The sequence below is a fragment of the Brachypodium distachyon genome, chromosome 5, assembly GCF_000005505.3.
Source record: "Brachypodium distachyon strain Bd21 chromosome 5, Brachypodium_distachyon_v3.0, whole genome shotgun sequence".
Lineage (NCBI taxonomy): Eukaryota > Viridiplantae > Streptophyta > Magnoliopsida > Poales > Poaceae > Brachypodium > Brachypodium distachyon.
Genome location: NC_016135.3, coordinates 11955403 through 12025365, shown reverse-complemented (window position 1 = coordinate 12025365; position 69963 = coordinate 11955403). Strand labels below are relative to the sequence as shown.

The following is a 69963-nucleotide window of genomic DNA, read 5'->3' as shown; positions in this document are numbered from 1 at the left end:
GTCCTTACCAACACACAATGTAAGGTAAATCTTACAAGTTGCAAAAGTTACCAACATACAAAGCATGAACTTACCAACAAAATAATGCAGTAGTGCAAATAGCTACCAAGAAATTAAAATAAAGTAACCAACCCACGACGTGTAAAGTTACCATCCCCACATGATACAAATCTACATGGCATAAACTACCAACATTCGATGCATGAACCTAGCAAGACATAATGCATATAGTTACCAACGACCAATGAATAAAGTTACTAGCCCTCAATGCATGAAGTTATCAACCCCACAAAGTGCAGAAAATTTGCACTCGATTCAATGAGAAGTGGGAAGATTACCATAGGATACAAACCCACATGTTAGAAAAGCTACAAACATGTAATGCATGAACTTATCAGCACACGATGCATATGGTTATCAACCCACACTGTGCACAAAAGTTTGCATTCAATGGGAGGGTACATAATTACCACCCCACAGGTTACAAACCTATGTGGTACAATATCTACCAACATCAAATGCACGGACTTACCAACACACAATGCACATAGTTACCAACCAGCAATGCATAAAGTTATCAACCCCGAATGCACAAAGTTACCAAGCATCGCGCGCACAGTGCACAAGGTTGCCTTCAAACGGGAGGGGACAAAGTTACCACCCCACAGGGTTACAAAACTACATGGATAACTACATCAGTATTGGGGTGATAATTACGGCCTGAATTGTTGGATAACTATATCGATGCCAGGTTGGTAACTATAACCTGAACAGTTAGATAACTAAATTGTTGCCAGGGTGATAAGTATAGTCTCGGCAGTTGGGTAACTACATCTACTGTAGGTTGATAACTATTGCCTGAACGGTCACATAACTACATTGGTGTCGGGGTGATAAGTATACCCTCAACAGTTGGGTAACTAAATCAGTATTAGGTTGATAATTATAACCTAAAATGGTCAATAACTATACATCTATAAAATAAGAAGCATGTAACTGGCAATAGCAATGCTAAAAATTGGCATAAGGTCAAAAGATTCACATGTCAGTACTATAGTATCAAGCATAGCAACAATCGAATACAAACAGGTCATGGTCCTGTGTTGGATCGATACTACAAGAATAATCCAAACATGTCAGCATGTCTCAATGGTAGCATGTATGCACAATACCTATGGATCTAGCGAAATGATTAGCATGTCTCTAGGGTAGCATAACTATGAACAACACCTGATTCTACCAAAACAATTTGCATAAATCCATGGTAGCATCAATTAACATGAACAGCCGAATATGATAAAGTCTTAATTGATAACATGTGTGCATCCTGTGTGCATCAAAGTTGAGAGCTCACCAAGCACCAAACCACCTGCCCAAGATGGTGAACAACAGAGAGTCGGAGCTTCATCAGCAGTGAAGATGCTGGCATGGTGTTTGATACGGTGATGGCCTTTCTCAAGAGGGGAGGAATTGAAGGCAGCAATGAACATCGTAGAGGCGCGAAACTTCCGGGCAGAGCTTGTTGCCGCCGTTAACACGCTCAACCATGAAGCCTATCCCTGTGATTCCATCGATGTTTGCCTCCTCCATGCCCCTTGAAGACGATGAGAAGCAGATCTTGCTCCGCCATCGTGGCGTCCATCCTGGTGCCGGCGAGCCGCATTGCATCCTCCATCTGCAACCGCGGCCTCCTCCCTTGATCTCCCCATGTGGACGGTGTCTGCCCTCGTGCCGACGAGATATGCTGCTGCAGGCGGATGTCTTGGCATTGCCGAGCCACGTTGCATCCTCCGCCTCCAGCAACGACCTCCGACCTCAATCCCCACGCTACATCCTCCGCCTCCAGCAGTGACCTCTGCCCTCGATCCGTCCTGGCGTCGGCGAGCCGCACTACATCCACCCCTTGCAGATGCAGCCTCCGCCCTCAATCTCTGCACGCTTGACTGCAGATTAGAAGGCTCCGCCGGGCCTAGTGCCGAATCAAGGGCCTGTAATCTACGGAGTGGAAAAATCCGAGAGGGTGGCTGAGGGAGGAGGCCGTTCTTCAGTCCGACAGGAGATGAGAGAGCAAGATGGAGACACAGCACGGTGTGGGAGGGAGCTGGAAGAGAAGAGGGGCAAGTGGCCTGGTGCGTGGATCAGGAAATTGTATAGAGACAGCAACAGGCAAGAGGCGTTCGGCGTTAAGCCAAGTACGGAACGTTCTCCCGATAGATTAATTGTTCTTGTAATCATTATTGTACTACACTTGAGGAAAAACTGGCTGGGAGGACAGGAAGACCTATTTTGCAGCAGCGGCGCTACAGTACACATGGTGCAAAAACTCTACATGCTTCTTTGACAAGATGGGCCCAATGGACAAAGGTTTTAAAATTTTATTCTTCAAGCCCTCCAATTGGCACGAATACCAGTCTGGACGTCCAGAGATGCACACGGGACAAGATCCAATGGTGCAGATTGCTGGGGGCTTGAGAGAGGTTCGACCTAGCTCTGTTTTATTGTCTCTAATTTGTTCTGATTAAGAAAAATATTACTTTGCATTGGTCTTAATTTGTTGACGGTCGACTATCATGGACAACATTATCGGAGGTAGTTTTTTTAGGGGCATATCGGAGGTACAGTTGATCAAGAAGTTCGTTACAAATGTCCTCCGTAGTTAGCCCAAGCAGATCGAAGTTGAAAGGATAAAGAAGGCCCATTGATGGCTGGGCCAGCTCTATTTTTTGAAATACCTGGGCCAACTATTGTGGGCTATCATCCTCTAAACTAATGGATATGGGTCCATGATGTATGTTGGCTGTGTGTATATATGGAAACAATAATCTCTTTTTGGACAAAACAGAAAAAAATATTTTTCTCAAAAAAAAAAGAGAAAAAGATATTGTTTGTGAGATGACAAAGCTAGGTCGGATATCCAGGGAATGGTATGCTCAAATATGCTTGAAAGTTGAAACGCAGGAATAAAGCTAACCATAGCATCAGGGAAGAACCACATGCACCAATAATAGTACTACCGGGTCAGTCGTTGCTGGATCTAGAGCAGACCGCAGTGATGTTTGCATCTTGCGACTGGGCATCTATTCTTTGTTTATCGACGGGGCTGTGCAACCAAGAGCTTTGATCTATCCAATCTACTCCCCTGCCGACAATGCTCGGAGTATTTGTGATGACCAGTTGTTCTCGTCCCCTGCCGAGATTGTTACCTTCCTCACAAGGAATATGTTGTACTAGTAGATAATGTGAATTAATTATAGAGTGAACCGGATAACTATTCCATCAGATGTTCACATTTCCTTCTGAAATCCACCAACGCTGCAGCAATATTATATATTAGTGTCTCTTCGTCAGGCTCCCAGGGAAGCTGTCGAGCGATGATAGCTGGATACTAGTAGTACAGAACTATTTAACTACTCCACCCTGATCGTGCCAAGTACTTACACAGAGCTCAAGATCTGGCTCTCCAATAGAAAATGGGTAATTTGTCTGTACTAATGGTCTTGTAGACCAATAATTGAGGATCTATTTACAGGATGGAGACGATTGTTTTGGCGAAAGGTAGATGAGCTGTGACGAGGCGCAGAGAAAGAGTATCAGCAGATGGCCGTTGCAGCATGTCGACATGGGAGAACATGCGGGGCTCGAAAGGCTTGCGGTGAGGTGAGTGCATCGCTCGCTGACATGCATCCTGGCAAATGGGTCCGGGGGACTAATAATGCAGGCCGGTTGGGTTGGGAAGAGATAAGAGTTGGGTCGCCGTGGGGTTGAGGTGTTGACACTTTGTTTCGGTGCCTTTGGATCAAAGGGAGGAGCAAACGGATCATGACTACCACCGAATTTCCTATGTTCCGAAGTGTACACGGTGAGGCATCCTCGTCCGGCACCTGTCTGTCAGTTCTCCCGTCGCGTCCAGATTCCAATTTGCAAGGTGAGTTGAATGAAGATAGAATCCGGAGAATGGACACGACACGCAGCCAATCGTCCACCCAAAACGAGTGACGCTCGAATCAAGCGAGCTCCGGGGAACCGGAGAAATCTCACCACACGCACGCACAGGTTCCTTCTGTTCGGATCCTTGGCGGTGGGCAGAATTCGGTCGACGCGCCCCCTGCCTCGTAGTTCCGCCAGACTTCCCGCGCGCGTCCACACGGCCTGGTGGAATTGCGGCAGAGTCTCGTAAACGTGGCAGAGGCATGCGTAGCGCGCCGCTGTGCACGCGTCAGTGCCACAAAGCGCCGATGCGTAACGTACTAACGTGGCAGGGCAGACGCGCACCTACCAGATTAATATCGATGGATAATTGGATGTTGCATGGACGTCAGGACATCACTCTGGCTGGCTGTAGCGGAGTCTGTGGGCGTCCCAGATTTGGCGCGGCGGCGCCGATCCAGTCTCGTTTGGCTCGGACGGAGCCCACAGGAGCATCAAAATTTCCGAGAACTGACTGCGTGCGAGATCTCGATCCCGCCTCCAACTGGAGACGGAGCCAAAACCGTTTGCGAGCAACCGACGCGACGCAAACCTGCCAACCCCGAGGCCCGAGCCATTCATTACGCGCCACCTCAAAGCAATCGGCTGAGCCCGGCCGGGCCAGCCCGCCAGTGTCGTGTCCAGGACGGTAAATCTAGCGACGTTAATGGCCTTGCTTTTTGCTGCGGATTAATATTCTAAATAGAGTGAGTGGGAGTACTAGTTAGCTCGACGAAACCTGCCTGCCGAGATGGTGGGCGGGGCCGTCGGACCAGTGGGCGCACTGAGAGCTGATCAGAGGAATACCGGGCAGCTGCCCGCGGGCGCGTATAAAGCGAGGGGGTACTCGCTGGGGAAACGCAGTTTGCCGCTCTCGGCAGCAGTCGGCACCTTGCCTCGCTTCGTCTTGCCCGCAGTTCTCGTCCTCGCAGTTTACTAGGTACCTTCTTCTGCCAATCGATCTCCATAAAGTTCCTGCTGTTCTTCTGCTCTCCCTTGTTGAGTTGTTGCTAATTTGGTATGGACAAAGGAAAAAACTGGTGATAATTAAAATTGTTCTGTGCGGAGTACCTAAACCGTCGATTCATGTCGATTTGTTTCGTTTGCTGATGAAGAGACTCAATCTACGTTCACTCGCCATAGTTAATCTTAATGATGTCTATGCAGAGACAGACAGGAAAGGGGACAGGACAGGGAAAGAGGGGCTAATGGCTTCCAACTACGTGGACGCGACGGAGGAGGCGGGCAGGTTCCACGGCCACTACAGCAGCAGCACGACGCCGACCGGCGCGGCGGCGTCGCCCAAGACGAAGCGGAGGGGCTGGCCCGGGTCGGCGTCGGCGCCCTCCGGCGCCGGTGGCCACGGGCCCGCCCCCAAGTGCGTCTGCGCGCCGCCTACCCACGCCGGGTCCTTCAAGTGCCGGCTCCACCGCACCAGCTCCCACGGCGGCGGCCACGGTAGCCACCCTTCGTCGTCCCCTCCATCCCCGGCCAACGCCGCGCCGCCGCATCCGGCCGCGCCGTCCTCGTCCTCCCGCACGGTCGCGGCGCAGTGACGCAACCCAAGCAGACAAGCATCGGTCGGGCTCGAGAATCAACAAGAGGGACACAAAGAGAGGACAAGGAATTAAGGCGTGTCGTAAGAAAGGGAGCTTATTTGTTCCTCCCTTGATATGGTGTCATTTGGAAAACTATTTCCTGCTATCTCTCTTTTTTCTCATCTTTTGTTGGGATCTCCGGTCTCCCTCCCTTGAATGGTTTTTCCTCCATGAAGAGAAGAAATTCCGCATCTTCTGCCTGCTTTGCCTATTCCCCCACGTCGTCCATTTGGGATGGAGCACCGAAACGGTTAGTCGTATCTGTTTAGAACCTGTGCGGTCTTTTCTTCTGTGATTACCATTTCAGTGAAATCCAGACTTCTTGCAACAGGTGGGATCTTGGTCTGAATTCTTTTCACTTCAGTAGTACAAACAGATTTGCTACAAATGAGCCAATCAAATATCAGTAGGTAGAAGCAACATTTTTACGGGGAACACGAGTCTTTTACAATTATCATACCATCTACCACGGTGCTACGGGTTTGTCGGTGGCTCAGTTCACTTCACCACCAGTTCTAATACTGGTTTGGTTAAGGGCTCTTTGATCCAAAGAATGGTATTAATGTTATCTTGCTAGTCTGCCACTTTCATTCTGTACCATGGCGTGAAGCTTCCTCAGCATTCGGTTCGAACCATGCACGGATACATGCCTGCCGCCTGCATGCGTTACTGAATGTAAGAGGTGATGTCTGTTTAGCGGACGACCGCCGAGACCAAATACGGGGACGAATTCCGGTGGCCCATTTTTGAGTTGTCGTTTTTTTGCCATTTTTATAGGCAAGACTTGACAACTAAGAAACTAATCCCTAATAAAGAAAATGATATCCAATTGAAAGAACACTAAATTTTCTTATCTCCATTTTCTTAACTACTATAACTCTATCTTTAACTTCCTAAATAAGATAATCAATCTCTTTATTTGATGGGCTGGAATCTGGATCTGCTCCATATTGGAGATGAACACTCTACCGATGGCTTGGCCTAGGTGCTACATTCACACCCGTGACAATATGGTTAAATACAAGTTTGAATATTTCTTGTTTGTATTAGGTCAAATTATGATGAGTTGTTCACTGTAATTTGATTACATACAACGTCAAAAATCTATTGGTTGTGATATGTTCAGAGGCATAATACAACGATTCTATTGACTGTGATCAGTTTAGATGCAATGTAAAGGTCTATCAATTTTGACATATTAGAACATGTACAATGGTTGAAACTGCCTTATGTTATGTGTTCCACGTCAGACAACAAAACATGTTGTACAATCGGTTATCTCTTATTGTTATACATATACCCTATAATTAATGCTTTGATGAATAAATTAACAAAACAAATCTAGTACAATGAGAAATTTGTCTTATTTTTGTTTTATCATTCTTGTGAAGAGATCATCTTTTAATTAAGAGAAGTCATATGTCTTTTCTTCATTCCTCTCTCGTTCGCGTCAGATTTATCCTACATGACATCGCTAAGAAAAATTGTACACGCACTTATGCACGCTTATGATGATATTTTGGTCGTGGTCCAGTCTAATTTCTGATGGATCAGTAGTAGAATATTTTATTTTGTAAATTCCTACCATATCTCTTTTTTAGTTTTATTGTGCTTTTAGTAATATAGATTAAATATTGCAAAACTCCGTGTCGAGAACTATCGGAAAACTCAACGTTTAAGATAAAATTTGAAAAACTACACATTTAAAATTCACCGTGTGTTACAAAACTCCATTGCCGCTAGCTTGACTGGTATGGCCCACCTGCCAGCAAGTGTCTCGTTATTCTCATCTAGGTATAACCCCTCTCCGATACATTATGTGTTGTCTTTTTGGTGTGTTGCTATTGTTAAAAAGATACAAACCTGCTCAATGCATCGTCTTCTGATGGTCCATCTAAAATAGTTATAATTAAAAAGATTTGTGAGACAGATTTGATGATCTTTCTATAGTTTTTTTTACGCAAGCAATTATCTTTGAGTAAAATGCACCGCAAGTCCTATAACTATTGAATGTGTGTCAAGTGAGTCCTAATTCTTTAAAATTGCAATCTAGACCCTAATTCTTCTTAAGTTGTTACACGCGGTCCTAAATGAGGCCGAGCCGCTGCTGACCGGCCATGTGGCAAGTTGACCATTGCCACGTCGGCCAAGGGACGTTGGGCGGGAGTTCTCCCTTGCTATTCCGGTAGTCAACCTCTCTCTCTCTCTCTCTCCCCTTGATTGTGTCACCGCCCCCAGCCTCTCCCACCGGCCCGCCGTCATGTCTAGGTCGATATTGACCGCAAGTTCCTCTGATGCAGCGGGGAAGCGAGGCAAGAAGAACAGCTCCCTTCCACCACCGTAGCCCCCAAAGCCGACCACAGAAGCTTGCCTTCCGTCGTCGCCGTCGCCGTGCCATTGGTGAAGTGCCCCTGCTGCCAAATCAGGACGATACTTCGTCTTGTGTCTCAATCAGAGACGAACCCAGATAGAGTGTTCTACAATTGCCCGAATCACTATGTAATTTTGTTGGTTTCTCATCGATTTGGGTGTTTAACTCTTTACAAGTTTAAAATTTGGTTGCGATTTGTGATGTTGTTAATGTGCAGAGGGGTGGGTGCAATTTCTTCTACTGGGAAGATAGGGAAGACATTTATGTCCATTATTTGGAATCAATTGGTACCCTAGTTCCAGATGTTTGGAGCACTGTAGTCGAATAGGAACTGTGACCATCACCTCGACCAACATCTGAATCCTCGGATGAAACCCCGTCAGTCGCGCAAAATCACACAAGAATCGGCAGATTACTTACGATATTGTGGCGGAGGATCATCAAGGAGACGTCGTGAGGGCACCATCACGTCGGAGCATCCCCGACGACGCGCGGCGATGGCCACCGCCTTACCGCCGCCCCCTTCAAAGATCGCCGGTGGTAAAACCCTAGAGTCGCCCGCCCTATCACCTCTGCTCGGAGCGGGGTCTAGAAAATTGGGGAAAGGACCATCAAATGAGAGATGGAGGGAGGTTCGGCCTATTTGCGATATCCAGCGACCCAACAGTTAGCCAGCCAGTCAACTTGCCACCTGGCCAGTCTGCAATGGCTAGGCCTCGTTTAGCACCGCGGATGAACAACTTAAAAATAACTAGGATACAGATATGCACTTTAAAAAAATGAGGACTCACTTGACACCCTTCCAATAGTTATAGAAGTTGTGGTGCATTTTACACATTATATTTCGTACAAGTTTTATAATGGTTGGCAATTTTAGAAACCGTCCAACCTAGTTGATTCATCGGTGGAGAAATAGTAAGTACTGGAAATACTAAAACAAAATTACTGGAATCTACAGAATTATCGATTTATTTTTTTAACTACAAGGATCGATCGGTTATTAAAGCACTGGTTAGTACGAACTGGTTAGTGGAATATAAATTCCCCCTGGTTTGTCACTCTCTCATCTCAATCCTCTGACCCGAGTCACCCAAACACTGCTCCTTCTCCACTCGTTCCTATCTCAGCGACTCCGCGAGAAGTTGCCTTCCCGATCCTTTGTCCTCGTGGCAAGGCGAAGAAGATGCAACGGGGCTGCTGCGAATGATGGCGGGCGGAGCTGCGGCCGGGATGCTGTGAACGGCGGCGTGCGGTGCTGCGACTGACGGCCCAATGTGTTGCGGCCGGCGGCGTGCGGTCCTGCAAATGGCGGCAGGCGGTGCTGCGAGGCGACCGGCGGCCGGTGAAGCTGCGACTGGCGGCGTGCAGTGCTGCAAAGGGCGGTAGACGGTGCTGCGAAGGTCACTCGGCGGTGCTAGAACGGGAGTCGATGATGCTTCAAATGGCGGCCGGCGATTCTGCGACCGTTATGCAGTGGTGCTACAAGAGGCACTGTGGTGTTGACAACTGCAAGCGCCATGGCCGCAAGCGGTGCCGCCTCCTGCCGGCGGTGCTTCAAACAGCGAGGCACGAGGCTGTATGCTGCAAGGTGGCGCCACCTCCCGCGTGCCGACTGTGCTGCAAACGACGAAGCTAAGGGCGGGAAGCCGTAGATGCCGATGCTGCAAGGCCGCGTCGCTTGCTGCTGGAGGTGCTACGGACTACCGGCGTTATGCTGCGAGCGGCGGCCGTCTACTGACCGCCCCGCGTGACACCGTGAGATTACATGGGCTCATCGTGTGGGGGAGACGAGTAGGACAGGGGGGATTTGTTTCGTCCAGAGAAAGAAGAACGGAAAGAAGGAGAGGACGAGGGGAGATTTGTTACGTGTGGAGAAAGAAGACGGAGATCGATCGATTCATTTCCTCTGTGCGGATCCAACTCCTGTGGCCGTTCCAATATATCGGACGGTTTGGCAGGAAGCAGACGCCCATAATTAAGAGTAAAGATAAACACACAGAATTAATTTCGAAAAATACCGAGAAGTACTCGACAATCACCGTAAAAACGCTCCTTTCTACCGGTTTGCACGAAGAGATGGTATTTAACATAAGAAGGTTTCCTCCCCTTTCCACATTAAACATTTTAAAAACTTTTTAAAAATGTATTCTCTCATATAGTCAAGTTTTACTAATTCTTATCTTGGAAAAAAACTATCGATCTCTACATCAATATATGCACGTTTTCTTGGAATACATCAATATGCATGTAACAGTCTAATAGTAGAGAAGTGTAGCACGTCGTTACTCGTTACAACCGGAGCTTCGGTCAGATCGGTTGAACCGCTTGCTTGAAGGTCGCACCGGAAAAGACGGATGAGGATCATGCACGTGGTCCAATACAAAACGGCACTTGCTTCAAGGCAGCAGACATGGGCTAAAACCAGTTCGAGATTCTTCGCAGAATGGGAGCCCCGAGCCCATATCGTTCAGAATTACTAGTATTCCGAAAGATCCAGCAAACCACTGGCTTTCAATATGACAATATATTAGCAGGGAGTTCAGAATTTTTTGCACTTTGCTAGTTTGGTCGGACCGTTGGGGACCCTGTTTTTTATCCGTTAGTAGCAACTAGCAAGAATGAGACACATTTGAACTTGTATGTTGGTTTTTCCAGCAAACAACGGTGGATTATTATATCAAGGTGGAAGAGATAATTCTAGACGACGAGTAATCGGATGGACTTTATATGACCAGGCGACTTTATGGAATCCACGTGGTCTGCTACTAGCTACTAGCTTCTTTATTGAACTCCACGTCGCAACAAAGAAGAAGTGAGAAAACATCCGCACTTCTGGGCACTATGAGCTGTTCATTGTTAAAAAATTAGAACCATCATTTGGATGCCATCATTTGGACTATTTAATCTAGCACGAACCCCTCACAGAATGATTACGAATAAACGTATCCAAGCATATTCCACTTTCTTCAGGGCATAATAACCCGACATGCATGTACGGTCTGCAGAAACTCGCTGAACATTTGGACACTAGAGTGGTCTGCATTGCACCTCGATGACCACGATGCATGCTTTCCCATGCGTCATCACAGAGCAGTGACTGCACGACATTGGCCGCGGTTCCCTGGCACTGATCCATCACCGTTTGTGGAGTAGCCAGGTTCAGAAGAACAGCAATGAGATATTCCTTTGGGATCGATGGTAGCAGCGTCTTTGGGCACACCGTGCAGAGAGCTGTTTTTTCCAACTCCCGGAATAAGTTTTGACGCACTGTTGCGACCGTGCTTCTTTTCTTCAGTCTTTGCCATTTGCAGCACTGCATGGACGTGTTTATTACTGCAACCCTAAGGCCGGCCGATTTCTCGGCCTGAGAGCATCAAATAAAGTGCGGAAGGAATCATCTCGGGGAACTACGGTTGATGTGCGAGCATCCAATTGATATAATCTGCAGGAGTGGAGACCGCGCGGCGTGGTTGTACAGAGACGGCATAAGGTCGATCGATCCCTTCTTTTTCTCTGGAATCAAACCATGCATGTGCTCAGCTCTGGTAGAGCTAAATAAACACAACGGCGGGGTGTACCTGCGTGTGCTGAATCTGCAGTTCCAATTGGTGGTATGATGGCAGTGTCAGGTTCAGGTACTGTTTTTATCTGTCAGGTAGACGATGGAGGGATCTGTGCCTACCTGCTATTCTGCCCTCAAATATGCGATCATGTGTCGCGGAATCGTATCGTCGTGGCCACTCTCCTTTTCAGCGCAAAGTTCCTGTGCTTTATTGGTGACTACGGCAACTCAGTTCTTCGTTAACAATACTTTTAGTTAGTTGTGCAGTGCCTTAAGTTTTGAAGTATGTTTTAGCATGTGCATCTAACCTTTAGGTTCCGTTTGGTTGTGGGTAATTGCGCATATGAAACAAATCTATTAATGTTGCACTGTAATCTGAGTTGTGCATGGGAGTAGATTTGTTTCATGTATAGCTAACCCTCTAATCTGGACCCACACTAATTTGAGATGCACATGCTGAAGTATACTTCAAAACCAGCTGTACGGTGAAAACTTTGTGAAAAGCAACCAATAGGGGGCGAACGTTTGCTCACTAGTCTTTCGGCGTGACGGGGTAAAGTTGCCACACCTGGAGAACCAACATTGTCACTTACGCAAGGTAAGTTGCCACTTACGAATGGCAAGCTGCGACAAGACATGTGGCGCAATCGCAACCACGTTTTCCCTGATTGGACGATCAGCATAGCACTCGCTCCAGGAGACTAAGGAACGAATGTTCGTTCATTATAAACTCCTTTTGGTAAAACCATAGTAAAAAGTTCAAAATTCTCAAAAAAAAATTGCACGTGTTAAAGAAGTGATGGTGAAAACTTTGTGAAAACAATCGTAAACAGTTCAAAAAATTGCATGAGTTAAAAAAGTGATGTTTTACGCCTCGTAAAAAAGAAAAAAGTGATGTTTTGTATATGTGTAAGATTTCAAGTGCAAACTGTGTTTGGTGGCAGCGAAAAAAGAACAAATTCAGCATGAAAAATGTTCTTAACAATTTGATCACACTATTCATTTGTATTCAATCTGCATTCAATCTAGTCGGTTCCACCACCCCTCGCCTAATAGGATGGTGGCATTAAAATTGTTTGTCTAGAAAATGTAAGAGTAGAATGATTAACGAAGTTTGGAAATCTAAATATCTGAGGTATATTGAATTTTTTTTGCAAAGAATATATGCACACCCTAAGAAAAATCTCTCCGTGATATGTTCGCTCGATATGTGTTACAAACGCTCTCTCCCCCTCGTAAGAATACTGCGTGCAGGCTGCCATAAGTTGGCCATCACTTGGTTAAATCACTTCAGTTCTCCAAATATCATAAAGGCACATTCTCTTTGTGAGTCTGTTTTAAAGTCCGACCGAGTGCAGATATGCACATTTGGCCATGGCCCTCCAGCTAGTATGCCATGACATGATATAACGGCCCCTGGAATTAGGCAATCATATGGCCTTTCGGTGTACCAGTGGACAAGTGAAGTGCACTAGATTTCATAAGAAAAAAAGGCAAATCTATCGTGCCACCACTCGTCCACTTGCAAGTTGCAACTTAATTTGTATAGGCACAAAAAAAAAACCGTATCTTGTCAGTTACTGTCTTCCGACCATCAGCATCATACTTGGTTAAATTTGTACACTACTCTGCACTGGCATCGCCAGCGCATGATGATCTCCTTTAACCGACAGCAACTCGCAAGCAGCAAGACCTGGCCGGCCGGAATGATTGTCATGGCAATTTTGCTGAAACCATCCTTTGATGTTGAAGTGTCTCAGGACATTCAGACTGAACGTACAAATTTAGCTAACCGCTTTACATCACAGAAGAGCTTGAAAGTTCTCACCATTTTCTTGTTCACTGAACAGCATGTACATGTACAGAAAATTACTTCCTCCGTTTCTAAATACTTGTCGTTGTTTTAGTACGGATGAACAGCCCTCCGTTTCTAAATACTTTTGTGTTGTTTTAGTGCGGAAGAGCAGCTTGGGTGAACAACGTAGGAGCAGCGTGCGCACTCGGCACTCTCCCGTATTCACGAGATCGCTAGCTAGCTAGGTACGCTTTCTCGAAGCAGGACAGACGTACGGCCGGCAGACGGAGACCACAAGTCCTACTAAATCTTTCCCAAATAAAAAAATGCATCTGCTCTGCAGGTAACGATCGTGGTCCGGTATTCCTGTCCGATATCTGACGTTGCCACGATTGTCTTATTCTTCCTCCCCGAGCCGGAGCCGCGCCGAGCGTGCCCTTGCCCCGACTGTTCCGGCGAGTCAATTTAAGTTCGTTTGACCTTTGGCAAACCGGGTGGCCGCGCACATGGTTTCGCCACTGATCGGTCCAGCATCCCGTCATCCGGCGGGTCCGTGTGCATACGAATTTGCGGATCACCTGAAAGCGACGGAGCAAATTTGGGACGTCGCTCTCGTTGTTAAACCCACTGACGCGCGGCGGCATACAGCCACGTCCCTGTCGATCGCCTGCGGTTCGTCCCGCTCTGCTTCGATTAGAGAAACGGAACGTCACGACCCAGCCGCGCACACACGGAGAAAGTGTTAATTGTGACGGAGAAGCGGATAGATGGCTCGTGGAGGCGACGCGAATATGCAATCTAGTCTTAGGTGGATCAAAAGTGGCCGCCTACATGCAGTTGCTTTGCATGTGTTGATCACACGCGAGCCGGCGAACGAGGATCTGAACGCGTTGCTGTCGTCGACCAGGTGGATTGGAAAACTAATCACCCCGAGATAGATGTTGATGTATCGGCGTTGAGCAAGTTCTGCACTACAGTTTTCTAACTGGACAATTTATCAGGAATAGCACCTCCACCCAGACAGAAGTGGTTGTGGACTATAACGAAGCTGTGTGCACACTCATATCGGGTTTATCATTGGACTGATCTTACTTGTTACTGCGACACCGGCCATTTTTCTACTCGTGACATTTGTAAATTGACATGCATAGCTTTGCGAGTTAAAGATTCGCCACTCATTTAATTAAGAGAAGAAGCGAATTCCACCTACATTTCTCTCTTGTTTCTGAATATATATGAGCGCTATGCTGAAGCTGACAGCTTCAAATAGAATAGATATCTTACAGTATGAGTACACTGATTGGTGGAGCTTTGGCAATTTTTTCTACTCACAAGAGTTCATTAATTTGCTAGAAGACGCCAAGAATTTATTGTTGGCCGGTCGACGGAATTCTTAATGGCTTCCAAGAACCACACAAATATGACTTTCAGGCCACTCGTTGATCAATAGCTTGTGACAGATGCATCCACAGTCGCACACTATAGTTTATGATCAACTTATTAGGTCAACCAGCTGAAGGATTTATTTATGGATGTGTGACGTATTAGAGCGAATTGCTCCCCAACAAGGTCACAAGCACAAGGGGAACCTGCAAGTCACTGTCGCTAATAGATTAGTGGCATGCAGCTAATAGTATTCCTGAAGATTCTCAAAAAGATTTGTTTTTTTCCTAAGGTGCAACCAGATTTGTGTTTACGAGATTGTGACATAAAATAGCTAACGGTCCCACTTTCTGATTTCACGAGATGGTAAAAAACTCAGCTCAAATTGATGATAAAAAAGAGCAATATATTTCAACACTCTCATCATGTCAAAAACTATATTTTTATTAAAAAAATGTATTGGATGGGTCTTAAACACAAGACATTTTCGCGTTGATATCATATTAAAGTAGTTGTATATATAGGCTTTACAATTTTTCTCAAATATACTTGTACATTTATTTCCCTCGAAGAAAACTTGTACATTTAGGCTGCCAAAGCCTAATTGATACAATCTTTTTACATCCGATGCGGGTTTGACACTTTGATAAGTGGCTATGGTTTTATGAGGTGATGTGACAAATAGTTGTTAAAGTTTGAACGTATGGATATCAGCCATAATGTGTCCATGTCTTCCCTCTCCTATTACTTTTTTTTATTCTCTTCTTTATTCCGGTGGACCCATATGACACCCTCTTTTTCTATTCTCTTATTTATTCCGGTGGACCCATATGTGCATAGGTTGTTACTTCTGCTTTTCTGATCTCTCTCTCTTCCACATAGGATTAGTACCTTCTTCGTAACAACCATGAAGATGCCCTTACTTATCATAGGCAAACAATTTTAATCTTATCGTCCTATTGGATGAAGGTAGGCAGGGTTAAATAGAGTTATGACTTATGAGGAAGGCAATTAATTTTCATGTGAATATGAAGAGGGAGATCAAACAATACTCCTAATTCCTAAATCCATCATGATATATATTTTTGTAACATACTTAATTATTTGATATTATATATATTGGTATGTTTTTCTATAAACCCAGTCAAATTTAAGAAGTTTCACTTAGAACATCTTATATTTAGAAACCGAGGTACCGGTTTTTTTGTCTCAAAAAAACTGAATGTACAACTAATTTCAAATAGAGGGAATATTTATGAATAACAGAATGCTTTAGTCTTATGAGACTGCTCCCTCTGTTCCACAAAACACCTCACATATTTTTTTTCCTCATTTCCATAATATACCTTATTTTTCTCTCGGCTTCCGCATCCAGCCAATAACTACTCACACTTATTTACTTTTAATCCAACATGAATGGTCAAACACTGGAAAGCGAGAGTTGTCTCGATACAAGTGCATGAATCTGTACGAGGTATTTTGTGGAACGGACGGGATAGTTAATTACGGTACTTTGGTGGTTATGTGCCTGTTTAAAATACATACCACCCGCCATATCTCTAATATTTACTATCTGACTAAGCTTTTGGTGTCTAGCAGCACTTTGAGGAGACTAAAAATTAAATCTGGACCATGCCTTTCTGAAAATGAATCTCTTCCACACTACAGTTAAACAGTACGGATTAGTATGAACTTGAGCCGAATTATGGAAATCTCCCCACCAGATGGTTCACATGCTGCTCATGGACCGCGTTCATGCACCTGCAAGTCGGGAGTTGTCTCGTACGGAGTTCCAACTTCAGGTTCAGGTGCCATGAGCCACGAGGGCTTCATATGCATGCTAACCAGACACAGTGCATTGCATCAGCTCATTACTGATCCTGATTCTAATACTCCGTCCGTCCAACAACAAAGAATGTCTCAACTTTAACTCAATTTAAATGCATTTATACATTAAGTCATGTCTAGATACATCTAAATTTTGACAAACTTGAGATATCTTTTGTTGCCCTTCGTCCAACAAAAAATGTTTCAATTTTGATCAAATTTGAATGCATCTATACACTAAGCTATGTCTAGATATATTCAATTTTTGACAAACTTAAGACATCTTTTGTTGGACGGTGGAATACTCCGTATTACCATTGCCGCATATCAACACACCTGATCTGATCTGGTTGCGCACCGCCTGGTATACATGAGATCGATGATCGATGTTTGACCCAACTCCTCTGGCCCAACGCGTCGGCTCGCCGCATCTCTTGATCGAGTGATTTTTCAAACAAACAAAAGGTTGTTAAAGTGGTATGCTTATCGTCTCAAGTATTTCAACCGTTCGGATCTTTCTACTCCCTCCGTCACATCTTAAGTGACGAAATATTACATGTATCTAGACATTTATTGTGTATACATACATTCATATTTTGACGAATTCGAGACATTTAATATGGGACGGAGGGAGTATGTTTCTTCTTGAATTAAGTTTGGTGACGCCTGGGGACGGGGAAAAGATCCTGCAACCATTTTCTGTTGCCCCTCCAGATCTTTCTATGTACAACAGTTGGTTTCTTGCTGGGACAAGTGGGCTAATCTTCTGGAAACAATGACTTACCTTATGAAGCACCAATCCTCCGTAGCCACTACATGCAAAGAGCGTAGCTTCCGAGGCCTCATTCGATTCACAAGATTCTACGTTGAGTGACAAAAGAATTGTAGAATTACAACGTCATGTTCATTTGAATTTTTTAGATCTGAATTACAAAAGTCCTTTAACAAGTTTGACACAATCTTCACAATAGTTCTATATGACACAATCTTACAACTCAAACAATCAACATAGAAAGAAAAATCCTAATGGTTCATGTTCTCATAAATTTATGTGCGGATTTTTCGAAGCAAAGAAGGCCACACGAGTTAAATTGTTGAAACTAGCACCCGGAAATCATTGAATTAACAATAAAAGAGGGAAATGGTTGTATATTCTTAGGAGTATGTATTCCCACGTCTTATATAAATCTTGTATGATGTATGCATGTATTATAGTGGAGTACGTTTTATTTTAATATTACTAATTCTGAGATAGTACAAATAAATTGAATTTTTCTACCATCATATATGTTTTTTTACAATATACCCCTTTTGTTTAGGTAAAAGTAGAACAAAAAGGTACATAAAAAGAGTATACGACATTATTTTTTTCGTGAAATTTACTTCTGCTTATCTTATAGTTATTAATGAAGTACATATGAAAAGTGAAAACGTGGCCTAAGGCCACTCGGGTACTACATGTCGGGACTTGAGGGTACATACACAAAGGCCTCGGTGGTACGAAAACGAAGTCGTAAAAAAATAATTATATAGGTTTGTGTGTTTCTAGCATTATATCTACTTCAACAACCTCACCTCTCTCAACAACCTTGATCCTTCTTTGCATTAAAAAAACCTTAATCCTTCTTCAACTTGACCTGTCGCCATTGCTCGGACACCTCATCTCTGGTCACTGATATACTGCATCCACTTTCACCTTCTGTCGCACTGCTAACCATTCAACATCATCGTTGTCTTTGTTTCCTTTATTTTTCATGGGTGTCGTGCTGGACCTGACTCTATCTTCCCATCTAATGTCCAAACCAAAGTATATATTGTCTGCTAACTTATGTGTGTCAACATATATTTCGGCACCAAGTGACCTTCCACGTCCATTGGCAATCACCATTGCCGTGTTTCAACCATCTCGCACCCATAGGGTCACCACCCCTCGTTTTCCTCCCATCTAAACGCAAGGGAAAATAAGGCTCTTCTTAGAACCTCCCTAAACCCTAATCCGACGATGCGAGTTGTTGGCTGTTGCTGGGGAAGAAGAGAAAGCATACTAGGCTGGACTAAATAAAGAAAGAACAGCAAAAAAAATGATTGAGATGTTTATTCTTTTAGAGTAAATGTGACTGACTTCACAAAATTAAAATATTGACAAATGCATTCGGTAAAAGAAATACTCCTCCGTCTCATATTAAGTGACTCAAATTTGCCCAAACATGGATGTATCTATGCCTAAAAAGCATTTAGATACATGTAATTGAAAGTCACTTAATATGGGATGAAGGAAGTAGCGAGACTCATGATATTTGCACCCTTATTTTAGTTGGGGGACAGGGGACGAGAAAAGCGAGATAAAGTAAAAAAGTCAACCAATTATGTAGTAAAAAAGAGTGCAAGGAAAACAAAAAAGGAAACAAAAAATGAAGACTGTGATGCGATGAGGAAAATAACGACGCGGTTAGATTTGGCATATCCAATTCGCAGAAATAGTCACATCCTTAATGAAAACTGAATAGAAAATCGAAAATAAACCAATGAATTTTGTTGCTTTCTTCTTCCTCCATCCTCCTCTCTCGCCAGCCACCCCATTATATTCTCCTCAGCCCACCCATTTCTCCCAGTTTCCCCCATCGCCCGCTCCACACCACACCCGTCTCCTCCTAGGCTCTATTCCTCCTGCTTGGTGCTAGCCGCTCCTCGCCTCAGTTTCCTCAGCCTATATTGCGGATCTCCAGAAAGGTAAACGAATCATCATCTCCTCTTCTCTGGCCTGCGTTCTATATATACATGTGTACATGCAGGCTCACCTCTTTTTCTTTCTTATTTTCATTTTCTGTGTGTTGTTTCTTGATTCATGTCCTGTGTGTGTGATAGTGCCTTCGGCAACGGGCTTTTATAGGAGCAAAATTTGGATTTTTATTCGCAAATTGGATTCGGTTCAGGGATGAGGGGAGAGGAGGGGCTGCATCACTTGGCCGATTCCCATCTCTCTGAACCTAGATGGATGCGTATGTGCGTATCATGCGCCCGCACATCTCTTTCTCTATTTTTCTTGGTTGATTTCTTTGTTTTATCTTCTCATGGAGCTGTGTGTTGTTGTCATCGGCGGAAAATATTTTTTTGAGGTAGGGCGAATTCCTCACAATTTATTATTTTTCTAGGTTTGCAAATTATATTTTAATAAAATTGATTGTCCAGACTTTAGGATGGATTTTTATCTTGTACATCTTATGATATATAGTCTACTGATATTTATGTTAAATATAAATTTTCCTCATATTATATGTCAAATCGACCATAATCAAATGATCGTAATAAAAAATATCTACAACATAGAATATCTGGCTCATATTCTGATGCAAATAGTTCTTGAGGGAAGTGAGCAGATTACCAACAACTTAATTTTTTATGAGTAAATATATAGTTATTTTTACTTCCAAAGATACTTTCATACTTACCGACCTAAAAATATCAAGTAGATATTTTGCATAATACACAACGCCTTCTCCATACTTCGAGAGATATGTTATCTTATCAACAAAAAATTACACGATCTGAAACATGGTCCGTCAAAATCAGAACTCACTAAAAGAAAAATACAACACCTGAGCATGATTATCACATCTACTGTTATCAAGTAAGATGATTTTTATATCAACTTTCTTTTTTTACAAAATTTCTATATCAACTTTCATTAAGCAAGAAATACGTTTAAAGGACCGACACTTAAGACATCAGTGAGCAATCGTACATGGACATCAACACTAGATAGCCAAAATAACTATAGTACGGGAAGTTGGGTCTCTTGAAGAACCGGTCTTTGTTGGCCATATCGCCGTCGATTGCGCAAAGGCACGTTGGAACGCACACGCACCGCCTCACGCGGGCATCGCCGTCGAAGTACGCAACAATTTACCAGCCGTCGATGTCTCCTATGACATTTTTCTCAGAACCAGTCCAAATGCGTAGCTTGACAAGTTATCGCTAGCGTTGTCTCTATTAATCTAGAGTTAAATTAGTTGAAACTTTGCAGATTTATTTTATACAGAGATGCAAATACAAATTCGCGCAAACAAACGTACATTTAACAAAGATTTAATAATTTGTCTTAGAATTAATTCGAATAGCTAACCATTTGATATAATGGTTACAGTACCTAACATGAGTTTGTCATTCTTTGTCTATCATGTATTTCTTAAACAGTATCACTAATCCTAGTTTAATACATTGTTCTTCGTTTTATAAGTTTGTGAACCAGGATTCAAAAAAGCACTAAGCGAGCGGTGAGGCACCGCTGAGAGGAATTGAATCTTAATCGTTCCGTACAGACTCTGTTTCTGAGAAGTTGGCGGGATTCTTGGAGAAAATCAAGGGGAATTGGAGAATTTGAGAGACATTGTTGCTAGCCCAGGAGAAATTGGCGGGATATTTGGTGGGAATCCAGGGGAATAGGAGAAATTGGCGGGATTCTGTTGCTCGCCCAAATTGACGGAATTCTTGGAGGAAAAAGGCGAATTGGAAAAATTGGAGAGATTCTTGGAGGGACGGAAGAGAGAGAAGTCGTCCCTGCGGCTGAGAATTGTGCTAACGAGCCTTATCAGCCCTGAAGTAGTCGCTTAGGACATAAGACCCTATTTGGTTGGGTTTAAAACTGTTTCTTTTTTGGCTTATAAATCAAAAAAACACCTATTTAGTTGTTTTTTCTATTTAAGTGATTTTGACTTGGTTTTTACTTATACCATCATCTAAAAATATTAAGTAAAATGTGAAAAGCCAAAGCTGAAAGCATCTAAATAGATATTTTTGTGGCATAAAAACCAAAAGTCAAAAAACGGTTTTAAGCCCAAACAAACAAAATCTAAGCGATGCATTTTTCGACCGATGAGAGCTTTTGCATGCTTAAATGATGCTTTTTTAAACCACGTTCACGTTGTAGACTAAACTGTTAAATTACTGGATTTACAGTTGTATTCCGTCCGTTACATGATTCGATCTCGTTTACTACTTCCTCCCTCTACCCTCTGCCTCGTCGGCAGTGGGCTACTATACCCCTCGGCCCTCCCTCCCTCTGCCGAGCGACCCAGTCCCCTCGCTCCTGCATCTTCTTCCTCTTCGGCCGAGCGCCGCCACCCATCACGCTGCCGAGCGCCCATCGACTTCCTCCTCGCGCGAGCGCCTCCACCGCAGGTTGATCTCCCCTTCGATTCTCTCGCTCCCGACCGTTTCTCCTCCCATCACACCACGAACGGATTCCGCCCTTTAGCTCCCCGTTTCATAATCTTCCCCAATCCGTAACTGAGGCAAAAATCAAGGTAGGGCAGCCGCCCTACCTTGCCCTACTGGGTCCTCCGCCCATGGTTGTTGTGGTACATAGGTGAACTCCAAGAAGGTTAGCTCTTGTGGAAACACTGGTCATAGCCGCTGTGGTGAAGTTCATATACCTGTCCGGCGGTGTCGCATGCGGGATCGCTGCTTAAAGAGAAATAACCCATTCCCACTTCAGGTTATTGTTCTCTTCCTAATCGGTTTTTGAGGTTGTTATCCTTGTGTTCCTCTCCAGAGTTCTGGGGTCGTTCTTGATTGATTTGGTTAGAGTGCGAGGAGAAAAAAAATGCAAGACTAGATCTTATGGTTCCTCTCCAGAGATGTAGTACTACCTCCGATCCTAATTAATTGTCTCAAATTTGCCCAAATATAGATGTATCTATGCCTAAAAAGCGTCTACATGTAATATTTCGACAACTAATATGGATCGGAGTATTTGTTTTTTCAGGAACTTTGTAACATGTGTCTTATCTTGTGTAGTATCTTAAAAGGACATAATTGACAAAGATTAAATCACACCATCTGTTTTTGGTAAGAAGGCAGCGTTCTTGTACAGTTCAACTCAAATGGAGGTTGTTTGTAATTCTAAGTCATACTGTAACAAATACTCATGGAACTGGAAAAAAATAGTAACACGTGATGCAGATGTCAAACTGGTGCTTCCTAATTGATGGACAGCATGTAATGGGAGATTAAGTTCCATCCCTTGAATTTGGATTTTGGATGGAAGATAGTCAAACAACATGCCGATAATGTTACAGGGGACTAAAATACTGCTCAACCACAGTGGCCATGATATCACCAAGATACTAGAAGTAGCCTTGCACACACACCATCAGTTATAACTTGACACTTGCTAAAGAAAAATACATATGATTCTTACACCATTGGAGAGCAGGTTAAGAATGTAATAAAATAATAATCTAATCTTTGCTGAACGCAAGAGCTGGAATTTTGTTTATAGATATATTTGTTTACAGATGTTTTATCATGTTTATGCCAAATACAATCTTTTCACTCAGTATCATGGCTCAGTATTTAGCTAATGCCTTGGCTTAATATTACAGGTTTGGTTTGCGTTTCCATTTAAGTATAACAGAAGTTGTATTTGGCATGGCATTTGAGTAGCATCAGAACCTCAAAAACAAAGTTGTTAGCAGTTAGCAGTATTGCACTATTATTAGTGACATCCCTTGGTAGAGAAGATGGTGGATGAACTGTTTTATGAGGGTAACAACGATCACAACATCAGCTCTGAGGAAGAAGACACTCTTGTCAGGAGTTGTAGTAATCTCAGCGTCAGCTTTGGATATCATTGCAATTCTTATCAGAGTTTTCCTCTTGACAATGATGAGCATGACAACTCCCCCCAGATGAGGTTTGAAAGTAATACCATGATGAAGTCACGAAATGGTTCATTTACTTGTTTATCTGGTGCAGGAATTAGTGCAAATTTTACACTCGCGAATACAAATATTTGCAAGGGTCTTATAGGGGAAGAAATTTTACCAGAACTTGATTCTCCAAATTCTTTTAGAAAAATCGTTTCGTCCCCATCTATGTCAAGATTGGACTTGCTATCCACCTCACAAGGCAGCCCTGCATCAGCCGAGAGCTCTATATTTGAAATCAGTAAAAATATTTGGAGGTCCAGCGCTCCAACGACTGTATCATCTAATTTTCTGACTAATACCGAAGTAAAAATGGCTGGTGGAGCTGCTGGAGAGGATAGAGTCCAAGCTGTGTGCTCTGAGAAAAATGGATGGTTGATCTGTGGGATATATGATGGATTTAATGGACGAGATGCAGCTGATTTTCTGGCAGTAACTCTATATGACAACATAGTATATTACCTATACTTGTTGGAGTGTCGTATCAAGCAACAAGATGGCCTATACAATTCATCAGAAGGCTCTCTTAATGGTGTTAAAAGTGAGTTAACATTAGCCATGAGAATTGCAGAAAATGAAGATGTAAAACTTTCTGAAAATTTTCGTGCTGGTGTGCTGAATTGTCTCACTGCTGCTGTTGAGCAAGCTGAGAATGACTTCTTATGCATGGTTGAACAAGATATGGATGACAGACCAGACTTGGTTTCAGTTGGGTCCTGCGTTCTGGTTGTGCTTCTTCAGGGAACAGATCTGTGCATTCTAAATCTTGGGGATAGTAGAGCTGTTCTTGCTTCAATGCCATATGCAGAAATGAACACAGTGAAAGCTATTCAATTGACGGAGATCCACTCACTTGAAAATCCATTGGAATACCAAAAACTTTTAGTTGACCATCCTAATGATTCTAAAGTTGTGATGGGCAACAAAGTAAAAGGGAAGCTGAAGGTTACTCGTGCTTTTGGGGTTGGCTATCTAAAGCAGGTAGCTTATTATACTTTTGCATGTGAAGAAATCCACACCATTCTTATGATTTAACTAATACCAATGATTCAATGCCATTTTGCAGAAAAAATTCAATGATGCACTGATGGGAATTCTCAGAGTTCGCAATCTGTGCAGTCCGCCTTATGTATATACAAATCCACACACGCTGAGCCACAAAGTTACCGAGGATGATTTGTTTGTTGTGCTTGGTAGCGATGGCCTATTTGATTTCTTCAATAATGATGAAGTTGTCCAATTGGTTTATCAGTTTATGAATGGTAATCCAAATGGTGATCCTGCAAAATATCTCATTGAGAAAGTTGTTCATAAAGCTGCCAAGGAAGCAGGTATCCTCCAAAACTATATCGATTCATATAAAATAGTTGTTGCTAAGATTCTAACACAAGTTTGGCCTGTATGCTGTAATGTGCAAACCAAATGTAGAAATGTATTTTCAAGTTAAAATCGGAATAGAAGTACCATTAATTCCTGTTAAGCGAGTAAGCTGTATGATACCAAGAGGAAACCTAACATATCTTACTAGTCCCCTTGTTTTTTATGATCTAGACTTCCATGCCTACTAAAAATATTAAAAAGATAGTATGACCGCCTTATTGAATCTGTGTCTCTTGCTACCTTGTCTCCTAAACCACCAACACTTAAATCTTATAATGATCAATTGAACAAAGACTGGGTGTTATAAAGTCTACCATTACCGTACTCTTGTAGGATAGTTTGGCTGTAGGTTTTTGTCTTATAGTGGCTGGGCCGAGATGGCTCAGTCACAGTGGGTTTCCTACAAGCCCTATCGGTTCCGCTACTTACCCCCGCCCCCTTCTATTGTATCAGACTTTGTTGTTTACGTTCTCTTCTGAATGGAAATTGGGGAGTAGCTCCGATTCGGAAAAATAAAAATGAGGAACATTTGTGAACACAGTTCTTTTGTAACTAGCATATCTTTGCCAATCCTTCTTGAACCAACTAACCAAGCAATGTGCATTAAGATTAACTGTTTCCTACTTTCTTCCTATGCCTATGCCTTGCCAGCTTTGACAGCTGAACAGTTGATGAGGATACCTGTTGGGAGCAGGAGAAAGTACCATGATGACGTGACTGTCATTGTTATCATCCTTGGGAACGCACGAAGGACAGTGAGCGCATCGACTTCAGTATGAAAGATCGCATGTCTCAAGAACAAGCTGTCAGCTGTGTTTGAGAAAAGGAAAAAGATCAAGCTATCAGCTGGTAAAATTTTGTGGGTATTAGCATATGAATCTTTGAGGGTTCTGCTGCCATAGTTAATAAACTTAATAATGTGTATATATATCCTTCTGAAATTTTGGGAGTGAACAGACCTTTTGTCAAGTCAAAAGGTGTTTCGAGATTTTTCTGTCTTAATTTTGCACATGATTTCGAAAGAAGATGATTTTATTCAGCAGAACGGGATAACTGAACTTTCAATTACTTAGCATGTGCTGTCATAATATGCACATCTGTTTACTGATCTGGAGATACCATGGAAACCTGGAGATGATCCATGAAAAAGGCCTGTCTAGTGTGTTTGCCCTGTTGGATATATTTTGCTTACTGACTTCGAGTGCATATTATGTGGTATTGTGGTGGACAGGTGAGCGATGAATCTTGGTCTAAGCAGCTGCCAAAACTCTCCACGCCTCTAGTATTTTCGTGCTTTGGGCTTGACAATTCCATGTCGCTGCATCCTGGAACGCACCGTTGTCCTACTCCTCCGCATCTCTGCCAATGCTCACCACGAATTCCTCAGTTTTTTGACGCATCAATCCTGACAGCAACGCCTGATTAATACGGGCTATACGAATCATAAGTGCAGACAGGACCAAGGAAAGCATGCTTACTGCTTTCCCACGAGCAAAGCCCTGCATTCTTATTGCTTGCAAAGATTTGGAGTTTAGTCAGGGCATTTTGGTGGGCATGTCGTTGTGCGAGCATTTCCTTTTCCAGCATTGTGGACTTCACACTTGGCACAGACCAATCCAGCTCCTACACCTTGTAAGAAATGTCAAAATGCGACAGCGACCTCGTCGTCACTGCTGGACACCATCCGCAGTATAAACTGTCCCCTTGCTCTTGCGTTTTTGTTCGTGTTATTAGTGCTCAAGTAGTCCGTAGCATGTGAGGAGTCTTCGGGGGTAGTTCAGGTTCCAGAGGAAGCGATGGACGTGTTCATCCACGAGGACTACGTGAACAAGCGCAACGAGGTGAGAAGAGAACAGAGGAAGCAGTTGCAGATGCTCCAGCGGAGGCAGACGGCGTCTCGTCCGGCGCCGGCGTGTGGGGAGGAGAGCCCGGGAGCACCGAGCCGGTGCCCGACACCGACCGGCATGTCATCGTCCACCGTCAGGTCTCCCACGTCAAGCTCGTCGGCGGTGGCAGAGGAAGGCGTTTCGTCGGATCACCGCTGCCTATTCGACTGCCTCAAGCCATACTAGGCATCTAGGGCTGAATAAACGTGGGGTTTTGATGGTGAAGACTTTGCATTTCGTTGCAACTTTGCCTTGCCTGCACCCGGCTCAAATAGATCAGCTAGCAGCCAGCCTTCTTTGACTGCTGTTGGCGTGTGCTTGTTCCGTAACTCCGGTATTCATTGTAGCTCCAGGTTTTACCATATGTGTAACGTGGTAAACCCTGGTGAAGTGAGTATTGTCTGCCATGAACCACAGCTTTTTGAATAAAACTTGTTAGTGTATTCAACTCTCTAAGGACTGCACTGCATAGAGTTTGGACTTAACTATCCACTATAACCCAAGATTTTGTTTTCCTTCTTCAAGAACAGGAATATCCCTCATGACTTCAGAAGTTACTTCCAGGTATGGAAATCTTTACACTCTGGCGCTGGCTGCAGCTTCCTTGATTTGCTCGATCGTGAACACGCCAAAGAAGCTGTCATCTATGACAGCGTTGATCACAGCATAGGCAACATCATCCACGTTCACTGGGGGTGCAAGGATCAGGTCTGAAGCAGGCAATGCACTCAACGGTTTGGTGAAATTTTCGACAGATGAAAGTAGCTGCTCTAGTGGTTTCCCTACAATGTCGAGTGGTATCTCGAAGCCATCTACTTTCCTTTTACCGTAAATAAATCCTGGCCTCAACACAACACCTGAAAGAAAAACGGTAGATTGGATATATGACAAGAGCATAATATGGAAGAAAAATGTAGGAGAAAATCTGGATTGAATGATATGGAGTATTTCTGACCTGAGGAAGGGTACTTGGAGAGGACTTCAGATTCAGCCTTTCTCTTACCAGTGAAATAGCCCGAGGTAAGAAGAAAGGACGGAAGGTTGTAATCATGAACAGAAATCAAAATGAATTTTGGGATTCCTGCAGAAAAACATAGCAAGCTGTTTATGTTATGCTATTTTATATTCTTTAAGCACAAAAAAAAGAGTAAGCTAAACTGCTAGGAAACATGGTTCTAGAAAGGACAAGCCCAAGCTAATTGAGGTTTTCAATCTTTCACTGGGATAGCAAGTCCCGTAACACAATATCAATTAAGTTTTCATATTGCACCAGATGCCCCCTTAATTTAAAGGTTCAAATTCCCATAATATAAGTTGTATTCATTAAAAGTACACATTTTTGTTTGCACTAATTACAAACTGTTTGTAGATTGTCAAAAGTTTAATGCAAGAGTTAATGGTATTCAAATGAGCAAATAGGTTTGGTACGAATTTTTTTCATATATATTCTATATGTTAAGACTTTAAGTGACCACATAGAAGTAATTTATATGCCACCTAGAATATTACAATGAGCTGTTAATTATGCGAGTTATGAGCGACCATTTGGGATAATGTTGTAAGTCAAGATCCTGTTGGTGCTAAATACATACCCCCAACATCGTAAACCATGTTATCATGCAATGCACCTGTACCACTGTTGTCTTAGAGTACTTACCGAATTCTTTTGCAGCATCCACTGCTATGGTATTTGCTTCACCATTTATCCTTTTCATCTGTTCTTCATTGCCAAATCCTCCAAGGGTAGACACAACAGCAGTAGCCCCTACCAACACTTCATCCCATCTTGCATAGAAAACATCTCCTGCATCACAATGTGATGGTTCAATGAATATGATAGTGCCAAAAGGAATAAATATGTATACCTGGAAACGAGCCCTGGAAATATGATATCAACATGTTGCTCCTTTAAACAAAAAAGTGGTACAGGGGAAATGTGGAGGTTCATACACGTTCTATTTTGCGTAATGTTAAAGGGATATTTTCTGGAATAAACATATGTAATAAGCCACATGTGTAAGGAGAAAATAAAGAGTGATATTAAGCACATAGGTTTTTAGAACTATTTTGCAATAAAAGCAAATGTATGTATCCAACAATACTAATTTACCCAAAAGTGAACTCAAATGCAAAATGACAGCAGATCTACTGCAAGAGGATTCATGAGACAACAATATTAACTTATCCAAAAGTGATAATCACAAAATGGCATACATGCAATATTTGATTCTCAAGTACTACCAAAGACAAAAATGTAAAGTGTATTTCTTGCTGTACAACTATCTCCACATGAAATCTTATTAGTTGCCACACAATGTCATTTGTATTCTCAGGTATTTCATAAAGGCGTGATTTGCAGTCAAACCATCATAACACCAAACCATAAATCCAGTTAAAATCAACAGTGAACTATCTGAGTTACGTGTTAGGGGATGTAACAAATATGAGGAGCAGCTTGCCCAAGAAAAAAGAGCTAGTATGAGCAAGCAAAATCTATTAACCATGCAGGTAAAAGACTAATGTCCTGACTCAGCGTACCTGCTAGCCAAGTAACTTCATCAGCCCAGGGATCATAGGAAGATGGTCTTCCTGACCTGCCATCAACGCATAATGAAGCAGAATATCAAAATGATAGCAGGATCTGGATTTGGTTTTCAGAATAATGAATGAGTAAGTCTCATGTTTTTTTCACAGATGATATATCCCAATTATTAAAAAACAAACGCTCCAATCCCCTTATCGTCAATGCCTCTATAATCATCCCCTCAAAACATGTATATGTACACTCCCAGAAATTATCTATCTGGCCCAAAATTAGAAGGATCAAGGTTTTGCTGAGCAGGGAGAATTCCGATAGCATGTGACTGTTGAAATTTAGCATCTGGAAAAGGACCTTGATGAATTGATGAACAACTCGCTCAAGGGATTTTGCAAGACCTTTACAAAGCTAACACTGTAAAGATGAGTTGGTCCACCCAATTTACTATGTCAAGGGGGCTGGTTGAAGAAATGAGGTGGGAAAGCTAAACTAAATATTCTTAAAAAATAGGAAGTAATTGTAGAGCTTAAAAGTCGAGACTCTAGACAATGTACCTGACTATACATGACATATATAGATACATACATTTGTACACACAAAAAAGGTAGAGATTGTACCTGCTGAAGCTCACAACCTCAATGCCTTTAGCGACAGCAGCTTTGCATATAGCAGTGCCAACAAATCCACTCCCTCCCAACACTACAATCTGCAAGCATAGGGAACTAATTCAGATCCTACCGGAGAAAAAGAACAGCACTTGACAGCGCCGAATGACATGGAACATCGACTGCTCAATTCCATGCCTTCTCTGTTTTCACGTCGGCAACAACATCGATTGGCGTAGAAGAGTAGTCTTCTCTGACGCCAGAAGCAGAAAACCTGCACTTGGTGCGCAGCCTGCGCAATCGATAGAAATCGACCATGTCACCTCAAATGCTAAAACCGAAATCAGCATCATCACATGCAGATTTTGCAGTAACTACTCAAGGAGAGCTCACAACAACAAATGAGCAGGGGAGGGCAACGGGAGAGAGAACCTAGAGAACTGGGCGAGGGCGGAGGCGGCAGGAGCCGCGCGCAGCGTCGCTGCTGATAACGGAGGGCACCGGCGAGGCGGAAGGGACGGATTTGCCGGCGCCGGCGGCCGGACAAGCGGCAGTGTCGAAGGGGACATCGAGGGGGAGGCCGGACGCGTCCTCTCCCGCTTCTACAAATGTGTCGTCGACTCGTTTCCTGTGGGCGGTGTGGGGTTGGAGACTTTGGAGGTGGCTGGCTCGCTTGGCGCTGTCCTGTGGCTGTGGCGCGAGCTGCGCGTGACACGGTCGACATGAACAGCGGCCCACGTTGAGATGCAACTGTGTGCCTCACAAATTCAGGCTTTCTTTTGTTCAGGACACGTCACAAGTGTATGCTGCCACAAATCGAGATAATTGCTTTTGGAAACCATAAGCTGGCGGTTACACAAGAAGGCGCAAAATGATACGTTCTACAAATGGAAGCGTTGGAGGACGCGTGCGGTCACAGAATGCACCGTCTGGCTGTTAGTGCAAAAAGCTAAATCCGGATGTTCTAAGAGGTTGTCTGGGGATTGTTAGTTAGTATGCGGGTCCCACCTGTCATAACTTAGCCGTTGAGCATGGGTCTCACTTGTCAGAAGTTGACTGGTTTTTGTGGTCCCGACATGTCAGTTATTGACCGTTATTTGTGGTTCCCACAAGTACAAAAATAAAAGGGGTGGCCCGTGGAGAGCCCGTGCCCCCGTTCCCCATTACCCGACGCGCTCCTCTGCTTCCTCTGTACCGACCGACCGCCGCGCCGCCGCTACTCCATCCCTGCCGCCGCTTCTCCGTACCCGTGCTGCTCCACCCGGCAGATGACCTAGGTGGCCGCTCCCCGGTCTGGCCCTAGCCCGCGGTCCACAGTAGAGGTTCACCGCACCCGGCAGTGTCACATCGTGGGCATCGCCGTCGCGCGGTCAATTTAGCCCAAAAGCCGTCGTCAATCTTCGGGGAAGAAGATGTCAAGGTCAAGCACTCGTAGCAGCACGTGGCCGATGTATGGGCAGGTTCCCCTCACCCGGTGCCCCGATTGCCCACGGGTGGAGCCGCTAGTCCACCTGACGTGCAAGAAACCGGAGATAGGGAATTTCGGCCGTGAATTCGTCAAATGTGAGAGCCGGCCGCAACCAGGGAAGGTAAATTGCATGTGCTTTCTCATTCAATTTTGATTTAATTTGGGATTTTAGAATTCTAGGGTTTGCACTAAAAGGGCTGAAATTGTGAAATTGGGACTGAAATTGATGGGCTCTCGAAATTGATGGGCCATGTTTGATGTTCTTGTAGTTACTGAGACAATGTAGCTTTTTCATGTGGATGGATTCGTACCTTGAGAAGCTTCAAATGGAAGGGAAGCTGCAAGGGCATGTGATGGAGGAGCGAGGAGGGCAATGGTAGAGGAGGGCAATGGAAAGGCAGATTTGCAACTTTTGGAAGAGGTGAAGGGCATGAATGAGAAGCTGACAAAGTTGATTGAGTTGAAGAAAGATGAGATGCAAGTTGCCAAACTGTTTTATGCTTGTATCATCATGTTGGGTTTGATTTTAGTCGTCAGGAACCCGTTCATGTAGCACTCTGGTTTTAGAATAAGAGCTAGATTGAAGGAAGATTTGATGTTATGGTTTATGTAAGAGAGCTCTTTATGTAACTTTATGTAATGGTGTAATGCAGAAAACTGAACCTCATTTCTGAATGAAGTGCTTCACACAGCTACGGTTTAATGCAGGAAACAGATGTTCTCGTTCTCCAAGTGCTTCGCATAGCTAACATTAGAGGTTCTGAAAGTGCTAATCGGTTACATAGCTAAATATTAGGGGAGAGCCCATAACAGAGGGAGAGGTCCTTGATTAGCAGCCTCATTTCACCTTGTGAAAATAACAAGAGGCTCGAACAAAATATCTAGTCAACTAACCTATTAGCTAGATAATCTAGCCGGTGAGCCGAATCCAAAATAAACAGGAGACGCCCAAGCATGCCATCTTTTGTCGTTGCTGATCATCAGGGGCTCTCGATCATTAGGGGATCACCATAGCATGCCGCGGAACCAAGCAATGGCCACGGCAATCACGAAGCAGGTAGCAAACCAAGCTAGAGCAATGTATACATCCATCATACCTCCCAGCATAGACAACCGAACTTCGTACCCAAAGCAGATGCCGACAACGACAAGCCCCTCGTCGACGGCCACAAGATCGTCCCTTGGTCCAGCTCGAGCACCTGCAAAATAGAGACGCAGCAAACGGAGGCGGGCAACAGAGCCGAGCAATGCCGTAATGATTGACCCCAGAGCTGCAGATGAAACGATAACAGTCTGTCGGGTGATATCCACCTCAGCAGCAAGTCGAAGAGGACGGGGGCGGCCGTGGATGTTGACCAGGACGACGATGTGGGCGGAAGGAGAACGGCCCGCGCGTCGGGCACGTCGGCCTCCCTCCGCGAGTCCCTGCTGCGGGCCACCACCGACCGCCGGAACAAGGGCTCCTCGGATGGGCTCTCCTCCGACCGCCGCAAGTGTCCCACCGCCTGCCGAAACAAGGGCTTCGCATTGCCGGCCGGCCCGCCAGCCCAGGCACCTTGTCGTCCGGCTGCGGCTAGAGCAGCAGCTCCTCCTCCGACCACCGCAATGAGGGCCCCAAGGAGTGCAGCTGTTGCTCCATAGCCGGCGTCGGCTTCTCCTCCCGTAGCTCCACTGCCGGCGCCTACTCCCTGAGCTCCATCTCCACTAATGGTGAGATTCCCGAGAGCATTCGTAATCCGAGCCACCTCCTCTTCCGGCATTGGAGCTGGGCTAGGGATTGGGTGTGCTGGGGTTTGGATTGGACTAGGGATTTGGGGAGAGATTTGGGGGAGAATGGAGAATCGGTGGATTCGAGAAGAGGCTAGAGAATGGCGGAGCAAGGGGAAGCTTAGGTGTGAAGGCAAACGGACGAGTGAGAGTGGCAAGAAGTGTCGGCCGTCGGTGAGGTGTAATAAGTCAAGGTGGAGGAAGTTTTATTTTGTGCTCCATTTTCTTTAGCGCACGCCAAAATCATCACTGTCGGGCACGTACGAAACGCCCACCACTGAAGTAAGAAACGCAGCAAATCAAAATTCTTCTAAATTCATCAAAAATGGGCTAAATGTTGGACTCTAATACTTGTTTAGAGAGATATAGGAAGTAATGGGATAGTTTAAGACCAGCATAAAGCCTTGAAACCTCAAAACCGTGGTGGAAAATGGATTGTACTCGAATGTTTGTCGAATGGGGCTTCAAGGTTTATCGGTGTCGGTCATGCTCCAGGACCGACACTGATATAAATTCATGAGTTTTTTTTGGTAATAAGGCGATTATGTGTTCAAGTTCAATGATATTTTGAATGAAACTTTTTGGACTATTTTGTGTCTGATCTAGATCATGTGTACAAATTTCAGAATTTCTGGAGGCAGGAAACTATATTTCGTACATATTTTGAGTTAATCATGATTTCGTTTAGAAATTCAAAACTGATTGCTACAATTCGCAAATGCACTGTTCCTTGTGGTAGGAAAGTTTCATTGGATTGATTGACAGGTGATAGAAGTTCCATAAATGACTCAATTCATTATTTGAGACGTGTCATGCATGTTGTTGGGACTTTAAAGGTTTATTGATTTTGAGAAATTAATAATAATATGAAAAAATGATCAGAAAAATCTGAAAACTTGCATGTGTTAATTGTTTGGCAAGTTTTGCCATCATGCAAAATTTCAGATAATTTGAATAATTATGATCATAGCTTGTGTTGAAACTAGCACATCTCACTGAGACGTTTCAGAAACACTCACTTGATTCCTCTTGATCCGGTTACTTTTTCAAATTTCGTACTTACACCTTTTTCCAGTCACTTCAAATTTGGTACACTTCCTCCATTTGGATAGTATTTCTGAGAAATAAAAAAAATTGAGTTTTCGGTTAAATATTATTTTTTAAATTTTTTGAAATTCAATGAGAGGCACCAATTTGAAAAGATAGGCCGAAATTCTTTGTGCAATGATATGAAATTTGGCATGGAGCAGGCTAATTTATGTACCAAATTATGTGTGGAATGTAAAACGAAAACAAATATGCCAAAAGGTATGAAATTTTGAAAATGGTCAGAATTTTTTGAAAATTATTTCAAAATCAACTTCCTCAGAATGATTTGAAAATTGGCAGGTGGCAAGAACTTTGTAAGGAGACGCCATATTTGCATTGACCTTGCAATTTTCATGTCACGATGTGGTTTTAAGAGGTGGTTTAAGTATGATTTTGACGAATTTAAAATGTGCTTTCGAGGAAGTTAACTTTGTCAAAATGAGTTGAAATTTCGGTTGTGGTAATAACTTTGCAAGGAGATTTCATTTTGGCATTCACTTTTCGGTTTACCGAATGTCGATTTTTGGAGGGTTGCTACAAAACGGGTCATTTTGGTAGGCTTGAGCCCCATTTTTTAGCTCACTTCACCTGCAACTTGTGTGCCTGAGTGGCTGAACACATGAAGTTATCTCACAACTTATACCAACAAAGTTGAAAACCAACTAACATGAATCTGAATGTCTAACACACACAATATTGAATAAAATTACATCAGTGATTAACACAAATCTGAATGTTTAACACACACCAATCTGGTCCAAATGGTTCTCACACAAATGGTTCTCATACAAATAAACACAGCTCACACAAATGGTTCTCACACAAATTACAGCTGCCACACATCTTTAGAATAAAGTTTTGATGCTGCTCTCTTTCTTTTAATGTCCTTTTAGTGGCCAGCCTTTTCACCCTATCTGGTTTCACCTGTTGTGCAACATTTGAACTTCAACTTCAGCAGCATTAGCAGCTTGAACTTTTTCAGCGGCAACTTCAGCTTCAACATTTTCAGCAGCAACTTCAGCATTTGGATCTGTCCATTCTTTAGCAAGCCAATCTTCAGCATCTGGAGCTGGCCAATCTTCAGCATTTTCAGCTGGGGTTAAAGCTTCAGCATTTTCAGCTGGGGCTGCAGCACTCTTCTTCTTTCTTCCACGAGCCCTGGAAATTTGGAATGTTAGAATCAAAACTTAACCATAGGAAGATAACATTGATAAATACGATAGGAAAAAACTTGCCCTTTAGTTTTCGGTGGAGTCAAAATACAGTAACTAGAACCAGCACGATGTCCAGGTTCTAGACAACTCTTGCATTTCTCTAGATGAGGGGCATCTTCATCCCAGACTCCAGCTCCCTCTGCAGTCTTATTTTGTCCACGACCCCGAGGTTTCAGTGGAGTGGAAACGCGGAGAGGGGAGTTAACACAATGGCCAATTTCTAGACATTTCTTGCATCTGTGTTTGATGCCTATGGCTGCCTTTGAATTAAGTCTCTCTTCCTCTTTAGCCTTCTCCTCTTTAGTTTTCTCCTTTGTCTCATTGTCCCATTTGCCTCCTTTCATTTGACCTTTCGTCCCAGGATTTCCACCACGCTCAAAGAAATTTTTAAAACGTTTCTGTTTAGGCCTGCCAGCTTTTCTAGTTATGTTTGGGGCATGCATATCAACTCCTAGTTCCACCTCAGGCCATTGTGATTGATCTGTAAATGGCTGCACAATTCCTGCATATGCTGCTTTAAACCGGGCCACTGAGTAATATTCATGCAGAAAATCCCCCATCATCAAGTGATCTCTCGCAGACAACACTACTATAGCATGCTCACAAGGTTTTCCTGTTGCTTGCCACTCAAGACAGGAGCACTCGTGTAAATCAATATTCACCACATGCCTCCTCGTGTTCGTTTTGTTCATAACCTCAGCACAGTTAGTTGAGGCATTCAAAACATGGTAGTGTCCAAGTCCTCTACTCTTGCATACAAGTTGTTGAACGACTGTTGGTAGTTTGTCATGATGCAATTTCTCACCTATTTGTCTCCTGATATTGAACAGATTCATTATTCTTATCCTGATGTTGTCAACCAGCTCATGAACAGGCAGGTCCTTCAGATCTCTTATCCAACTATTAAAACTTTCTGCCAAGTGGTTATTGATATGATCAACTTTGATATCTGTATGAAAGCCAGATCTGTACCACAACAAAAAATGATAGTTCTTCATATATAAACCGAATTCTGGACAACCACCCTCAGAGACTGACAACATCTTATCCATATGGTACTTGAAAGTGTCATGCCTGTAGGCTCTTACTGCTGGCCACATTCTTCCAAAAACTTTTCCTTGAAACTTCTTAACCAAATTGAGCCACAAATGGCCGAAGCACTCCCTCCTCTCTGCATGTGGAAACACAATTTTCACAACATTCTCAAGACCTTTAGAAGCATCAGTGCATATTGCCAAAGGATTCATGTGTCCTAATGACATATGCAACTGAGTCATGAACCAAGTCCAATTAGCCTCTGTATCAGACTGAAACAAGCCGATGGCAACTGGAAACATCCAATTGTTGCCATCTATAGCTATGGCCGCAGCCAACTGCCCATTCCATTTCTCATTCAATGCAGTGGAATCTATGCTCAAGTATGGACGGCACCCTGCTTTAAAACCATCTAGACAAGGCTTCATGGCCATGAAGAACCTAGAAAAGAATACCTAGCCATCATCTTGTACATAGGTGTCTATCTCACATATACTGTCAGGTGACCTCAAATGCATTTCGGCTCTAAAGTTGTACAACATTCTGAATGCATTGCCCCAGTCACCAAACAGCTCCTTCATGGCTCTTTGTTTCCTTTCCACACAGTGCTATAGCGCATTGTGCATTTGTAATCCCTTTCCAAGTCGTCTTGAAGTGTTTTTGCAGTTGTGTATGGTTTTTTGCCCAAAATGGGCTTCGCCTTTTCTGCAACCCAGGCTTGAAAAGTCATTTTTGTAACTTTCCTTGAGGATGACATACATGTGTGTTTGTGTGGCATCCGATTGACCCTAATGAGCCTCCCGTCTGGTTGCCTTCTCGCAGACATATACCATCGACAAGGCAACATATTGCCATCCTTACCCCTGCATTTCGCAGTGAACCTGTTCTTGTTAGTCCATGCAGTCCTACCTTGAAACTCTTTCTTCAGAGCATATGACCTGAAAGCCATCTTCAATTCCTCCATACTAGACCAAAATGTACCCACTGATATATCAGGATTATCTTCATCATGCACCGTGCGCATCTCTTCTTCATGCATGTCATCTATTACATCTCCCCCATCTTCAAACATCCTGGCAACTTCATCTTCATCATCACCGCATTGCTCCGGGGGCATACGCGGTTGAGGAGGGGGTGGCGGCAACGTTTGTTGCTCATCAGGCAATGGAATGCCAAGAAGTTCGGCCCATTTTCTCTCGCAGTAAATTTGTGGAGCAAAATCTGCTGGCTCATCAATATCTACTTGACTATAATCAACAGATGGCCCATTTGTACTGTTCTGACCGAAATCAGCCACATTACTAACAGGCTGACTCTCTGCAAGAAATGCTGCATCAAGGAGGGCATCTGCAGCTTGCGACCGAACAATTCCTAGAGGTGAGTCTTCGCTGCCATCAGTTAGCTCCGCATAAATTGTTTGTTCAGGATCCCCGTTTGCTCTCCGACCAGCTACAATCGCTTCAACAAGCTGCGGTACTGTCGTGATTCTCCTGTATTTCTGCCCCCTCTGCCTCTCCACATAGGTACATAATTCCACCTCTTGCCTTGAACCCCAAACCACCTTCTTACCCAACTCCCGTATGAAATCTTGAACACTAATGGCATCCACCTTGATTCTCAAATCAACGTGCATATTCCTCTGAATCAACTTCACAGTGCCGTCGTCTAGCTTCGCAATGCAAGGACGAAACCTCACTCTCAGTGGCCCCTCGCCGTCGCGGAGTTGTTCATTCCTACCGGCGACAGAACCAAATCAATTTCCTCCCCCCGCAACCAAAAATGTCTGAAAGAAATCAAATCGGCGAGAATGGAATGAATTTACTGCATCAGAGAAATAAACTTACTCAGTACGACCTTCCTCGGGTGATTCCATCTCTCAAATCAAGGTATTAGAATCAAGCACCCCACACAAACCCTAGAAAAGGGGAACGAATGAAATCAGCGACATTGGACTCGATTCAAGCCAAACAAAATGTCTTCCAGGATAACTACGCCGCCGCCTTTGGGACTGTCCTGGCGGGCTCGAGCTCAGCGACGACGAAGAAGACAGAGGAAGAATGCCGTGTTGTCAAACTAGTTCAGGGGCCCGCATGTCAACATATGCCGCGTGGCTAGTTCTCGTGGGACCCACTATTATCTAACCAAACTCTAATTAGAACACGCCGTTCATGATGATGTTAAGAACTGGCCCACGCGATATTTTGCACTTACCCCCCTGGCGGTGTAATTTGTCAATTAGACGCATGTCGATCGATTTCATTCGTGCAACTCTCACGATTCCGCCAACTTCAGGTTTCTATGCTTTTTGACGGTTTAGAAAATTCATCGGCCCGCCACAAATCACAAATGTGCTGTTGTTTTTTGCCATACAAGTTTGGAGCATATATCCAGCACATCTCAATAGTCATGTATGTGTCAGTGTCAGGGTCTTTTTTTTTTGCAAACCTTTCCATAAATGCTCCCGTAGTTTATTTTCAGTGGAGAACAATTGAACATCAAAGCACCCACATAAAACTTGAATAGTACAGTTACAATTTATACTTACTTGAAATTGTTCCTCGTCCAGCAGTCAATTCTGAAACAAATACAGCTATGCGAATTTAAGAATCTCCGAAATTGCAATGTTATCTTCACCTATCTCCAAAATTGCAATTCTGAAACAAATACAGCTATGCATTGATTTCATCAAGGGAAGGTTAGGGGGGGACCATGCACTGAGTGGACTGCATTATTTCAGATAAATTCAACCCAGATCATACCGAAGGATTCATGGTGTTGTAATAGGGAATACTCCCACTTGGTTGTTGGTGGATACCTCCTCTGTCTCCTAAAACAGAAGAGTGCTATCTTTCAAAATTCTATCTCCTGAGTTCACAGATGTTCAGAAATGATAAACGTCCAATTATCTACACAAGTTCGCATAGATCTTGGCAAGTATGTAAATACACAAACTTTTTGCTTGTTGTAGCATGTAGTATCACTAGTGTTAACGTCTGCAACTAGATAAGTTTAATAAAAATAGATTGCATTATATCACGATCACCCAAGAAGTTTCATAAAAATATATGATCATTTGTGTTATGCACAAAACAAAACAATATCAGCTATTTGTTACCTTTTTATACCAGATACCGTCAGCCCTCGAGCTTCAACCACTCATCTCCGTGGATGAACTGGTACCTGAGGAACGGCTTCATGTCATTCTTCTTGCCTCGCTCTCAAGCAGTCACTTAGTCCCATGGAAGAACTTTCGCGGTGTGAACTTCTTGCCTCACTCTTGTTCTTCATCTCATATAACGGAGTACACGATAGTGGAGCTATGTACAATTTTTTTTTATATTATCAGTTATTAATTAGTTGCAATTGAGAAAACTTTTTGTAGCTCCTCCACTGATTATCAAGGTCGTCGAAGTCATCCTAGGTGATGATGATGTCTTTATTGGCATCGTTACAGGGATGATGCTGATGGCTGATTTGCATGTCTACACGTTATATTACATGTATGTAGACGTTTTTTGGGTATAGATACATTCATATTTTGACAAATTTGATTTAAGACGGAACGGAGGGAATACGAGCCGGAGAGAGCAGTACGTCATCGATCGAGGCAATGGACTCGCTAAGTAGCCAGAGCCAGGTGCATTCCAGGAGAATTGTCAAACACACATATAAAGGAAAATGGATACAATTTCTATTTTTTTTTCCTTGACATATGGATCGAACGATACACCGTGACAAGACGAAGCTCACCAAATTAGAGCTACCACTAATTAGTTGCTCGTGCAATGATCTTCTGTTTTCTTTGATTAGTTTAGGACAATCTTGTTGTCATTTAATCTCAATCCTCCACTGATCTTGGCAAGTATGTGAATACACAAACATACAAGAATATGTGACTCTATAACAAAACACGGGCACAAAGCTAGTGTAGTAATACTCCGTACAAGCTGGGAGCATGTGCCCAGAACATCCGAATAGACTCCAGAACGATTGGAACATCTTATTTAAGCATTTGTAAGTTGCTCGCTCGTGCAGTTAGCTTCTGTTTCAATGTTTCTTAGTAAAACATGAAAAATAATCCCTCCAATCCTAAATTTTTGTCTCAAATTTGTCCAAGTATGGATGTCTCTATTCTTAAAAAGCGTCTAAATACATGTAATATTTCGACAACAATTAATGGTAACTGAACCAGCTAGCCCTCAATAAAAATAATGCTGTTTACTGGGGCAGCTAATCATCAAACAAATTATGCCCGCCTCTTGAATTGAGAACCAATGACAATTATTTGCTTTAGTTCAGAAATATTAATTGACTCTCACCTGCAATTTTGCATCTTCAAAGAAGTTTTGGAACCTCTCACCTCATGAACTGTGAACCTCAAGCATGCTAACCTTGAAAGCCCTTCCAGTGAACTATAGAGCTGCATTTCTGTGCAAGACTGCAGGGCCAGCCTCCAGTGTCATGAATCTTTTCCCTGGCTCTGTGAAGAATACACCTGCCCCCATAGCGTCTCTGCGTAAATCTTCTCCTCTTCCTTATCTTCAGGACAACAGTCAGATAGCTCAACCACATGCTCATCATCTTCATCTGGTATTTCCTCGTCAGTCTCTTCTGAGAAATCGTTGCTCTGAGGAATACATGCTTCAGCCATGGCTTCTTGCATAGCCAGCGGTGTTGCGGGCCTATCGCTATGCTGATACCGCGGTGCAGGGATGACAAATGGCAGGGTGATGTTGTCGATCCCATGCTTTCCTCCACTGACCTTTGACATACCTGGCGGCGGGACAATGAGGATGATTCCCAGCTCATAGTTGCAAATATGTAGCCTTGGCCCAGAAGAAGCTGCTCTGGTGACTTCAGTAGGATTCGCTTTGGGTGGAGGGCGTAACGGTTGTCCCCAGGCAGCTGGACTGAAATTGTGAGACCCACAGTACGTCCAGCCAAACGAGTGGCCACCTCGCCGAGATTGAAAGCGTCTCTGAGCAACCTGGTAGAATATGATGTCAATTCCATGGCTGAGGTTCATTAGTTGTTAGGAAGGATTTATATTGGGGGTGATGATTCAAACTAGCATCGATTTCTGATAAGCTGTTCAGTCCATCAACCTGTTCAGGTGAGAAATTGTTGCAATCTATTGACTTCCTTGTCACTATTATCCTTCGAATCATATATGTTTAAGAATAATTCGCGTCGAATCATCATCCCTAATATATATCTGTTATCCGTATATCAACATTGACTAAACAAGGAAATGGATGCTTGTGATATTCCATGGAAAGAGCATACCTTAACATGCATAGGATGCCCTATCCTGTCGTGTGGATGTGGGATTGCATCGTGAAATATACCGGTAGATCCCAATATTTGCCATGTTTTCTGCCAAAATGGAGTACAAGACATGGGTACAAAACTAGAAATAAGCTATGATTCTTTGATAACTGAGCTACAAAAGTTCCAGACGATATGATGACTGGAAGAAAAATATTCCCACTGGAACACATCTGCTATAAAAGGAACATCCATAAATTATCGACCTCATTATCACTTGCTTATATGTCTAAGGATGTGCCCAGCCTGTTTCATTGTGCATTATTTCAGAATTCGCAAAACTTGATTCTGATAAAAGTAACTGTGATGCAAGCACTTCAAATATAATGCAAATGTATCATGAGCTCTATTATTGGTAAGTATGAAAATGATTAAATTTCTGGAAAAAGACAAATCTACCTCAGGTAGAGAAAGCAAATATCTGGACAACTGAACTCCACAAGCCGCACTTTTCACCCTCTCAATTGTTGGAAATAACAGACTGATTGATGGTTTGTTTCGCTCATGGCCTGCTGTCCAGCAACCCCACTAGGAAAATCGAGGAACATTGCAAATGATTATGTCCATGAAGAATGGATAAAAAAAGTGAGGAATTTACTAGGTTAGTGTAAGCTACAAGAAGCACTTAAATATTACCTCCGGATCTGATTCTTCAGAGTCAAAATCATGATTGGATCGTTTACCAGTAGCTGAAGCAAAGTTTGCAATGAACTGTGGATTAATAGAAGTTCCAATGGATGAAGCACCTATAAGATAATAAATAATTAAATGTTTAGTTAGAAGCCAAGACTAAGATGACTGATTTAAAAAATACAAAATATATGTTTTTACTCACTGTACACAAAATCAGTCTCGAGTGTTTCAGGCCACTTAAATTGTGATAGCACCTGTTTCAGATACATTACAGTTAAGACAAAATTGGTTCATATTACTAACCATAAAATGTGGTAAGGATTACTTTAGAGCGTTATTGAGCAACTTTGGAAACTAAACCAGCAACCCAAGCTGATCAAAGCAGTATAATATTGTATTGCATTTCATGTGCATGCAGAACAGTGAGGAGTTCATGTTAATAATAGCCTTGTACAATCTCATATGTTGTGCTTTTTGTTTAGGATATTTGTATCATATGGATCTTCAAATTATGAATTTATTTGAACCATCAGATATGTTGAATGGAGGTGCCCATGTATTAAAAAACTGACAAGACACCCCTACAAACTTCAAATCGACTCTGCCACTGATACTAGTTATAGTTGAAAGCAATAAAAAATTGCACGGTAATACGAAACCGAAACTTAGAAGACTGTTCCACATGAATGGTAGTTATAAAAATGAATGTGAAATATGCCAATCACCTGCTGGTGTTATGGAGCTACGAATTTCAAGACTTTCAGAGTAAGTATACCACTAATTCAACAAACAATATGGACTAGTAAATCATTTATTTTGAAACTTTAGTTCGGTTTAGTACCTCTTCTAAACGCCAAAGCCCATGGCTCCGCTTCAAGGATGTGACCAGCGAGCACAATGGAGGGAGATGCTCATCGCAGATCAGTGCTGAAATTTGAGAGAACTCTGGACCCTGAATTTTATAGAGTTTAAGATCCACATGGTTTTCTGAAAAGTACTGCAAAAATACGAAAAGGTGTCTTAAGAACTTCTTAAACTACCTTTGCTACATACAGAAGCAACTGAACTTTTGTGTTAGTTACTCCAAATGCGGCTTCCAGGGCTTCTCTGGGGTAGATAAATGCAGAAAATCTGAATAAACCCAGGTCACCAAGCGGTGATACCCATTTTGCGACCTCTCTAGGCAAGAAACCAAGTTGGACTGAATCTGCTGAAGGCATTGGCCATGGTTATTAAATATTGATCAAAATAATAGAAAGGGAAGCAAATATGTTCTTCTGCACATGAACCATGAAACACAAAGCACGTCCAGTTGTGAGTTAATGTTTAGTAAACACATTTTGAGGTTTGCCATTTGCATACCTTCTTCAGAAAATTTATCCAGATCACCAACAAGGACACTCACAGCGTTAGCATCTGCAGGAATATTTGTATTCCTTTTCAAGATCACTTCTGTAGTTCCATGCATGTTCTCACGGCATTTTCCAAGAAATAGAGACAAGGCTTTCAGTTGAGAGCCAGCATCAGATGGTATGTGAAACCGGTGGGATAAACCAACTACAGATGTTTGGACAGAACCAAGAAACATTTTGTGTGCAGATTTTGTATGTAAAATATGTTTTTCCTGCATAAACAATCGGTAGCTGCTGTTCAGGTAATAGGCATAAAAAAATTAGGCCAGAACTATTTCAGTAAAGATCTAGAGTCTAGAGCAATGGATAGTTAATAGCTCAGGAATAAAGTTAGTTTAGGACAAGGGTATCGACATCACATTATAGATAACATATTTTTGTTTAGTACAAGATACTTTATATGTTTAATTATTCTTGCTAAGGGCTTCAATAAAAAAAATTATATCATGTATTACACCAGAAAAAATAGACTTACTGAAAGGCAATAATTGGACTCCAAATAGCACGGACTTGGCATATACAACCCTGGAACTGAAGCAACAAGGTACCCACCAGCGCCTTCAAAATTATACTTAGCTATCTCATTTATCCAATATGCTTGGCTAGGGACTTCATTGATAAGGGATCCTATGAATGAAACTAACTGAACTGCAAAATCAGATTTGGGTTCCTCAACTGCACTAAAAATGGCTGAATAATCCGGGGATGTCCTACAGGGGAAGTCTTGCCACCACACTGTATTTGTTATGAGATGCCACTGCACAACAAAAGTTTTACTTTCAGCAAGAGCATAGCAACAGAAATTGGCAACAAGAAAAATAAGAATTCCTTTTGCAGGCAAAATGGAAGGATCCACAAAGTTCAAGATAAGCCATTATAGCTTTAAGCATAACACTGACCTGTCTAGGTACTAAATTAGCTGAAGTAATGATCACACGCATGCTGTCTTCCCTCTGTAAAACAATGAGCTTTGGATGGTGGCATGCAACTCCTTGCTTCTTCCTATCCTTTCCAAATGCTATCACTTCCGGGAATTGCGGGTAACTTGAAGAGAAAATTAATAAAAACATCAGTATTGAAAATTAAGCCTATGTTGTTCTCCTATACTATAAGGCTCAGGAAATGCAAATGTAAGATGTGGTGTGCCTACACCTGCAGACTCACATATTGAAAGAACGGCGTTAGCTGAAACAGCACCCAAAAAGTTACAACTTACACTAATAGTACATTAGGATGGTTTACAAAAGGGGCTGCCATTCTACTCTCACGGCTCGCACTCCAGCATCTCTCCTTGTTGTGGCATGCTATTGTTACTGGCAGGTGCTGGGGAATGTTACAATAGTCCAGGAACCTGAGAAACGTATATAAATTAGCACTTCCACGAAGAATTCAATCATGGCTCTCTACATTACAAAGGGAAAAATGCAACAGTGGGAGAGCGCCAACCAGCAAATGTCGGAGGTGAATGTTGTGATAAATACGCGCAATAAGCTGCCAATGGGGTGGAGAAGCTGTGGAAGTGTCACTTCACTGTGTTCTTCGGCTCGTATGTCAGGTCTGATGCCGGTAAGGCGGTTCAGAAAGATCTTGCTCCCATCTGAGTAGCAACCCTCAGTGTGATGCTCTACACTCCCGTTGTTGTATCCTTTGCTCCTTTGAGACGACTCAACAGGATCGTTATCTGCAACTTCAGAGTGGTGTTCCAATTTGTCCTTGTCAAGATTGCATTCTTCTCGCAGCAATTTCTCTTCAGTAATCTCCTTCGGGAAGTTCTGAGGAACGGGATTAATTGGATTGTCCAGGCACAAGAAACCATCTCCTTGTCTTTCTTTTTTCACCTCAGCATCTGCACTATCGCCCGTTAAACAATGGGGACCCCCAAAGAAAGAAAGAGGGTCATGGCTCTCTGATATCGCCCTTAGCCGCTTCCGGAGCGACTCGGCCTTCAGCACAAGAACCTCCTCGCGGAGCCCCGCCGCCTTCTCACCCCTTTCGCAAGAGACGAATTTCTCTGCCACGAATCCGTACCTGGCGCCAAGGAGCAGCAGCGACACCTCGTCGCCGACGGCCAGATCGGCAGGGCCGCCGCCGCTGTGGAGTGGCTGGCCGTTGACGCGCACGGCGTCGGGGCAGGAGAAGTAGTGGGTGAAGCGCAAGACGCAGCCAGAGGTGCTGAGGAGAAGTTCGCGGCGGCGCCGGCTGAGGTGGCGACTGGCAGGGGACGCGAGAAGGCGGAGGCGGTGACCTTGGCGGCGGGAGAAGGAGAGGGAGTAGAGGCGGTCGGAGCGGAGCAGGAGGAGTGACGCGGCGGGGCCGAGGAGGCGGAGGTGGAAGTATCCCAGGCCGCCGGGAGCGGAGGGGTCGCCGTGGTAGTTCTCGGGTGGAGGCTCCACCTCCATGAGAGGGGAAGAGGGGACAGGAGACACCAGGAGGCGGGAAGGCCAGTCCTTGATTTATATTTTAGCCATGATCCCGCCAGTTATTTGACAGGAGTACGTTGCGATTTTGGTGGGTCTTAGCTCCTTGCGCGGGAAGGAATTCCTCCTTCCATTGGAAGATTGCCAGCCTCTGTCAACATTGAGACCATGATGACCACGCAAATTCTGTAAAAGCACATGGATTCGGCAGATGATCTTTGGATATTACTATATCAACCCGTCCAGATCCACTGTTTGCACGCAAATAGATAACACTGAGCAAACAAAAGCATAGCTATTTTTAATAATGATCAAGCAGTTGTGTGCCGGCTCCGTGAGGCATACGGAGTACAGAGATAAAAGGTGCTGCTCTGTATTATTGGTGAACCAAATGAATTTATGAATTTAATAATGCCACGATATGCTCATACAAATTTCTTTCATTTTTGAAATTTGGCCAGGAATTTTGACATTCAGATAAAGTGGCCGGCTGGGCTTGGTCCTCAGACTCAACTAAGGCAGGAGAGTCGCGCCAGCGCCTCTTCACAAACCAAGCAATCCGGTTCCGCTTACACATATCATAAGTGTGAGTATTCTGTAATATTATGTGTTACGTATTTCAGTTACCATGCTAATCTTCTGTTTCGGCAGATAAGTTACATCGGTGCTGCTTATAGCCGCCTACTTGTGCCACACAGCGTATCTATCTCCACATGCAGCCAATTTCCACTCTGGGCCGGTTGGGCACCAGGACTCTTCTCCGATCTTCATGCATAACTTATCATCGATTATTGCAGAGTACAGGTTTGAGCTTGCCTCCATGATTTTCACAGCTGAACGACTATGTATATCTTGGCATTTTCTAATCTCCATCTGAGTAGAAAATATTCAAAATTTAGAGCAGACAGCTATCATGGATGAGCATTATAATAAATTGGTATGAGCAGAATACCAGTTTTTTAATTTCATCATGGAAAGAATCTCCCCAGTCATAGAAATGATCATAGAACACCGTGGGGATGCCAGGATGAGTAAGTATATAAGCATATCCCTGAAAGACCATTAGTTTATGCACTTGCTTAGTGACATCTCCAAAAAGATCAGGGCACTTGTTTTATCACGAATGATCGGAAATTGTGTGCTGATAAACAACTCATTTTATAATAGTACCAGGTGACTAACAGTATTTCTGACCAAGTCGATACAATATCGATATAGACTTGTGTCTTCAAAAAATGATGAACTAGCAGCTATAAATGTTTCTTGAAGTTCTTAATGTGAGAAATAACTGGGGGAACTACAATCATTATAATTGAAAACAGCGTTTTATAAAATCATCATCATCGCAGTTCTAATTATTTATGTAACTTGAATGTGTAGACCGTGGTCATTGACTTGTAATGAAACCAGTACTGTGGATATGAAATAGTACAAATAACTGTAGCAATACAAAGTCCTCATAGCATACCTCCATGACATGATCGGATGGAAATGGCCAATGGCCCTGGAATAAAAGAACTTTCAATTAGCTTTCTTACCAACACATTTTAGACATTTCAAAACACAGAAAAGTTAGCCTTGATCACACAAGGAAAAGAAACATGGAATTGGTATACCTGAGTTGAACCTGTGTCATGATTTTCAATAAATGTAACTGATCTTGAAGGCCACCACCCCATCACACCAGGCGGCTTTTCTTCAGGGTCACGCAGACGCCACAGCTCTCCTTTCACAGCTTCCTGCTCCAGAAACACTAAAATGCTCAAACTTATCCCTTAAGATACTTATTTGCTCCAGTAGAATGATGATCCATTTCTAACCTGAAGAATACCCTTCGTTGTGAAATCAAACGCAGCACAAAGTCCTCCAGTGCTATCTATCCAATTGATAATTCTCTGCCTATGGCTATCTGGAGAAAAGAAGAAGTTGCTTTTACATTTTTTATTTTATTTCATCCATATAGTTGCATATGCAGAGAGACAATATAGTTATATAACTGCCTCTCGTTCAAAATAGTACATGAAACCATCCATTTCAAAACCGGTTCAGAGAGTTGAGCAGAGCCATGCGCGCCCCCCGGACGGTGGACCTAGCTCTCTCCTTGTATAATTGCCTTCGGCTTTTTCCTTTCTTCTCTTTTCATTTTCTTTGATCCTCCTTTGGGTCTCGTTTTCTATTGCCTTTGTTAGTACTTGCGCTTCTTGCGCTTTCTTCTCAATGGAAATGACACATCGCTTGGCGTGTTCGGGAAAAAAAAGTTGAGCAGAGCCATTGAAGAGGAAACCGACACAGTGGCTACTTGATAAACTCAATCACAAGGACATAATATGTAAATTAAAGTAATATTTGTTGGTGTCAATCAAGGGATTATCCGAGTACTTCGGATCGATATTACAGCACTATTGCAGTATGGATGTCACTACAAATCTCTTACCCTGATTGTAGCTCAAACGGTTGTCAGGGGCGCTATATTCACAACTATCCCAGTATTCCCCCACTGCAAAAAGTGGTTTTGATTCTTCAATGTATTCTTTCACAAACTTTGAAGCATAACTGCACTAAACAGAACATGTTACAAATTAGGGTCAACCCTTTTCTTTCATAGTATGTTTCTAGTCAGTTAAATATTTACCCTTTCGTGAAATCAAAACGAAAATCTTGAAAACCAATGGTTTCGCGAAGCCAGATCAGCCATTCAATAATATCCTTCCGTACAAATGGTTGGGTATGATCTATGTTGGGAACCCCATCGAAGTTATCGCCTGTACTTTTGTTTCCCTGATAATGAAGTTGTACCAAAGTTGAGTAATGTCTGATAACAGAACTTATCCATCAACCTATAGCAATAAGCAAAAGGCAGTGTAAAATAGGAATATCTTGCACAAAGCAAGTCAACATGGTCACCTTCCCACCGGAACAAGATGTAACAGCATGTTCATCCCATGCTATTGGGATACCATCATAACGATTATACATCCCATTGGATCCTTGAGTAGTACCAACTCGATGGTTAATAACTATATCTGCCATAGCCCTTATATTGTGATCATTCATGTTCTGAATCAATGCATTTAGCCGTTCGAGAGAACCATAACAAGAGTCAAGGCTGTACAGGTTCTGTGGCAGATAGCCTGTGGAAAACACACCAGACTTGTTTTTCTGTAACAATGCTTAAAACAGGAAATGCTGAACTAGTAACTAGCTTGCCTTCTGGAGATAACGATTGTGTCGGTGGAGGCAGCCATGCTGTCGTAAACCCAGATTTAGCTATATCAGCAACTCTGCCCTCTAAATTACTCCACCAGTTGTGTTTATGAGATTCCCAGTTAAATGCCTGACAAAGAGTTGATATCAGGAAACATGTAAGAGAACTAGTATCTGGTCGTTAAATGAGTGTTAGTGTGATCACAAAGGCACTACCCCTGTTGCCATTACCATACGTGAAGCAATCATAGCTCATCCGTGATTTTCTTTCTGGTGTGTGAGCCATGTCAAGATAAATGCAGATTACAACAATGCACGAATGCAAACTCACCAACACATTAATCACCTTAGAATGAACACCAGACCAACTACAACTGAAAATATCTTATTTGCGTGTCTGCGCTTTGCACAGGGGGCAAAGTAACTCGAAACGAACAGCGCTAGATTACCCTGCTACTTCATCGGGTCTCCATAATTGTACTGGATGTCATGTCAGATAACGATACCTCTCAGATACTTCCCAATACCGGTGCGTACAAAAATAATTTGCATTTAATAAAACTGAAAAATAATCATGATAGATGGTACCTATTTGATAATTCTCGGTGCATTTGTGATATCCCAGGCCAAAGAAGAAGAAAAACTGAACTTGGGGGCCATCACGAACCCAATACAATACCGCTAATTAATCCACCACGTAACCCACGCGAACCAGAACTCTCAATGCTTCATAGAAACAGTCACAAAGCACAGGCACACCTCCAATACATCACACACACAGAACAAGTGTGATTCCCTCCCATGCAACCTAGAACTGGATGTCAACTCGTCACCGCTCCCTCTCACACCACCTCCCTTTGGATTCTGGACGCCTCCTAGTCTTCTCACTCTCTGCTAGTCACTATATTTTTATGTATTTTAAGTATGTACATATGCCAACGTATCGCCGAACACATAGCACGCAATAGTATCCGTGAAATCTGGATAGTTTGTGCATGCACATTGCAGAACATTCTTGTTGGCATCAGACTAGCACATATCATGATATCCACCAATTTGATACATAGGATGATAGAAGATTTGTGCTTAGACAAATTCTTACCTGGAATAGGATTTCCCTTCCATTCTTAATGATCCCACCTGGCAAAGAAAATGCAACAAAGCAACCGCAATCCTATCAGATGCTCAACCAAATAATCAAAAACTGCAAAAATATGTGAACTTTATGTCTTCATTACCATTGCGAGCTGCCTGTTCTTGCACAACACCATCCGAAACCTGCACAATTTCGTCATTTCAGGGGCGTCAGACAAAGTCTCGACCTCAAAAAGTACCACGTGACTGCGCACTCACCATCTGGCCCATTGTAAGTCTCGACCTCGCCAATGCGCAACGTAGACAAGCCCTACGATCCCATCAGAATATGACACATGTGGCGGAGCTGGGCTGGGGGCGGATCAAACGCGGGGTTTCCGGGTTACTGTTAACCCCAAAATTTCTGGAATATGACCCTACGCTTCGGACGAAAACCGCGACAAGAGGGGTGGATTGAAATATAGATTCCGGGAAGAGATGTGGGGATTAAATTACTCACGGTAAATCTCAGAACAATACAAGCAGGTTAGCGGTTCGTCGCCAACAGAAGAAATTGGCCCGTCCGTATGGATCAAACCACTTGGGTAGAGGTGGGGAGGAGGAGGACTAGGAGAGAATTCCTCCAAGGCGACTGGCTTGCTTCGCTGGAGGGATTGTTCGGCGGAGGAGGTCGAGTGGAAGATTGATTTGCTTCGCTGGACGGCTGGAGGGATTGTACGGCGGAGGAGGTCGAGTGGAAGAGGAACAAGAATTGGGGAAAAAACAGTGGGCCTATGGGCCCACACCTCAGCGCACAGTTGAGAAAAAACGAGCTGGTCGCCTGGTAATGATTCGAGACGGAAGTCACCGTGCGCCCTGCCACCTATATCCACCATCCGTTCAAAATCCAACGACCAGCAATGATTCACGTGGTCAGAAAACCGGCGCAAGGCAACAATTGACCCCTTGCACACTTCTTGCCTTGGTTTCGCGTCCGCGATGGCGGCCGCGGCGACCAACAGCAACTACCGCGCCACCATAGCCAGCGACTGTCGGCGGGGCGTTGGCGGCGTCACGGAAGCGCGGCAGGAAGGTGAAGCATTATGTGTCGTCGGCGTCGACCCTGTTGCCGACTAGCGGCCGCGGCAGTGTCGTTCGCCATTGATGAGCTCCTATCGGAGTTGTGCCATCACAATGTTGAGATCGACGCGAGATGCGGACAAACCCTAAGAGCTGGAGAAGGTGCGGAGGCGGCAGTACCAGGACTGACACGTGTGACCATGATTTTAAATAGCACGCTGTTTCCTCGTATCTGGAGACCCGACGCTAGGTGTAAGCAATTTTTCTCACTACGTCGCTCTTCTCGCTATTAGCCCGCTAAATGGCGCTAAACGCTACTCCCTCTGTTCCTAAATACTTGTCGTTGTTTTAATGCAAACTTGAATTAAAACAACAACAAGCATTTAGGAACGGAGGGAGTATTTGCTATAGCGTCGCTAAATGATTTAGCGTCCAAAATCCAAATAGTACCGTGCCGGCCTAAAGTACAGCCTCAAAATCACTTGTCTCAGTCTCTCAGACCTAAACAGCTCCACCATGAGGATAGAGGCGGCAAATCCTACAGCTCGTGACCGGCAGCGGGGGCGACAACTACTTCCTCCAGCTCGCAACAGGCCGCCTTTCCTCCAGCTCGCCACCAACAGCAGCGCCTCCAGTGCTTCAATTATGCTTCAAATCTATGTTTGTGTCATTGACTTGATCTTGTAAATGATTGACAACTTTTTAGTACGTTGTTATGCTGAAACTTTTAATTTTGGGTTATATTTGATTCATTTATTTTGCAAAACGCTATTTGAAATGTCATAGCACGCTATAGCGTTTATAACATCTGGAGGAGACCGGCGCTAAATGTCATAGTGCGCTATTTAAAACCATGCGTGTGACGGCCGCAAGCGATGGCTGAGGGAGAAGGAAGCCGAGCTGGAGCAGTGAATGTGGGCCGCTGGCGCGCTGCTAAGCTGGATGTGTCCTTGCGCGCAGGAACGAGGTTGTCACCCCCGGACTCCTCTAGCTTGCAGGGTGAGCGGATGAAGCCGTTGGAGTGAGGCGTCGGAGCCTCAGGGTATGTGTATGTTTGGTTCTTGCCCATTGACCTACCAATCAAAAATTTCATTAAGGTTTTGTTGACCTTTGGTTGGTAAAAAACTGGCCAGATTTGTGAAAAAAGATGTGAGATAGTTTCCCAACTAAACAAAGATCAAATTAATATTTGTTGTGAAAATTTTGGTAGGACAAATTTGAGGAGGAACCAAACACAATCTCAAATTCGTCTGAAAGCAACCACGAAGGTTTTTCTCCCCTGTCTGCGTTCGTTGACTAGTTACACAGGCGCTCATGAGCTTGAATTGTCGTTGGCCTTCAGATTGAAATGAACGGTGGATACACGCCATGCCTTTCCTCTCGCTAAGGTGCTGGGTCTCAGTCCGATCGCGTACGCCGACTTGATTTCCCACATTGCCACACCGGCGACGATTGGGCACTCCATTTGATTTATGGGTTAATTGGATCTATGCCACTCTCTATTCCACCGGTTGAAAATATGCCATTAAAAAAACTTGACTTGGAGAAATGCCACTCAACTTTTTTATACCTCTATTCATGCCATTTTGTCCAATACCAGCACACATACTGTCTAGATACGTATAGACATAGCTCTATACAAATAATTTTTTCCCATCCTAAGTCAAACAATTTTATTCTTCTTATTCCCCACGCGTTTCTCATATCCCGTCCCTAAGGGTGGACTCATATTACTGTTTTTTATTTTCTGTAGTTTTATAGATTTTTCTGAGAAGATTGAATTTTGGGCCAAATTTGAATTATTATTTTTTAACCTTTATGGCGCCTGGAAGACTCGAACATACCATTGAACGTTGTAAATAACGGTATTATGGTAAATAATGTTATGCTGAAATACATGTATTTTATGAACACTTATTGGTCTTAAGTGGACAGAATGGCATTGATATAGGTATAGGAAAACTAGAGTGGCATTTCTCTAAGTCAAGTTTTTGTAATGGCATATCTCTAACCGGTGAAATAGATAGTGCCATAGATCCAATTAACCCTTGATTTATTGTTAACCTCTTCGAGATGTGATTCTGAGTACTTTTTCCTTTTTGTTTTTTCTAGTAAGAATCTATTCTTGTCGTGATTCAGAGCAGGCCTGGATGGTTCGGACAGAAAATTGTCAAAAGTATGGAATACTTGCACGTTGTGTTTGGTGTCTTCAGTCTGAATTTTTTTTTTACTGCATCCATTAGTCTGACTTTGTATATGGAAGAGCTGCAGGAATCTGCAATCGGGATTTATCGACAAAAAAAGACGAGCATTATGTATCGGGCCAATCCACGGGCCAAACAAAAATTAGTCGTGATGGATCGGACCAATATAAGCCCATTTGGCCATCTTGCCTGTGAACAAATGGAACATCCAATCCTCAAAGGTGACATGTTGACCTTCAGTTTTGAGCCTTCGACGTTGCTCTACGTCTGGCAAAAGAAGTTGCAAATCTAAAACGGAGAGGGGGAAACTTGCAATTCCTCGTCTTAAAAAAATGCGTTGGCAAATGCCAAACTCGAATGCACTCAGAATCACATGTGCATAGCATGGCGTTAATATCGAATCGACTAACAGTAAAAAAAAAAGTAACGACCGATTAAGTGAGCATGTAAAATCATTTCCAGGTGATCGTAAAATCTCAATCTAAAATCGCTTCTGTCCAAAAACAAGGTTGCATTGCCTTTCTGTCAACGGCTCTGGATGGGCAACAGTTCCACGTTGGAGCCTCAAGCTTTCCGCAAAGGAAAGGTGTGGAAAAGGTTGGCTAGTTACTGTACCATTGTTCCTCCACCCAGAAGCAGACTCACGCGAGGCAGTACTGTTGGGTCGACAGTAGCAGCAACAACACGCATGCAGTGATGCAGAGCAGATGATCACAGCCGGACCAATGGCGGCACGCATGGCATGCACAGGTAGTAGCTTTTGCATCTTTCCCGGAAGCTGGCCCGGCCGACGGGACGCTGTCAGCAACAGCAGTTCGCTGACTCGCCGAACGGCTACCTCGTCTGTCGTCAGACAGGGCCGAGTGCGCCCCTGTTGGGCATTGCCGCATTGGCGTCCACCCATCCACCAACATGATCGAGAATACCAAAGCTCTACACTTTTGCTGCTTGCTCCACTTAATTAGCTCCAACTGGATCATCCATCATAATCGACAGGGCGGGGGAGCAAGGAATCGAGTTCCTTCCATCCAAATGGATCCACCCGTAGACCACCACTAGTAGCACCATAACATAATAATGCGTGATCTGTATTATCCATAATCATTGTTATTCATTACATGGTGAGACGATAGCTCACTAGGTTGGTAGATAGATAGAAAGATTATTCCAGCAAGTGACCGGACGCAGAGAAAGCAGATCACGGCCGGTGGTGGTGTTGATGATGATGGGAGGCAAAGGCAAGGCAGGCAGCATGCATGCATCTTTTGGCAGCAAGGATCAAGTCCTGGACATGCTATATACCAGTGCTTTATAGTTAAGTGGGGGCATAAACGCACGAGCCGAGGACCTGGAGGAAAAGATGGAATCATGGGAGTGGCGAGGATCCCTCGCATCGATCGGGAGGGGAACAACTCGCTTTTAGTAGCAGCAACTTTTGCCCAAAACCGAGATTTGTTTGCCTGTTTTAGTCAGAGGAGAATAGGCATCACGGGCTGCTATGCTATGATTGTCGTTGATAGATGAGGCGCCTTTTTCTTGGTCTTCACTTCACTTTTCGGGGTCCCGATCGAGTTCTCGTTTCATAGGCTGAGTACGTTTATGCCCGGGCAACACGCAGAGGAGGCCCTAAATAAAGGTCACATCGATCGGGGAGTACGCCCTTTCTATCTCCTTTTCCGAGAGCGACCGGAATATGTACGTATGGGGCACCTATAATTGTGGGCGCACACAGTCACAAAACTCCACTCGTGTTGCGTCCATTCATATGGACGGGTTCATTGATTGATTCGTGGCGTCCTGCCTGGATTCACATTCGTGCCGTGTTTTCCGGTTCGGACGGGCACATGCGCCCCCCTCTCCTCCCATGCGAATTTTCCTATCACGAATCGATGCTAAGGATATGGACACGGTCGGTCATGCAGCAGCTTGCGTAAAGCTAGCAATGCTGGCAGCGATCATCGAATGCCTACGTGCATCGCCCAGCGATTGATCTTACAGACAGTGCGTCAATGTCCCCTTCGATCGATCTCCTCGCTCTCTCCTTTAATTCAGCCTCTCGATCACGGTCTCGCCTAGCTAGGCCTTCTTGATTCCTTTCGTTTTCCTAGTGGCAATCATATTGTGCAAGCCGTCGGTCTGGCTATAGCTAGCTCCATCACCCAGCAATTCCATATTCCATTCGGATAACCAATTCGTCTCCATCCATCGATCTATGGATTCGGCCGGGAAAAAACAAAGAAATCGCATGCTTTAACGTAGCCGACCAGCCGATCACAAACCTTCCAAAGCACCAAGCCATGATATATACCGGTGTCCAACATCCAAGCAGCAACAATTCTAGGCGAACGCAAAGAATCATAAAGTGGTTAGAGGTGGCGGGAGAATATATATCTCGCGTTTATGCTTGAACTGGAAGTACACTCAAGTGGTCGAAAGGCATATATCTCTGTTTGTGCCTGGCTGCTACGGGCTATATATACGGACGATTCTATTCCTGTGATCTTGTGATGAATATCGAACTCAGTCGCTGTCTGGCATTTCAACCATGCCGTAGTGAGCGGCAAACCTGCGTTGAGTTGTCTATTCGAGGTATCAGAAAAGGATGATCCTCTCGTGAGCTTCTTTGCGTCAATTACTCCACCTATCGATGTCTTTCTCCGACTAGTATGCACGAATAATTGCACACGTATGGAACGCGATCAACAGCACGTGAAAACACATATACTCGGAGAGATCTACTGTGGCATAACAGGCACCTTCTATATTTCCCTATTGACGGTACAGTGAGAGTTCAGTTTGTAGCTAGCTTGATTGATTTCACACCAGCCGGGAAATAAGTTTAGGTCTAACATTATAGCTAGCGTACATCGTATAAGCACTGTACGAAAATTATCTCACGCAAAAAAAAATACTATTGACCCTGATGAGCTGGATTTACGACGGACTGGGGTATAAAGGTTGAGGATATGAACAAAAGGATTGCCTGCCGATCTTCTGCATCTCTGCATGCTAAAATACAAAACATTTCTTATTTAGTGCGGAGTTTCACCCCAAGCTCGTCAGAAAACGCAAAATTCACATGTGACGGAGGAAAAGTTCACATATCCCAGTCACCGACCTTCAGAGCATCTCTAGCGGATCCCTTATACTTCCTCCATCCTATGTTAAGTCATTTTTATTACATATATCTGAACGTTTCTTGAGCACATATACATTCATACTTTGACAAATTTAAATCACTTAATATGGGACGGAGAGAGTATGTATCACTATGACCCCCCCCCCCTCCTCTGGCCACACCAGTCCCTGCAACCCCTTCCTCTAGCTAGCCGCCCCCACGACTCCCTCCTCTCACCGTTTAGCGTGGCCCTCCCTCTGGAGGTTCAAGGTCGACTATCAATGACGTCAAGGCCGGATGGTAAACTGTGGGAAAACGGCAAATTGTTTCCCTGAATTGGTCTGTGGATTGGTGCAAATTAAATCCCAGGTTTCAAATTGAGAAGAAACGATCTAGAGTTAGGGAACTGATCAATGGTGATTCCACGAGACATGTGCGTGTTGTTATGTAGTGCGCAATGAGGAAGACGACTAGAGGACAGAGGTGGGCTGGCGGCACGTGGTCAGGCAATACTAACTCCGTCCCTTTTTAAGAGGCATGCACGCATCCCAAGATCACAAATTTAACTATCAAAATATGAATTATATTTCATAAAAAACCATTTGATTCGTAGTCAAATGAATTTTTAATGGTATATTTTTTATGTCATATAATTTATATTTTGACAATTAAATTGATAATCTTGAGATGTGTGCGTTCCTCGTATATTTATATTTGGACGGAGGGAGTAGATGGGATCACTTATGCGGTTTTTGTTTCGCCCGGAATAAATCAGTACCTAAAAAATGCTTTTAAGACTGGGAATGGGAAGTGCAGGCTGGGTTGGTTTTTAAGGATTTGCTAGAGAAATGGACGTCTATGCATGTGGAGTGCGCACAAAAATTCAACGGCCCAAAAAAAAAGGTACCACCCATGGAATTGCGTGAGGCCCAGAATCCAGATAACACATACAAAAGCATCATGCGCTTTTGCCTCTGCCTCTCGTACTGTAGTAGTGTACTGTATATAGCAGACTCTGCTGTTTTGAAAGAAGCGAAAAAAGGAAGACTCCTACTTCTCCGTAGCTCCTTTGGATGATTGTATCTAGAAGGAAAAGCGACGGCTTCACGGTTTTTCCAGCCACCTCATTGCGAGGAACCAACTTTGTGTCACTGTAAAACGCATCGCCTACTACACTCTTTCATATTAGGTGCTAAATCACTCCCTAATCCTAAACTGCCGTTCTAAAGAAACGCTTTACTACCCTTGATGCACTAGCTAATTATAGCTGCTACTAATATTATAGTCCACTCCAGCTTTCTGCGGGTAGTAGTAGTAAGATTAGGGATCCCATAAACATTATTAGCCTGAGAGCTAGAAAGAGAGATGCACTTGTGTGGCGCACCGAACGTGGACTGAACAAGTAAACAAACTAATCCCATAAGCTATAATCATGGCCTTTAAAGTCCACCATGAGCTTTCTCCCAATATAAGCAGACATATCTGGTCCACTACGGGAATAGAATGGCAACAAGCTGGGTTAAATTCTGCGAGGGGAATCATATCTTAAGATCGAATCCATTGTCACGTGTTGCCGTGTTGGCCTGCACTAAATATTTGATTAATGCTACGGAGAGATCGGAGCGCCTAGAGGTAGAGGTAGGGAGTCGGTCACTCACACGAACCGATTAGGCACGCATGCAGAGATCATTGGTCTACGTAAAGAGTGTGTGTGACTTATCATAAAGAGCGTGGATGAATTATCAATTCTGGGCAGAGCAACCTGAAGCCAAAAGGCGTCCACAGAATGCTTTTCCAGTAGTACCCCCCACGCACAAAAGCAACCGAGGTGACAACTGACAAGCAAACCCATAGTCTATGCAAAGGCATAGCAGCGACAACTGCTGCAACAAAATAAATAAACAAGGCGAATCTGGAACGAGATCACATATGCTCGACGACGACCCTGCACTACTGCACCACCACTACTACTGCTATACGTCTGCTTGTCCAGCACGAATAGCGACGGAAAAAGATAAGAATAGCTAGGTAGAAAGGAGGGCGGCAAGCTAGCTAGAGGGAGCAGATGGTGTCGACAGTCGAGGGGTACAGCGTAGGAGTAGGCCGACTGGGCGAAAGGCCGAGTCTGTACGCTTGATTTCTTGCTTTGATCCGTCACGCTTCACAAGGGAGGAGAGATGCAGTGCAAAGGCGGAAAAGCAAAGGGAGTGCCGGAGGACTGGACTGGCAACTCCGGCTTTAACACGTTCTCGGGTAGCTCGCTTTTCTTTTTCTACTACTCCTGGCGGTACCTCCTGTCACACGGTTCGAGTTGTCCAAAAAGGCCAATGCGTACGCAGAACAAAAGTGCAGTAAATTACTCGCACTACGGAGCACTCCAAAGTAAGCTATGCAGGGGTAGACACCAAAGTAAGCTACAGACGATGGCTTAAAAGTACTCAAAGCAGTCTTATCTTTGCCGTAATCTAATCCGACTGTACTATCTGCTGTGCTGCCGGCCGTTTCACGCCCCCCACTCCCATGCAAGCATGTGTCCCCAGTAGTTGCATGCATGCACGCAGGAAACGAATCATGCATCTGTGCAAGCCTTGCTAGCTGCATGGAGACGCGCGGTCCACGGTCCCTTTGCTCCATTTCCTCGTCTTTGACGGGCTCCTTCCCCGAAATTTTCTTCCCCGTCCGATGCAAGGGGCTGTACTTCTTCGCAACTGTGTAGCGTTTCACCAAACGCACGTCATAGCAGCCTTCAAGGCTGTCGGCCGTTTGAGAAGGATGGTCCTTGACGTTTAGCTGCGTCAGTCACTTGGCGTGAGTGAAACGCTCGAGTCGATCTGAGCATGGCTTTGACGCACCGGGGCCGGACAAGTCAAATCTGTACAGGCAATGCTAATCTGTACAGGGCTACGACAATTTATGCGGTCAGAGCAAACAGAGAGTGGGGCTGGACGGGCACATGACAACTCACGCGTACGGCCGAGGCAGATTCGTAGCGCACCGCGTTAGCTACGTTCTTGGGCACGGCACATCTTTAGACTGACTGGTCAACATCGAAATTTTGTTCGCAAGAGTAAAATTATACTGACCGTGACGCATCTTTCTTTGAGGGAAGGACCAGACTCAGAAACACAGTGCCATGTATTTTGTCGGAATTTCATCGCTGTGAAACCCAAAATTGCTGTAATTCTAGTTTCCATAGGACAACAATTTTCTCCACAAGAAAAGAACAGTTTTCTCCGCAAGAAAGAGGAACAGCAAAAACTAAGTTAGCTCAGTCCATTAAAACCTAAATTTGAACACATAACAAACTAGTCTGGGATCTAGACACAAATTTAAACATTTTCCCCTGAATAAAAAAACACAACTTTTTTACTTGCACGCAAAGATCACGTGACGCAGGTGCCGCACCACGATGCCCGAGAGCGGCAGAAAACACCAAAGAACTGAGATTAAGACACCGACGCCGAGCCCGGCCGCGCGACGCACGTACTACATCGACGGCCTGGCTCGCTGAGTTGGAGGATCAAGACAGCAGGACATGGAGCGACGCGTTCTTGGTGGCCGCGCACATGGGGCAGGCATCCACGGCGGGTTCGCACGCGCGGCAGAGCGACAGGTGCCGGCATGGGAGCAGCAGGACGCAGGCCTCGCCCTGGCTGCACGCCTTGCACGACGGAGCCGCCGCCGCAGCCGCAATAGCCTTGCACGCCGTGTCTTCGGCGTTGTCGCCCGCCGGGGTCTCGAAGCAGCAGGACTGCGCGTCCTCGGCGTCGCCCTCGACGATGGCGCAGGGGGGCTGCAGGAGCTGGTCCAGGGTGGCCCGGAGCCCCGCAGCGACAGCCTCGTGGCTCTTGGCGACGCCGAGCCACGCCTGGCCCTCCGCGCTCATCTGCCGCAGCCTCTCCTCCAGCTCGGCGTTGCGGTAGCGCGTGCGAAGCAGGTCGGCCTCTACGGCCTGAAGCCGCCCCGCCGCAACGCGCTCCACGGTGGCCAACACCGCTCTCGCGTGCCGCCTGCGAGTTTCTTCTAGCCCGGCGCGCATCCTCTCGCTCTGCACAACAAACGTAGACGACGCCCGAGTCAGACACCGTTGTGCAATCGAAATGAACCGGCAACTCAATTTTCACCATGGGCAGGCGCATACCTCGAGTCGGATGAGCGCGTCCATCTCCAATCCCTGGTTGTAGAGCAGCGAGTTGAGGCCCTGCGAGAGGCCCCCGGCATTGGCCTGCATCCTGCCGCTGGTGGACGCGGCGCCGGAACCCACGGCCCTGCTCTGCGCGTCGCCAGGCAGCACGAGGCCGTGCATCGCCGCCGCCTGCTGCAGAACCAAGCGATGCTGCTGGGCCTGGGTGAGGTCGACGAGACTCGCCGGCTCCTCTGCCGCCATGCGCACCCGCTTCCTCGGCACGAAGCCGTAGTTGTCGTTGCAGGTGAGCTCGCTTCGCGGGAGATCGCTCAACACCGTGTTGTTGTTGTTCCCGATCCCAACCATGGCGTAGTTGTCGTTGCAGGCGCATTCATCAAAAAACTGAGCGGCACCCGGCGCGGCGTCGGCCTCCATAGAGCCGAAGGCGTGGATGTCGTGGGAGAAAGCGTGCGGCAGGAACCGCGCCTGCTTCACGGCCATTGCGACAAGAAAGATCTTGAGTGGCAACCACCACCACCACCACCCTGTCTCGGCGAGGAAGGAATAGAGAGATGGCGGGGAAGGCAAAGGAAGGATGCGTGAGTTGGGTTGGGGAGCGGAAACGGCTGGGGGAGGTGGATAGATAGATATAGATAGAGCGGAGGCGTGGAGGATGGGGGGAGGTTATATATACGGCGTCGGTGCGGGGAAGACACGTTGGGTGTGCATGCAAGGGGACAAAAGCTGTCTGCCTCTAGTTTATTTGGACGAGGGACGCAACCCGACTGGTTGGACGGATGCGCCTCCCCAATCTCTCAATCTTTTCCGCGCCTTTAATAATGGCCATCGTCGACTGGCTCTATACGGTGGAATGCTTTTTCCTCCTCTTTCCTGCTTTCTTTTTCCTGCTCGGTTTTTTGTTGCCTGGTGTGGCGATTGATTCGTGGAGAGTGATGTGAGATGTGGAGAGTGGGGCTGCCGCTGCCCTGCCGCGCTGTGGCGTGGTGGTGGTGGTCCGTTGCATGATGATAATAAAGGCGGGCCACTCTCTGGGAGGTTTGACGTTTTCCTTTCTCTCTCTCTTTTTCTGATGGTTATGCTGTTCCAGACTTTATTAGCCACTGTAATTCAAAGCCGATTTAGTGCGAGTTTGTGTGGTTGGTCTACTGCTACTGGTTTGCCTTTCTTTTTCCCATTCTTTGAGCGTTTCACCTAATAAAAGAAAGGACGCTGTTTGCTCCTGGTCCTAGTGGACTGAGCATAGGCACCAAATATAACTGGTTTTTAGATGCCAGGCAGTTTCAACGGCACCGGCGACGGAGATGCGAGAATTAAGGTGCAGGGCGCAGAACGCACGCCCCCACCCACACACAACCTACCGTCCATTGAATGCCGGGCCGCCCTTACTATTCGCGCCTCGTCGATCAGCTTTGAATACGCCTCCCGAAACGCCAAGTGCGTGACCGTGATACCCCCCGCAGAACCGGATCTACTCACTACGAGTACTCCTGTAGTTCAGCGGCAGGAATTAAGTTACACCAAACTTAGGTTATTTTACATGCGTGATTCACGGCTGGCGCTTCAGTCTTTACCAATACGGCCACCGGTAATTAATCTGCCGGTCCCATGGTTCCAGAGTCGATCCAACAAGGGCACAAAACACCACGGCGCGTGGTGCAGTAGCAGCCAGTGGCCACACACATTTGCCTCTCGATCGTCGATCTCTCGTGTGGTGGCCTTGCAGCGTGAGTACGGTTGTCCTTGCACCGCAGGCCTTGATGGCTCGTACCGACCCCGTGGCCGTTGGCACGGCCCGAGTCTGACCAGCCAGCCGGGGCTGGACCAAGACTGCATGGCATTGCACGGCACGGAGCACCAAAGGCTGCATGTCCAGCTGCAGCTGCCCGTGCACACGTACCAACCTATATATCTTCTCTCCCCGCGGAGCTGCATGCATTAACATCCCCAACGGGAATAGCGTGACGAGCGGCGCCAGAAGAACTGCAACCTCCCTGCGCCCACCGCTGCGCCAGACACTGCATCGATAAGCCGCACCGCCGGACACGGCCCGGCCCTACGTACGTGCATGCACCACATTGCGCGCGCGATCACGGCCCAGGACAACATTAACAACACATGCATGCATGACCGACCGGTTGCTACTGCGCGCGTCAGGTGAAAAAAACAAACAAACGAATTTGCTAGTTCTCAGGCGACTGAGAAATTATTCTCAGTCGACCTTATTAACCGTCGGATGAGCTTTGAGATCCGGGCAGAATTTTTCCTTATCAGTTCCTGTCCAGGTGCATGCAGGCCCAAGATAGCTGTCTCTGTCCTTGTGTTTGTGCGCGTAGTGTGTGTGTGTCGTTTTTTTCCTTGATGCTGCTTCCAGGGCCCACTGTTTATTACTCGAGCTGTTTTGCTTTGCATTATCCACCTGCTTTGCTTTGCCTGATGCAGCTGCGATAACTAATTAACCACGTTTTGCCAGGGTAGTTTCTTTCTTCGTTCTCTCCCTGCCAGTGTGTCTACCAGCTAGACCACTGTGTTTCACCAGTGTGTTTGGTTTCTCAAAAGATAAAAAAGCTAGCTAGAGTGTGTTGGATGGATGAGATCAGGAAAAGGGAATGGGTCGAGTGTCCACTAACATGTGTTTTCATGTATGGCATGCACAACATGTATCAATATGTGCAATTTCACGAACGCGGTGGGTGGAAGGTTACAGGGTCCAGTTTTTTTTTTAAATATTCGTTTTCGCATGTGCATTGGTTCCCCCCCTCGACAGAGTTGGCCAGGTGTTTTAAAATCGAATTCAAACAATAATCTGAGCAGAAAGGAAAGGGCTGTCGCCTCTGCGTAGAAAGGAGATTTTCAGTGGAGCTGGTTGAGGCAGCCGCCGGCAAGTCCCGCGTAAGGCTCGAGCTCCTCTCCATCGCGAAACCTAGGGGCGTAAGTGCTCGATATGGAGTGCTCGAGCTCCTCTCCATCCGCCCCGCCGCCGTCTCTGTCGTTTTTGCGCTGCTTCTCCCTCCTTGTGTGTTTTCTACTCCTTCTATTTCATAATTCTTGTCGAAATATTACATGTATCTAAACGCCTTTTAAGAATAGATATATTTATTTTTATCAAACTTGAGACAAGAATTATGAAACGGAGGGAGTATGCGATAAAACCGACGAGTAATGCTAGTTCGATGCGGGCACTAAAATCCACGATTTCCTGCGACCAGCACGGGCGTGCATGTGTGTGCTCTTTTCAGGTTGATTTTTTGTCATTGAAACGAGGTACTCAATATCGAAGCATAATCTGAGCACCAAGACAAACAAAAAGCACGGCGGAAGAAGCGATACAAGAGCAATCTGCAGCACAGTGCCGGTCGACTGAGAAATACTTGCTTCTCAGTCGACTGAGCAACAGGCGTTCCCAAAAACAAAACTGCTCCCACGGGCGTTACGTAGTCGGGAGAGTTTAATGAGACGGTGTCCGGCCGTGTCGACAGCCCTCCGCTTCAATAGCGAGCTTCATGATCAGCGCTGCTGTAGTAGTCCGTCCCTGCTACTCAATAACGTATTAACTGCAATCTTGTCATGTGCCGGTACTGCTACTGCTACATTTGCAGTTTTGCAAGCGTGCAGGGGTCCCGGCCCTACTACGGGGTCGCGATCTCGCCCATAATGCAGCATGATCGATCCTTGGAAGAGCACTGTATAGGTCGAGCAGTACGTTGCTTAGCTTGCTGCTGGCCATGGGCCATGGCCTGGCCTCGGAAAGCACAGAGCTACCTATCCTCCCGCCATCCGCCCGTATGGATCCACATCTCAATCAGTCGATGATGGAGAGATTAAGTGCACAGTGCACGTAAATGATGATGCAGTACTGGCTAGCTATGTAGCTATAGCTCGTGGCCGGGTCGTGGATCGATGCATGCATGCATGGGCTCTGCGCCCGTACCCCGGACGGAGCACAGCAAGCCGCAATGATCATGATGTTTCACGACTCGAGGACGCGCGGCGCCCATGCTGACGTGACAAGGAGCGCCTGGTACATGTACGGTTCTCGATCGGGCCGTGCATACAGTCCTCCCCGCGATCGATCCACGCTGGCTACTGGTTTCGATCAGCTTGTTAGCCTGTACGTACATGCTGCTGCTCCCGTGCCGTGCACAGTTGGCGCAGTCGGTCGCCACAACACATGCACATCACATGCACCGATCCAACGCACAGTGTTCTAGCTATAGCTAGCTAGCCAGCAGCGTGTGTATGTGCGTGCACAGTGGGTTGACACGTCCAATTAATGGACCTGCCCCTGCTCCGTTTCGGGGCGCGCACGTACGTTGTGGTGCGTGACGGTGCCGGCCAGGACCATGCGAGATCGGATCATTGGATGCGATGGGATGTGATGGCAACCAGCTGCTATACTACCCGGCCGCTAGCTATCATCACGACACCTTGGTACTACAGCCTACGTACGTACACAAACACAAGCACAGGCACACATCAATGGCTGTGTTGGACAGGAGCCACGCACAGGCACAGGCCGGCACGGGGCGAGCGTTGCTACTTGATCCCGCAGAGTGTTTCTGACCGACAGAGCTATCTATCGTTCGTCTACAGAGTGTGTACTGCACAGGGCACGGCGCCGGGTCGGTCCAGCCCGGCCGGCCACTGCGCGCCATGCATGCATGCTCCGATTGCTTTTCTCTTGGCTCGGCCGGCCGTCGCGGTCCCAGGCCTTCTGTGCCGATATGAAGGCGGCAACAGTCCACGGAATAACATGCCACGGCCAACGGCAGTAGCTAGCTGCCACAACGGTTGAGGCTGCTGCCTCTATAGAGTACATTTCCTGTCCGATGGGCAGGCGTATTAAAAGCCTCTGGTTTTCTCGATGCGGTACAATACAACAACAGCATGCTGATTTGTTATGACAAGCCACGGAATAAGATGTTCTCAAATTAACGATGAGCTCATGGTGATTCTGGCCGCTAGAGTGGATTTTTCTTTTACCAAACACTGAACAGAGTACACAGAGATATGCTTCCTCCAAACCATAGTAAAAGCTTATGCGAAATGAAATCTATCCTAGTAGGGAATCTCCAGCAATAAAGATGACTTGTTACTTAGTTTTTTTAATGACGCGTGAAGGGATAAGAGAGGAAGAGAAGTGACATAAGGGCATCTCAAATACTAATTAATACTCACTCTGTTACATAATTCTTGTCAAAATATTACATGTATCTAGATGGAGTACATGCTAGTTGTTGCTAAGAAATTCTCTGGGCTCTTTTACCGTGACACAAGTAAGAACAAAAATGCTTGTTTAAGACCCCTTGTCACTAGGAGCAAATACAATAAGTTGATTTAAGCAGGCTATAATACTTTAAATACGAAGTATCATATTTTTGCTGAGTTGGGAGAGACAAAAGAAAAACAGACCATAGATTAACACCCTTGGTTCAATATTTAAGAATTAATCACCTAAGTAGCTAATACCATAGCTGATAGGCACTACTAGAATACACAGTTTTCCCTAGTGCCAAATACCCTAGGTGAAGGTAGAAAAACCTTAGATAAAAAATTCACCTAGGGAATGTTCTAGGGAAAAACTCCTACATGTAGTATGGTGAGTAAAGAGGGCTTTACATAGGGTCATTTTGACAGCTCTAGTGGAACATTTCTTTACCTAGGGGCTGGATCTCTAGGGAAAGAGATCACATGGGTGCTGCATTAGCCACATCATCATCTTTCCCCTAGAGTACTTTGCCAACCAGAGTTTGAAATACACTCTACTCAACCATATTGGAATTCGTATTGACCACATATGAATTCATATTGACCATATATGAATTCATATTGACCATATTGGGATGTCCTCATCAAGATTCATTCATTCGTGCAATTTTCTAGGTACATTTTGCATTTGTTCCTGACATTTTCAGTTTCCTGCAGTACAATGCTGAAAAGATGAACTCTTCAAAGCTTTGCATATGACAACAAGATTAAAATCCCAGTACCTTTATTTATAATTTTTACACTGAACATACAGAGAAACACCGAAATTAAAAAAATGAGAGTTAGCTGCAATGCAGTCACATAAATCCAAGGCATAAGCTTAACATAAAACTAATTTTCCTACCTCTAAAACATGTGGCTCCACTGTACACGCCTCCAGTCCAGAACTTCCTACCATGACCAATATAATGAAGCGCTAACTTGATAGCATGCAGAAAAGGATCCCTGCTGCATATAAGGTTATTGTACTGATAAAATGATAAATTACCCTACAATGTATTTAATTTTGATCAGAATATAAAGACCGTTCTACTGAATAACAAAGAAGTGAACAAATTCTTTAGTGACAATACCTCGTATACTTTTCTGCTGTCATGAAGTAGATATTGTGGCTCCAATTCCTTCACTAAAAAAGGCCTATCATTCGTACAAAACAAAATCGGCATTACCGAATGCAAATTAACTGAAGAACATTAACAAACTAACATTGAGAATTTACCTGAGAATATCTAGAATTCATCTTGGCTACTGAGTTCTGTTAGACATAGTTGTTCTAACAAACGTCACGGATTGGTACGATGTAAGCCAACCGGACTCCATCCTTATCCCCTGATCTTGTGCACTTGTAACAAACCTGATGTATATCCTGTTGCCATATAAATATACACCGCGTCCTCCTACGGGAGGTTGGAACGCTTTACAATATCATCATGGTATCAGAGCCAAGAGGTCTCGAGTTCGAGACCCGGTTGCCGCAATTAAACTGCAGCGCATTTTCGATCCACGTTTAGGCCTGCGGGAGCCACACGTGTGGGGGAGTGTTGAAGTATAAGTGGATTGCCTATTCCCTTCCATCAGATTGGTCTTTTGGTTGCGTTGGCTAGCGCATGAAGCTCTTCATGGTATCAGAGCCACTCTTCCACATCGTCTAGTTTTCCCATCTCATCTGCCATCCATGGCTTCCTCCTCTGCGGCGCTGATCAATCTCGGACCCCCGCCCTCGGAGAAGCTGACTAAGGAGAACCATCTCCTATGGAAAGCGCAAGTTCTTCCGGCACTGCGTGGCGCGCAGATGACCGGGCTTCTGGACAAGACGGAGGCCGAGCCGTCGAAGGAGATCACGATCCAGAAGGACGACAAGACCACAAGCGTCGTCGTCAACCCTGCTTATGGCAGCTGGCTCTTAAGAGACCAGCAAGTCCTTAGCTATCTGCTGAACTCTCTATCCAAAGAGATAATCACGCAGACCATCGGCCTAGAGCACGCTCATGAAGTGTGGACTGTGATCAACAGCATGTTTGCATCGCAGTCACAGTCGCGGATTACCAATCGGCGACATGCCCTCTCCACTCTAAAGTGGCATCATCGTCTTGGTCATCCAGCTTTTCCTATCATTCAGAAAGTTCTTAGAAACAATAAATTGCCGTCTGTTACAGATCATGTTCTTGATTCAGTTTGTAATGCTTGTCAGTGTGCTAAGAGTCATCAATTACCATATCTACCAGTGTTTCTACTACACCTTTGCAGCAAGTGTTCTCTGATGTTTGGGGTCCTGCCCCTTGTTCTGTTGGACAACACACATACTATGTTAGCTTCATTGATGACTTTAGAAAATTCACTTGGATCTATCTTCTTAAAAAGAAATCTGATGTTTACCAAGTCTTTCACAACTTCAAGAACTATGTTGAACGCAAGTTTGATAAGAAAATTAAAACCATGCAAACAGATTGGGGAGGTGAATATGAAAATTTAATTCCCTACTCCAAACACTTGGCATTTCTCATCATGTCTCGTGTCCACATGCACATCAACAAAATGGGTCAGCTAAACGAAAACATCGTCACGTTGTGGAAGTAGGCCTAGCTCTCTTAGCGCATGCATCAATGCCCTTAAAATTTTGGGATGAAGCTTTTCTCACTGCCACATACCTCATCAATCTTCTTCCCAGTAAGGTTATGAATTTTGATACCCCTTCCGAGCGCCTACTCCACGCCTCTCCTGACTATAAGTCACTTTGAGTTTTCGGTTGCGCTTGTTGGCCAAATCTTCGACCTTACAACACTCGCAAACTTGCGTTTCGTTCCAAGCAATGTGTGTTCTTGGGCTATAGTCCACTTCACAAAGGTGTTAAGTGCCTCGATGTGTCCACTGGACGTGTGTACATCTCACGCGATGTCGTGTTTGATGAATCCATCTTCCCGTTCAAATCTTTACACCCAAACGCCAGAGCTCTTCTTTGCAAAGAAATTTTCCTTCTTCCTCTAGATCTCCTTCCAAACTTAGCATCCGATCAAGGGGGCACAATAGGTACTGACCATATACCAAGTTTGCGTGCACCTTCTTCTGTGCAGATAACCGAGGAAGGAACGGAAGATAATGATGCAGGAGAAAATTCGGGTGCAAACGGTGAAGATTTGAGCCAAAATGGTGAAAATCTCCAACAGCAGACCGGCACAGAACACGGAGGGGATTTGGCGCAGTCTTCGGTGCAATCCTCCTCGGATCACGTGCCAGGAGAAAGTGCGTCCTCCACCAACCAGGCGAGATCCCGTATGAGATCCTCCTCGGGCCGCTCCAACTCCCGCTCGACTCAATCTCCGTCCGCACCAACGGCAAGCGACCATGTGTCTCAGGCTGCGTCGGGTGGTTCTGCCGCACCGAATCCAAGTCCGGGATCCTCTGCATCGACTGCACCTGTGTATCCACCTGTGGCCAAGCGAACCAGGCTCTAACATGGCAAAGTTATGACAAAAATAAGAACTGACGGCACCATTCCGTATGGCTTGTTAAGTGCTTCAGGTGAACCAGATGGTCTACAAGATGCTCTAGAAGATGAGAACTGGAAGAAAGCTATGGATGAAGAGTATGATGCTCTCATGAGAAACAAGACTTGGCACCTTGTTCCTACAAATCAAGGTAAAAATATCATTGATTGCAAGTGGGTGTATAGAATTAAAAGGAAAGCAAATGGAACCATTGATAGATATAAAGCACGTCTAGTAGCAAAAGGTTTTAAACAAAGATATGGCATAGACTATGAGGATACATTTAGTCCTGTTGGTAAAGCCGCTACCATTAGACTTGTAATTGCTATAGCTGTATCCAAAGGATGGGATTTGAGACAGCTAGACGTACAGAATGCGTTTCTTCATGGCATTCTGGAAGAAGA

At 44.6% G+C, this 69963-nt stretch overlaps 6 protein-coding genes across 7 annotated transcripts; 2 read left to right on the top strand and 4 right to left on the bottom strand.

Moving 5' to 3' along the window:
- Window positions 1-4713: 4713 nt before the first annotated feature.
- On the top strand, window positions 4714-5894 carry LOC100825877 (alanine and proline-rich secreted protein Apa). The gene is made up of 2 exons (XM_003579616.4): window positions 4714-4906; window positions 5134-5894. The coding sequence occupies exon 2, from the start codon at window positions 5175-5177 to the stop codon at window positions 5520-5522; it is 348 nt and encodes a 115-aa protein (XP_003579664.1). The 5' UTR covers window positions 4714-4906; window positions 5134-5174; the 3' UTR covers window positions 5523-5894.
- Window positions 5895-21720: 15826 nt separating this feature from the next.
- On the top strand, window positions 21721-25631 carry LOC100825256 (probable protein phosphatase 2C 39). Its single transcript, XM_024455781.1, has 4 exons — window positions 21721-21996; window positions 22886-24190; window positions 24276-24540; window positions 25241-25631. Exons 2-4 carry the CDS (start codon window positions 23024-23026, stop codon window positions 25366-25368), a joined length of 1560 nt encoding a protein of 519 aa, XP_024311549.1. The 5' UTR covers window positions 21721-21996; window positions 22886-23023; the 3' UTR covers window positions 25369-25631.
- A 1212-nt stretch (window positions 25632-26843) lies between these two features.
- On the bottom strand, window positions 26844-30266 carry LOC100824649 (uncharacterized protein At1g32220, chloroplastic). Its single transcript, XM_003579612.4, has 7 exons — window positions 30052-30266; window positions 29818-29911; window positions 29632-29720; window positions 29014-29069; window positions 28133-28279; window positions 27431-27556; window positions 26844-27332 (listed from the first exon to the last, which is right to left on the bottom strand). Exons 1-7 carry the CDS (start codon window positions 30186-30188, stop codon window positions 27052-27054), a joined length of 930 nt encoding a protein of 309 aa, XP_003579660.1. The 5' UTR covers window positions 30189-30266; the 3' UTR covers window positions 26844-27051.
- Window positions 30267-40235: 9969 nt separating this feature from the next.
- On the bottom strand, window positions 40236-46193 carry LOC100837648. Of its 2 annotated transcripts, none has more exons than XM_010241541.3 (12): window positions 45012-46193; window positions 44782-44916; window positions 44465-44609; window positions 44041-44322; window positions 43516-43777; window positions 43194-43363; window positions 42995-43105; window positions 42356-42407; window positions 42157-42266; window positions 41920-42048; window positions 41479-41568; window positions 40236-41179 (listed from the first exon to the last, which is right to left on the bottom strand). In XM_010241541.3, exons 1-12 carry the CDS (start codon window positions 45962-45964, stop codon window positions 40652-40654), a joined length of 2967 nt encoding a protein of 988 aa, XP_010239843.1. In that variant the 5' UTR covers window positions 45965-46193; the 3' UTR covers window positions 40236-40651. The 2 variants fall into 2 exon arrangements, with proteins under 2 accessions (XP_010239843.1, XP_003581171.1); XM_003581123.4 differs by having other exon boundaries at window positions 43194-43360.
- A 211-nt stretch (window positions 46194-46404) lies between these two features.
- Window positions 46405-51083, bottom strand: LOC100824346 (probable alpha-amylase 2). The gene is made up of 12 exons (XM_003579611.4): window positions 50540-51083; window positions 50425-50464; window positions 50289-50326; window positions 49190-49316; window positions 48887-49113; window positions 48615-48760; window positions 48417-48535; window positions 47803-47891; window positions 47599-47721; window positions 47451-47486; window positions 46935-47033; window positions 46405-46855 (listed from the first exon to the last, which is right to left on the bottom strand). The coding sequence occupies exons 1-12, from the start codon at window positions 50549-50551 to the stop codon at window positions 46664-46666; spliced, it is 1248 nt and encodes a 415-aa protein (XP_003579659.1). The 5' UTR covers window positions 50552-51083; the 3' UTR covers window positions 46405-46663.
- Window positions 51084-59800: 8717 nt separating this feature from the next.
- LOC100824034 (probable BOI-related E3 ubiquitin-protein ligase 3) lies at window positions 59801-61591 on the bottom strand. The gene is made up of 2 exons (XM_003579610.4): window positions 60804-61591; window positions 59801-60710 (listed from the first exon to the last, which is right to left on the bottom strand). The coding sequence occupies exons 1-2, from the start codon at window positions 61287-61289 to the stop codon at window positions 60183-60185; spliced, it is 1014 nt and encodes a 337-aa protein (XP_003579658.1). The 5' UTR covers window positions 61290-61591; the 3' UTR covers window positions 59801-60182.
- Window positions 61592-69963: the final 8372 nt, after the last annotated feature.

What these genes read in the sequence shown, in the direction of transcription:
- LOC100837648 (XM_010241541.3), bottom strand. Translation starts at nt 45,964, where the DNA reads ATGGAGGTGGAGCCTCCACCCGAGAACTACCACGGCGACCCCTCCGCT. An exon ending in CTAATTTAGTACCTAGACAG is followed by an intron (nt 44,323 to 44,464) that starts GTCAGTGTTATG and finishes TTTGTTGTGCAG; the next exon opens with TGGCATCTCATAACAAATAC. An exon ending in TGCTTCTGTATGTAGCAAAG is followed by an intron (nt 43,106 to 43,193) that starts GTAGTTTAAGAA and finishes TATAAAATTCAG; the next exon opens with GGTCCAGAGTTCTCTCAAAT.
- LOC100824034 (XM_003579610.4), bottom strand. Translation starts at nt 61,289, where the DNA reads ATGGCCGTGAAGCAGGCGCGGTTCCTGCCGCACGCTTTCTCCCACGAC. An exon ending in ACGCGCTCATCCGACTCGAG is followed by an intron (nt 60,711 to 60,803) that starts GTATGCGCCTGC and finishes TTTGTTGTGCAG; the next exon opens with AGCGAGAGGATGCGCGCCGG.
- LOC100824649 (XM_003579612.4), bottom strand. Translation starts at nt 30,188, where the DNA reads ATGTCCCCTTCGACACTGCCGCTTGTCCGGCCGCCGGCGCCGGCAAAT. An exon ending in GCCCTCGCCCAGTTCTCTAG is followed by an intron (nt 29,912 to 30,051) that starts GTTCTCTCTCCC and finishes TCGATTGCGCAG; the next exon opens with GCTGCGCACCAAGTGCAGGT. An exon ending in GAGGTTGTGAGCTTCAGCAG is followed by an intron (nt 29,070 to 29,631) that starts GTACAATCTCTA and finishes CGTTGATGGCAG; the next exon opens with GTCAGGAAGACCATCTTCCT.
- LOC100825256 (XM_024455781.1), top strand. Translation starts at nt 23,024, where the DNA reads ATGGTGGATGAACTGTTTTATGAGGGTAACAACGATCACAACATCAGC. An exon ending in GGGTTGGCTATCTAAAGCAG is followed by an intron (nt 24,191 to 24,275) that starts GTAGCTTATTAT and finishes GCCATTTTGCAG; the next exon opens with AAAAAATTCAATGATGCACT. An exon ending in TAAAGCTGCCAAGGAAGCAG is followed by an intron (nt 24,541 to 25,240) that starts GTATCCTCCAAA and finishes ATGCCTTGCCAG; the next exon opens with CTTTGACAGCTGAACAGTTG.
- LOC100825877 (XM_003579616.4), top strand. Translation starts at nt 5,175, where the DNA reads ATGGCTTCCAACTACGTGGACGCGACGGAGGAGGCGGGCAGGTTCCAC.
- LOC100824346 (XM_003579611.4), bottom strand. An exon ending in AGAACAGGCAGCTCGCAATG is followed by an intron (nt 50,327 to 50,424) that starts GTAATGAAGACA and finishes TTTCTTTGCCAG; the next exon opens with GTGGGATCATTAAGAATGGA. An exon ending in CGTTTTGATTTCACGAAAGG is followed by an intron (nt 48,536 to 48,614) that starts GTAAATATTTAA and finishes TGTTTAGTGCAG; the next exon opens with TTATGCTTCAAAGTTTGTGA.